This window comes from Ambystoma mexicanum, chromosome 10 (genome assembly GCF_040938575.1).
Source record: "Ambystoma mexicanum isolate Mex_15411 chromosome 10, UKY_AmexF1_1, whole genome shotgun sequence".
In the NCBI taxonomy this organism is placed as follows: domain Eukaryota; kingdom Metazoa; phylum Chordata; class Amphibia; order Caudata; family Ambystomatidae; genus Ambystoma; species Ambystoma mexicanum.
Window position 1 is genome coordinate 1,390,178,651 of NC_090932.1, and position 72,089 is coordinate 1,390,250,739.

Here is a 72,089-nt window from a genome sequence, read left to right on the forward strand (position 1 = left end):
AAAACAAAACAGTAGTCTGATGCTACATGGGGTTCCTGAATAGCTGGGAGAGTGTTGGTAAAGTGCAGCACTTGAACGGGTGTGAGAAACAATGCAAATGTGAACAATGTCACCTTAAAGCTCTGCACTGTGCACAAGTACTTATTAACAGGGTATTGTTAGCACACACCTTATACTGTATAAAAGGGGCAGGGCAGCATGATTTGCCTACCACGTATAAGAGGCCACTTAAAAAGTGCGGAGTCCTACCGGATACTGGCTACTAGTAGTCACCAGGGCACTTTTTAATGGGCACAATAGGGCCACTGTGAAGGGATTGACTACATGATGGACTCTGTTCTCAAGCTCGGTGCGGGGGCTGCCCCATATGACTACTGGAGTATAAACCTCTATGCTTAAGCAGTCACTACTGTACTGCAGCTGGAAGCTGCCACACCGTGCCTGCCGACGGAGACAGAGACAACGGGCCTGATTCACAAACACACAAAATGGAGGAACGCCGTATCAGTGGTGTGCCCTCACACAGCAGCAACCTAAACCAAACTATAAATAAGAGAACTTACAAGAACTATGAGCAATGCAGGAAGCCGTGAAAGTAACTGCCCTGGGGAAGATGCTCTACTTGAGAGGCTTGGACAGGCATTGCATTGCTTCTAATGACCAGGATGTCAACACGATGGAAACACAATGGGGCGTGTTGTTTTACTTTTGTAGTAATAGAAAAGCGTGACTGCATGGGTTACTAAAAAGCAGCATTATATGTCAAGCGACTTCGTACCTGTGCTTGGCCATCACATCAAATGTTAACACTCCACACGGTTCCTCGCACAGCACGGCGCCTCTTCCTTGAGAGAACTCTGGTGCAGGGAAAGTTCAGATAAAGCATCAGCCTCGATGCTAGTCTGTGCTGCAAGCTTCATTCCTTATCCATGAAAGCACGCACCCTTCACCGTGTAGGCACCTTCCCTTCATCGCTGTATTGCCCCATAACAAACAGAACTTCCATTACCGTAGCCTACTTTAAAGCAAGTCTAAAAAAGCTTACAGTGACTGTGATAGCAGTACGTTGACAGGTGTCACGTAAATTATGCAACAAAAAAATACGCCGGAAGACACAGGTGCCACGGGCATCCAAAACAGAATGTATACATGAAATAAAAGAAATCTCAGCTCCACACTTCATACAAGCTTGCTAGGCAATGTGCGCACACACAAAAGACAGAAATCCACCCGAAATAGTGTTAAGAGATGAATTTGTTTCTGTGGGAAGTCTTCGGGCAGAGACGTCGCATTTCAAATGGCGATAACGGTTTGTGCTTTGTTATTGTGAACATAATGTTTGCTTTGCCAAGTATTGTCATCGTATGCCCATATACTCAGATGATTTTCCAGGTATGAGCGCCTTGAAACACCTGTGTATAGGCGCGTTATACATGCCCTCTCATATCATATGGTTACCTCATGGCAGGTACTGACACTGTTGGACAACTAATATGGTTGTTGTTTTCTGAGGCACTACCATCACATGAAAGGTACAAGTATGATATGCTAAGGTACTCACATCATATGGAAGTTGCACGCTGGAGCCCATGTTTGTCATGGGGAGATAGCTATCATGTATTATTATTATTATTATTATTATTATTATGAATTGCTTAATGTATTTTTATTTTGTTTCTTTAAGTACATTATTTACTCCTTTAATTTAATCGACTGTTCAGTATTTGTTGGCTTCATTTATGGGGGCCATTTTGAATCGTCACACGCGGACGCTCAGCGTTCTCATTCCAGCTGAACATGGTGTAAGTGATCTTTGGGAAAGCTTCAGTAGTCACCGAATATCGGCATGAGCGTTCTGACCTAGACTGTTTTGGTACAGCTTGTAGACTCCATTACGTTCTTTGATTTGATTTTCTATCTTAATCTTGAATTCTATCCAGGTATTGGCAGTGGCGTGATTTTCTTAATCTGTTTTGCCGCTCGTCTTCGCTTTTTGATTGTGTATATGTTGGCCATAATTAGGACTAGTTTAGGAGGTGGAGCCCCTCTTTCTGTTTTTCTGTGTTTACTCTGGAGAAAGTGACCCTTCTTTATTCAGTTTGGTTGAGACGCGGTTATATGCATTCTTTTTGCACAGTGTTGGTCAGGCAAAGTAAGGTGATGGTTATAGGCTATTTCTTTTTTTCTCTCCTGAAGCTTTTCACATTTTATTTCTCATTCACTATGCTTTACTTTTCATTGGGAATTCTGGTAATTACTATTCGCTGTGATGACAATCGGATTTCCTTTTCATTTTAGTTATTTTTCATTTTGGGGCTTAAATCTTAACCTTTTTTTGTCTTCTCTTGAATTGGTGGCACTCATGGAGATTTCACTTAAACCAGACTTACATGTGTATACAAGGCATTCATTAATGTATCTTTGACTGAATGTCTTCATATTTTGTGTTGAACTTTTGCTCCTGAGAAAGGGTACATCCTGAAACGTATCAAGCTCATTGTTTATATGTATAATTAAACATGTTTTTCTGATGTCCTACTTATGGTGAACCTGTTATATTGATTGTGAATCTTTGACTGTGTTTACAGTATGTTGGTGTGCGAGGGACGCGATTGTGCATACCTAGGACACTTGTTGATTTATTTTCATTTTTAAAGCGCTCACACAGCCCGGGGGCATCGAGGCGCTGTTACAGAAGTTTTTTTGTTGTCTTAGTTGCATATTTATAACGCGCTTAAATACCTAGAGGTTTTAAGCGCAGATCCAGGGATTGAACCTGTGTTGCTTCGTGTGGTCTTGCTTCCAAGGCGAGCACGTTGCCACTGAGCTATCCTCTCTGATATATGTGTTCACACTTGATTTCCAACCTCAGTGTTAGAGTTGTTTTTTCTCCCCGCACCCTATATTTCTATAGTTGTTTAACACTTTTATAAACATCATGCTAGGGTGTGCTGGTAGCAGATGAGGGGAATTGTGTCCCTGGTCCACAACCTTCCTCAACCAGCTACATATTGGTACACACTGAGGCTCATTGCTGGGATTACCTAGAGGACGGGCACGAGTCCTCATTGTAGGCAAACCCAGCATAAGCCCATTTCATTAGCCTAACATAAAGCACTGGTTTGGCTATGTAGGTGTCACAAGCATCCCCCGAGAGTCAACGCTAAACAGCAGCACAATATTGCACTTTCACCCGGGACTGCCTTGCACACTACCTTCTTCTATTCTCTGCACCCATGTAACCACCTTATGCACTCTGCTGCTCAATAAAGCATGATACTAAGTATGTCATCTACACCGCTGACTCCCAGGGGTCCCTCTTCAGATCTGCAATCAGTGCCCTTAGGTAAATACCATGCAGAGAGATATGGTGAAAATGCAAGCTGGTGTGATATGGCCACTTTTTAGATTCAACAACAAAGAATGAGTTCCTCTGTAACACCGTTGGAAAGCCCGGTTATTCAACAACAAAAATACAATCTCCATGTAACAGTGTCTGCTTGTGTAAATCTTGCTGCCTACATTGAATAAGTCACATAGGATGGAAATGACATCCTTTTTTGCAAGCAGTTACAGTCCCATAAGTCAACATGAGTGACTTGTGGATAACATGTTGGACTGATATGGGCACTGATTTGTTTTATGGATGGTTGCAATATTTCCAAAAACCCCTTACATGATGCTCCCGTTTGAATGTATTGGTAATGCAATGACAATTTAATCTTGGTAAATCAGTGAAACCACGCACTTACAAAAGTCAAAAAGTTAAGGATATGAACATCAATAATCACTAAGAGGCCGATTCATGGAATAATTAGCGCGGCGCAAGTGGGCAAAAACGTGCGAATCGCAGTGGAATAGCGAAAATCGCAGTGAACGTGCGAAAATCGCACGAAATCGCACGAAAAGCAGCGCACGTCGATTCATGGAAGGCCGTGCGCGAGAAAACCAGCGGATGTGCGAAAAAAAAGTGCGCGGCGCACGTTGGCGCACGTTGGCGCACAGGCCACAGCGAAAATCGCACAGGCCACAGCGAAATTCGCACATAGCGCGGCGCACGCAATAAAAGTAGGCGGAACACGGGCGTAACACTCGGAATGGGGAACAACTTGCCAAAACGTGGGCGTCACGGGGGAAGTACAGGGCACAAGTGCGCGGAACGCCCACACGCTCGCCTACAACACGTATTCATGGAATAGAATAGGGGAAAAAAGCGCACGCTCAAACCAGCGCACAGGCACAAACACGACCGCCACAAGAAAGGAGGCGGTAGCGTCTCTGCGGCTGTAAGAAATGTGCGCCAAAAGGTGCGCCAACAAATAGCACCTATATACTGCCATGATGAATGTCCCATACTGTGGCCCTCCAGGAAAAATGACGTGCAAAGGGGTACCCACAAACACGGACACCCGCTGACAAAAAATACGTGTGCATGTATACCGGGGTGCGCGGGAAGTGTCACACGCGATTTGCAGGGTACGTGCATCACAGGGGTTCGCGTGAAGTTATTCACACGATCGGGCCTGGGGGAGCGGGCTACGTGTATTACAGGGGTTCGCGTGAAGTTCCTCACGCGATCGGGCCTGGGGGAGCGGGCTACGTGTATTACAGGGGTTCGCGTGAAGTTCCTCACGCGATCGGGCCTGGGGGAGCGGGCTACGTGTATTACAGGGGTTCGCGTGAAGTTCCTCACGCGATCGGGCCTGGGGGAGCGGGCTACGTGTATTTCAGGGGTTCGCGTGAAGTTCCACACGCGATCGGGCCTGGGGGAGCGGGCTACGTGTATTACAGGGGTTCGCGTGAAGTTCCACACGCGATCGGGCCTGGGGGAGTGGGCTACGTGTATTACACGGGTTCGCGTGAAGTTCCTCACGCGATTGGGCCTGGGGGAGCGTGCTACGTGTATTTCAGGGGTTCGCGGGAAGTTCCACACGCGAATAGCCTGGGCGCGTGAATTTGAGGGGTGCGCGGGAAGTTCCACACGCGAATAGCCTGGGCGCGTGTATTTCAGGGGTGCGCGGGGAGTTCCACACGCGAATAGCCTGGGCCCGTGTATTTCAGGGGTGCGCGGGAAGTTCCACACGCGAATAGCCTGGGCGCGTGAATTTGAGGGGTGCGCGGGAAGTTCCTCACGCGATCGGGCCTGGGGGAGCGGGCTACGTGTATTACAGGGGTTCGCGGGAAGTTCCACACGCGAATAGCCTGGGCGCGTGTATTTCAGGGGTTCGCGGGAAGTTCCACACGCGAATAGCCTGGGCGCGTGTATTTCAGGGGTGCGCGGGAAGTTCCACACGCGAATAGGCTGGGCGCGTGTATTTCAGGGGTGCGCGGGAAGTTCCACACGCGAATAGGCTGGGCGCGTGTATTTCAGGGGTTCGCGGGAAGTTCCACACGCGAATAGCCTGGGCGCGTGAATTTGAGGGGTGCGCGGGAAGTTCCACACGCGAATAGCCTGGGCGCGTGTATTTCAGGGGTGCGCGGGGAGTTCCACACGCGAATAGCCTGGGCCCGTGTATTTCAGGGGTGCGCGTGAAGTTCCACACGCGAATAGGCTGGGCGCGTGTATTTCAGGGGTTCGCGGGAAGTTCCACACGCGAATAGCCTGGGCGCGTGAATTTGAGGGGTGCGCGGGAAGTTCCACACGCGAATAGCCTGGGCGCGTGTATTTCAGGGGTGCGCGGGGAGTTCCACACGCGAATAGCCTGGGCCCGTGTATTTCAGGGGTGCGCGGGAAGTTCCACACGCGAATAGCCTGGGCGCGTGTATTTCAGGGGTGCGCGGGGAGTTCCACACGCGAATAGCCTGGGCCCGTGTATTTCAGGGGTGCGCGGGAAGTTCCACACGCGAATAGGCTGGGCGCGTGTATTTCAGGGGTTCGCGGGAAGTTCCACACGCGAATAGCCTGGGCGCGTGAATTTGAGGGGTGCGCGGGAAGTTCCACACGCGAATAGCCTGGGCGCGTGTATTTCAGGGGTGCGCGGGGAGTTCCACACGCGAATAGCCTGGGCCCGTGTATTTCAGGGGTGCGCGGGAAGTTCCACACGCGAATAGCCTGGGCGCGTGTATTTCAGGGGTGCGCGGGAAGTTTTACACGCGAATAGCCTGGGCGCGTGTATTTCAGGGGTGCGCGGGAAGTTTTACACGCGAATAGCCTGGGCGCGTGTATTTCAGGGGTGCGCGGGAAGTTTTACACGCGATTTCTGCACGGTACGTGTATTTCAGGGGTGCCGGGGAGTCCCACATGTGATTTGACAGTGTGGGTCCTCCCAGGTGTACCCTGTACACCCTCCACGGGCCCTGCAGGCAGCCCACACCACAGGGGACTACCCTGCATCCCTGGTCATGTCCCGCAGGCAGCCCACCCAACATGGGCATGCCCCCCAGCAAAGGCACATGTCTCCTTGAACACCAACACATGTCCCCTTGCACCCCCACCCCCCAGCACTGTGGGGCACATGCCAGCAGTCCCCCACCCATGTCCAACTCATGTCCCCCACCACCCCCACCCCCCAGCACTGTGGGGCACCTGCCAGTAGGCCCCCACCCATGTCCAACTCATGTCTCCCACCACCCCCACCCCCCAGCCACCAGGGTCACCCTCCACCAGGGCCCCACTCATGTCTCCCACCACCCCCACCCCCCAGCACTGTGGGGCACCTGCCAGCAGGCCCCCACCCATGTCCAACTCATGTCTCCCACCACCCCCACCCCCCAGCACTGTGGGGCACCTGCCAGCAGGCCCCCACCCATGTCCAACTCATGTCTCCCACCACCCCCACCCCCCAGCCACCAGGGTCACCCTCCACCAGGGCCCCACTCATGTCTCCCACCACCCCCACCCCCCAGCACTGTGGGGCACCTGCCAGCAGGCCCCCACCCATGTCCAACTCATGTCTCCCACCACCCCCACCCCCCAGCCACCAGGGTCACCCTCCACCAGGGCCCCACTCATGTCTCCCACCACCCCCACCCCCCAGCACTGTGGGGCACCTGCCAGCAGGCCCCCACCCATGTCCAACTCATGTCTCCCACCACCCCCACCCCCCAGCACTGTGGGGCACCTGCCAGCAGGCCCCCACCCATGTCCAACTCATGTCTCCCACCACCCCCACCCCCAAGCCACCAGGGTCACCCTCCACCAGGGCCCCACTCATGTCTCCCACCACCCCCACCCCCCAGCACTGTGGGGCACCTGCCAGCAGGCCCCCACCCATGTCCAACTCATGTCTCCCACCACCCCCACCCCCCAGCCACCAGGGTCACCCTCCACCAGGGCCCCACTCATGTCTCCCACCACCCCCACCCCCCAGCACTGTGGGGCACCTGCCAGCAGGCCCCCACCCATGTCCAACTCATGTCTCCCACCACCCCCACCCCCCAGCACTGTGGGGCACCTGCCAGCAGGCCCCCACCCATGTCCAACTCATGTCTCCCACCACCCCCACCCCCCAGCCACCAGGGTCACCCTCCACCAGGGCCCCACTCATGTCTCCCACCACCCCACCCCCCAGCACTGTGGGGCACCTGCCAGCAGGCCCCCACCCATGTCCAACTCATGTCTCCCACCACCCCCACCCCCCAGCCACCAGGGTCACCCTCCACCAGGCCCCCACTCATGTCTCCCATCACCCCCACACCCCAGCAGTGCAGGGTCACCCTCCACCAGGCCCCCACTCATGTCTCCCACCACCCCCACCCCCCAGCAGTGCAGGCTCAACCTCCACCAGGCCCCCACTCATGTCCCCCTGCACCCCCACCCCCCTGCCACCATGTGCAGCCCCCACCAGGTCCTCACAATCCCCAATCATGTGCGTAATGGTCATCCTCCACAGCCAAAAAGACCTACCAAGTAACCCATTCACCCACATGGAAATGGAAATCACATGTTACACCCCCAATGTACATGAAGCAAATGAACCCATGTCCGTCACACACATATTTTCAAATTGAATGGGAAAACACACAACATGACATGCATGAAACCAATGAGATGAAACCACACAGTGAACAATGGAAAAAAAAATGTATTGAAAAAAATACAAATGCCAAAGAAAGAAAACTAACTACAATGTAAATGTGAAAAAATAAGCTGCATGTCCGCATAAAAACACAAAACTAGAAAATCAAATCAAAAAAATTATGTCCAAAGTGAAATGTAAAAACTCTCCATGCAACAAAGAACTATGTACAAAAATAACAAGGGTCCATCATCACAACTGAACTAAGGAAACCTCCTAAAAAACCTACCTAAATATCAACTATATACAAAAAGTGGAGCAGTGTCCGTCGACTCCAAATAATAATAAGAACGAAAGGAAACCTAAAACTAAAGAACTATATACAAAGGCGGCGGGCAAGTCCAGCGGCTCACTCTGTGGTGTTCCGGGCCAGGGCATCATCGAACTCCTGTTCGATGTCCCGGAGGCGGTCCAGTTCCATGGCCCCGAGGGTCCGCAGGGACGACGCCGTGTCCTCCTCCAACCCCCTGCGGATTGCCTCGAGGCACTCGGCCCGCCTCAGGGCCCTCCGCATGGAGTTCTCCGCCCTGACCATTGTGAGCCGCGCCTCTTCCGCCCGCCGCCGCTCCGCACCTATGGCGTGGCCCAACCGCTGCCACACGGAAGACACTCTCTGTCCTGGGTCCTCCTGCCCTCCGGCCGATGCCTGCCCCTCCGATGTCGAAGGCCCCAAGCCTTCATGGCTCCCACCATCTTGCTGCTGCTGCTGCTCTGCCTCTGCCCGTGCACTGCCTCCTGCTGCCTGCACATCCTCCGCCGGCTGGGGTGCACCTGTTGATGTGGCCACCCCTGCTGGACGTCCGACTCCCGACTGTGGCAGGGATGCCTCCTCCACCAGCCTGGCCGCACTGTCAGAGGCAGCTCCACAGGGCACCCAGGTGACTGATGTGTGGGAAGATGGCACAGAGGACGACTGGCGCGTAGGGGGTCCAGTTGAGGAGGGGGTCGGAGCAAGCCCCATCAGACAGCGGAATCCGGCCTGGGTGACCTGTCCCAGCAGGCTGACGTGGTCAACGAGCCATTCGAGATGACGTGCAGTCTCTCCATGAAAAGACTGCAGGTCACCTCGCATGGCCCGTTGACGCAACGCCACGCCAGCCAGGACAGGCTCAACCCGGTCCTGGATGGCCACGTCCGCAGGCAGAGGAAGGCCAGTTGACGTCAGCTCATCCCCTGCCTGAAAACGGGTCTGGACGTAGGCATCCCTGCTGGTGCAAGATGATGCAGGGACAGGATCGGGGACAGGATTGCACACAGGCACCTCCGCGGCCGCCTGTGCTGCCTCCTGTCCCTGGTCCTGGACTGCACCACTAGCACCAGTGGGATCCCCACCTCCAGACCCCGTCTCTGGTGCTTGCGCGGCCCCCTCCTCCACCAAACCCCCCACCAACCTGGATGACTCTGTGCCATCTTCCCCTGTTGGGCCCTGTGGGGTCCCAGCTGCCCCTTCTGCTGCCGAGGAGTCCAACTGCAACCTCCGCCTCTTGGACCTCCCCCCGGCAGCTGCGGCCTGGGACGCGGCACCGGACTCCTCACTCCCCGACGAGATGACAACACGGGAGGGGAGCCGGGCCTTGCGTCTCCGGCTGGCGGTCGGATCCCCGCCGCTGTGCTCCACAGCACCTTCTCCGCCCTCTTCATCAGTTGACGCTGCAGACAGGGAGAAACAAAACACAGGCATCAGGGCACTGTACAATGGACACATACACGCATGACAGTTGCACATGAGTGGCATTGGCAAACCTCAGACATGTCATCACAATCCCCAACACACATGTCATTGCAACTGGCACACATGAGCCATACCACAGCCATATCGCAACTGCCACCACCATCCCTACACATACAACAGCATCAGCAGCCAAAGGGGAGCCATACATCACATGCAACACAGGAAGTGCACCACACATGTACACACACCACCACACTTGCATGCATGTCTACACCTCTGCCAAGTGTCGCACTGTTCAGACGGGCATCCATGTCACATCTGCCAATCAGGCTTCCACATACCGCTGTCACATGCATCCATGTAGCATCACTGTTGCACCTTTGACAAATACACACACATGCACATGTACACAGTGCTCGTACATGCAGCCGAAAACAACATACATGCCTGACATCACGGACATGTCTACTTACATACACATTCATCCAAACATGTGTGCACGCACAACTGCATTTGCCATGCAAGCCCACACACACAAGCACCATCCATGTCTCACACATTACAGCCCTCGCATGTGTCAGCCCCACGGCCCTGTACACCCCCACCCATACTCCACCCCATACAAACAGATGTGCAACCGGCACAATGGGGAATGATCACCACACGCCCTGCTCACAACCAGGATGCATGTACACTCACCGCTCGACTCCAGACGGCTCTGCTTCTCTAGGACCTGGACGTGGAGCGCTGGGGATATGCGTTCCAGGACCCCCATCTGTTCTTCCGACAAGTGGCCCCGGCGCCCCTTGGCATCCGCTGCCTTCAAGAGGCGCCGGGCCTTGTTCAGGGTCCTGGACCTGAAGTCCTCCCAGCGCTTCCTGACATGTTGTAAGTCCCGGACTGCCACCCCCTCCGCGTTGATGGCAGTCACAATGTCTGTCCAGATCCGAGTCCGTCCTTCCTTGTCGGCGCGGGAACTTCCAAAGAGGGCATCATACTGCCCCAGGACTTGCTCCACCAGGACACCAACTTCGGTGGCACTGAAGCTGGTGCCCCTCTGCCTCTCTGGCCGGGGGTTGTCAGTGGTCACAGATGGTGTTAGCCCCGACATGACAACCCCAGAGGCAGGAGTGGGTGGGCAACTGGGTCCTGGGGCTGGGCTGTGGAGCGATGGAATTCCAGTCGGGAGTCTTCTGTTCCAGCAGGGGTGGTCACAGCAACAGCACCCCTGGCTGATGTGCAGGCAGCAAATGGCAGTGCACGTGGGCAGCAGGCAGTCAGGCAGCAGCAGATAGCAGGTGGGAGCGTGCTCGGGGCTCTGGGGGGCAGTAAATCGGCCTTCTGGGCAGGAGCGTGGTCTCCCGTGTGCTCACGCGTGGCCAGCTTGGTACAGAGTGAATTGGCACGTGAAAATCCTGCACGTCAGCGTGAAAACCGAGGAAAGGCCCTTAGCGCGTAAGCGCGTCAGCACGCATACGCGATTCCATTGGACCAAAGGCCCTCAGCGCGTAAGCGCGTCTGTGACGTGACCCGCACGGGTGTTTCCCACACAGCACGTGATGACAGAGCACACGTGGAAAGACTGCACGTCAGAGTCTCATCGCGTGTGATTGGTGGAAATGGCCGTACACCGGGATACAGGTGCGCTGACGTACTTGCGTGTGTAAGTGTCCGCGCACACCTCATATACACGTACATAGGCCAATCGCGTGTACACGCACTTTTGTCCAATTACACGCGATGAGACTCTGACGTGCAGTCTATCCACGTGTGCTCTGTCATCACGTGCTGTGTGGGAAACACCCGTGCGGGTCACGTCACAGACGCGCTTACGCGCTGAGGGCCTTTGGTCCAATGGAATCGCGTATGCGTGCTGACGCGCTTACGCGCTAAGGGCCTTTCCTCGGTTTTCACGCTGACGTGCAGGATTTTCACGTGCCAATTCACTCCGTACCAAGCTGGCCACGCGTGAGCACACGGGAGACCACGCTCCTGCCCAGAAGGCCGATTTACTGCCCCCCAGAGCCCCGAGCACGCTCCCACCTGCTATCTGCTGCTGCCTGACTGCCTGCTGCCCACGTGCACTGCCATTTGCTGCCTGCACATCAGCCAGGGGTGCTGTTGCTGTGACCACCCCTGCTGGAACAGAAGACTCCCGACTGGAATTCCATCGCTCCACAGCCCAGCCCCAGGACCCAGTTGCCCACCCACTCCTGCCTCTGGGGTTGTCATGTCGGGGCTAACACCATCTGTGACCACTGACAACCCCCGGCCAGAGAGGCAGAGGGGCACCAGCTTCAGTGCCACCGAAGTTGGTGTCCTGGTGGAGCAAGTCCTGGGGCAGTATGATGCCCTCTTTGGAAGTTCCCGCGCCGACAAGGAAGGACGGACTCGGATCTGGACAGACATCGTGACTGCCATCAACGCGGAGGGGGTGGCAGTCCGGGACTTACAACATGTCAGGAAGCGCTGGGAGGACTTCAGGTCCAGGACCCTGAACAAGGCCCGGCGCCTCTTGAAGGCAGCGGATGCCAAGGGGCGCCGGGGCCACTTGTCGGAAGAACAGATGGGGGTCCTGGAACGCATATCCCCAGCGCTCCACGTCCAGGTCCTAGAGAAGCAGAGCCGTCTGGAGTCGAGCGGTGAGTGTACATGCATCCTGGTTGTGAGCAGGGCGTGTGGTGATCATTCCCCATTGTGCCGGTTGCACATCTGTTTGTATGGGGTGGAGTATGGGTGGGGGTGTACAGGGCCGTGGGGCTGACACATGCGAGGGCTGTAATGTGTGAGACATGGATGGTGCTTGTGTGTGTGGGCTTGCATGGCAAATGCAGTTGTGCGTGCACACATGTTTGGATGAATGTGTATGTAAGTAGACATGTCCGTGATGTCAGGCATGTATGTTGTTTTCGGCTGCATGTATGAGCACTGTGTACATGTGCATGTGTGTGTATTTGTCAAAGGTGCAACAGTGATGCTACATGGATGCATGTGACAGCGGTATGTGGAAGCCTGATTGGCAGATGTGACATGGATGCCCGTCTGAACAGTGCGACACTTGGCAGAGGTGTAGACATGCATGCAAGTGTGGTGGTGTGTGTACATGTGTGGTGCACTTCCTGTGTTGCATGTGATGTATGGCTCCCCTTTGGCTGCTGATGCTGTTGTATGTGTAGGGATGGTGGTGGCAGTTGCGATATGGCTGTGGTATGGCTCATGTGTGCCAGTTGCAATGACATGTGTGTTGGGGATTGTGATGACATGTCTGAGGTTTGCCAATGCCACTCATGTGCAACTGTCATGCGTGTATGTGTCCATTGTACAGTGCCCTGATGCCTGTGTTTTGTTTCTCCCTGTCTGCAGCGTCAACTGATGAAGAGGGCGGAGAAGGTGCTGTGGAGCACAGCGGCGGGATCCGACCGCCAGCCGGAGACGCAAGGCCCGGCTCCCCTCCCGTGTTGTCATCTCGTCGGGGAGTGAGGAGTCCGGTGCCGCGTCCCAGGCCGCAGCTGCCGGGGGGAGGTCCAAGAGGCGGAGGTTGCAGTTGGACTCCTCGGCAGCAGAAGGGGCAGCTGGGACCCCACAGGGCCCAACAGGGGAAGATGGCACAGAGTCATCCAGGTTGGTGGGGGGTTTGGTGGAGGAGGGGGCCGCGCAAGCACCAGAGACGGGGTCTGGAGGTGGGGATCCCACTGGTGCTAGTGGTGCAGTCCAGGACCAGGGACAGGAGGCAGCACAGGCGGCCGCGGAGGTGCCTGTGTGCAATCCTGTCCCCGATCCTGTCCCTGCATCATCTTGCACCAGCAGGGATGCCTACGTCCAGACCCGTTTTCAGGCAGGGGATGAGCTGACGTCAACTGGCCTTCCTCTGCCTGCGGACGTGGCTATCCAGGTCCGGGTTGAGCCTGTCCTGGCTGGTGTGGCGTTGCGTCAACGGGCCATGCGAGGTGACCTGCAGTCTTTTCATGGAGAGACTGCACGTCATCTCGAATGGCTCGTTGACCACGTCAGCCTGCTGGGACAGGTCACCCAGACCGGATTCCTCCGTCTGATGGGGCTTGTTCCGACCCCCTCCTCAACTGGACCCCCTACGCGCCAGTCGTCCTCTGTGCCATCTTCCCACCCATCAGTCACCTGGGTGCCCTGTGGAGCTGCCTCTGACAGTGCGGCCAGGCTGGTGGAGGAGGCATCCCTGCCACAGTCGGGAGTCGGACGTCCAGCAGGGGTGGCCACATCAACAGGTGCACCCCAGCCGGCGGAGGATGTGCAGGCAGCAGGAGGCAGTGCACGGGCAGAGGCAGAGCAGCAGCAGCAGCAAGATGGTGGGAGCCATGAAGGCTCGGGGCCTTCGACATCGGAGGGGCAGGCATCGGCCGGAGGGCAGGAGGACCCAGGACAGAGAGTGTCTTCCGTGTGGCAGCGGTTGGGCCACGCCATAGGTGCGGAGCGGCGGCGGGCGGAAGAGGCGCGGCTCACAATGGTCAGGGCGGAGAACTCCATGCGGAGGGCCCTGAGGCGGGCCGAGTGCCTCGAGGCAATCCGCAGGGGGTTGGAGGAGGACACGGCGTCGTCCCTGCGGACCCTCGGGGCCATGGAACTGGACCGCCTCCGGGACATCGAACAGGAGTTCGATGATGCCCTGGCCCGGAACACCACAGAGTGAGCCGCTGGACTTGCCCGCCGCCTTTGTATATAGTTCTTTAGTTTTAGGTTTCCTTTGTTTTTTCTTATGATTTGGAGTCGACGGACACTGCTCCACTTTTTGTATATAGTTGATATTTAGGTAGGTTTTTTAGGAGGTTTCCTTAGTTCTGTTGTGATGATGGACCCTTGTTATTTTTGTACATAGTTCTTTGTTGCACGGAGAGTTTTGACATTTCACTTTGGACAACATTTTTTGGATTTGATTTTCTAGTTTTGTGTTTTTATGCGGACATGCAGCTTCTTTTTTCACATTTACATTGTAGTTAGTTTTCTTTCTTTAGCATTCGTATTTTTTTCTAATACATTTTTTTTTACATTGTTCACTGTGTGGTTTCATCTCATTGGTTTCATGCATGTCATGTTGTGTGTTTTCCCATTCAATTGGAAAATATGTGTGTGACGGACATGGGTTCATTTGCTTCATGAACATTGGGGGTGTAACATGTGATTTCCATTTCCATGTGGGTGAATGGGTTACTTGGTAGGGCTTTTTGGCTGTGGAGGCTGACCATTACGCACATTGTGAGGACCTGGTGGGGGCTGCACATGGTGGCAGGGGGGTGGGGGTGGTGGGAGACATGAGTGGGGGCCTGGTGGAGGGTGCCCCTGGTGGCTGGGGGGTGGGGGTGGTGGGAGACATGAGTGGGGGCCTGGTGGAGGCTGCCCCTGCACTGCTGGGGGGTGGGGGTGGTGGGAGACATGAGTGGGGGCCTGGTGGAGGGTGCCCCTGGTGGCTGGGGGGTGGGGGTGGTGGGAGACATGAGTGGGGGCCTGGTGGAGGGTGCCCCTGCACTGCTGGGGGGTGGGGGTGGTGGGAGACATGAGTGGGGGCCTGGTGGAGGGTGCCCCTGGTGGCGGGGGGTGGGGGTGATAGGGGACATGAGTGGGGGCCTGGTGGAGGCTGCCCCTGCACTGCTGGGGGGTGGGGGTGGTGGGAGACATGAGTGGGGGCCTGGTGGAGGCTGCCCCTGCACTGCTGGGGGGTGGGGGTGGTGGGAGACATGAGTGGGGGCCTGGTGGAGGCTGCCCCTGCACTGCTGGGGGGTGGGGGTGGTGGGAGACATGAGTGGGGGCCTGGTGGAGGCTGCCCCTGCACTGCTGGGGGGTGGGGGTGGTGGGAGACATGAGTGGGGGCCTGGTGGAGGGTGCCCCTGGTGGCGGGGGGGTGGGGGTGATAGGGGACATAAGTGGGGGCCTGGTGGAGGCTGCCCCTGCACTGCTGGGGGGTGGGGGTGGTGGGAGACATGAGTGGGGGCCTGGTGGAGGCTGCCCCTGCACTGCTGGGGGGTGGGGGTGGTGGGAGACATGAGTGGGGGTCTGGTGGAGGCTGCCCCTGCACTGCTGGGGGGTGGGGGTGGTGGGAGACATGAGTGGGGGCCTGGTGGAGGGTGACCCTGGTGGCGGGGGGGTGGGGGTGATAGGGGACATGAGTGGGGGCCTGGTGGAGGCTGCCCCTGCACTGCTGGGGGGTGGGGGTGGTGGGAGACATGAGTGGGGGCCTGGTGGAGGCTGCCCCTGCACTGCTGGGGGGTGGGGGTGGTGGGAGACATGAGTGGGGGCCTGGTGGAGGCTGCCCCTGCACTGCTGGGGGGTGGGGGTGGTGGGAGACATGAGTGGGGGCCTGGTGGAGGGTGACCCTGGTGGCGGGGGGGTGGGGGTGATAGGGGACATGAGTGGGGGCCTGGTGGAGGCTGCCCCTGCACTGCTGGGGGGTGGGGGTGGTGGGAGACATGAGTGGGGGCCTGGTGGAGGCTGCCCCTGCACTGCTGGGGGGTGGGGGTGGTGGGAGACATGAGTGGGGGCCTGGTGGAGGCTGCCCCTGCACTGCTGGGGGGTGGGGGTGGTGGGAGACATGAGTGGGGGCCTGGTGGAGGGTGACCCTGGTGGCGGGGGGGTGGGGGTGATAGGGGACATGAGTGGGGGCCTGGTGGAGGCTGCCCCTGCACTGCTGGGGGGTGGGGGTGGTGGGAGACATGAGTGGGGGCCTGGTGGAGGCTGCCCCTGCACTGCTGGGGGGTGGGGGTGGTGGGAGACATGAGTGGGGGCCTGGTGGAGGCTGCCCCTGCACTGCTGGGGGGTGGGGGTGGTGGGAGACATGAGTGGGGGCCTGGTGGAGGGTGACCCTGGTGGCGGGGGGGTGGGGGTGATAGGGGACATGAGTGGGGGCCTGGTGGAGGCTGCCCCTGCACTGCTGGGGGGTGGGGGTGGTGGGAGACATGAGTGGGGGCCTGGTGGAGGGTGCCCCTGGTGGCGGGGGGGTGGGGGTGATAGGGGACATAAGTGGGGGCCTATTGGAGGCTGCCCCTGCACTGCTGGGGGGTGGGGGTGGTGGGAGACATGAGTGGGGGCCTGGTGGAGGCTGCCCCTGCACTGCTGGGGGGTGGGGGTGGTGGGAGACATGAGTGGGGGTCTGGTGGAGGCTGCCCCTGCACTGCTGGGGGGTGGGGGTGGTGGGAGACATGAGTGGGGGCCTGGTGGAGGGTGACCCTGGTGGCGGGGGGGTGGGGGTGATAGGGGACATGAGTGGGGTCCTGGTGGAGGCTGCCCCTGCACTGCTGGGGGGTGGGGGTGGTGGGAGACATGAGTGGGGGCCTGGTGGAGGCTGCCCCTGCACTGCTGGGGGGTGGGGGTGGTGGGAGACATGAGTGGGGGCCTGGTGGAGGCTGCCCCTGCACTGCTGGGGGGTGGGGGTGGTGGGAGACATGAGTGGGGGCCTGGTGGAGGGTGACCCTGGTGGCGGGGGGGTGGGGGTGATAGGGGACATGAGTGGGGGCCTGGTGGAGGCTGCCCCTGCACTGCTGGGGGGTGGGGGTGGTGGGAGACATGAGTGGGGGCCTGGTGGAGGCTGCCCCTGCACTGCTGGGGGGTGGGGGTGGTGGGAGACATGAGTGGGGGCCTGGTGGAGGCTGCCCCTGCACTGCTGGGGGGTGGGGGTGGTGGGAGACATGAGTGGGGGCCTGGTGGAGGGTGACCCTGGTGGCGGGGGGGTGGGGGTGATAGGGGACATGAGTGGGGGCCTGGTGGAGGCTGCCCCTGCACTGCTGGGGGGTGGGGGTGGTGGGAGACATGAGTGGGGGCCTGGTGGAGGGTGACCCTGGTGGCGGGGGGGTGGGGGTGATAGGGGACATGAGTGGGGGCCTGGTGGAGGCTGCCCCTGCACTGCTGGGGGGTGGGGGTGGTGGGAGACATGAGTGGGGGCCTGGTGGAGGCTGCCCCTGCACTGCTGGGGGGTGGGGGTGGTGGGAGACATGAGTGGGGGCCTGGTGGAGGCTGCCCCTGCACTGCTGGGGGGTGGGGGTGCAGGGGGACATGAGCAGGTGTGCAGGGTAGTCCCCTGTTTTGTGGGCTGCCTGCAGGGGCTGTGGAGGGTGTACAGGGAACACCTGTGAGGACCCACCCAGCCTAATTGCGTGTGATAATTCCCGCACACCCCTGTAATACACGTACCAAGCCAAATCGCGTGTGATAATTCCCACGCACCCCTGTAATACACGTACCTGGCCAAATCGCATGTGAAACTTCCCGCGTACCCCTGTAATACACGTACCCTGGCCAATCGCGTGTTGTACTTCCCGCGTACCCCTGTAATACACGTACCCTGGCCAATCGCGTGTTAAACTTCCCGCGTACCCCTGTAATACACGTACCCTGGCTAATCGCGTGTATAACTTCCCGCGTACCCCTGTAATACACGTACCCTGGCCAATCGCGTGTTAAACTTCCCGCGTACCCCTGTAATACATGTACCCTGGCCAATCGCGTGTTAAACTTCCCGCGTACCCCTGTAATACACGTACCCTGGCTAATCGCGTGTTAAACTTCCCGCGTACCCCTGTAATACACTTACCCTGGCTAATCGCGTGTTAAACTTCCCGCGTACCCCTGTAATACACGTACCCTGGCCAATCGCGTGTTAAACTTCCCGCGTACCCCTGTAATACACGTACCCTGGCTAATCGCGTGTATGACTTCACGTGTACCCCTGTAATACACTTACACTGGCTAATCGCGTGTTAAACTTCCCGCGTACCCCTGTGATACACGTACCCTGGCCAATCGCGTGTTAAACTTCCCGCGTACCCCTGTAATACACTTACCCTGGCTAATCGCGTGTTAAACTTCCCGCGTACCCCTGTAATACACGTACCCTGGCCAATCGCGTGTTAAACTTCCCGCGTACCCCTGTAATACACGTACCCTGGCTAATCGCGTGTATGACTTCACGTGTACCCCTGTAATACACTTACACTGGCTAATCGCGTGTTGAACTTCCCGCGTACCCCTGTGATACACGTACCCTGGCCAATCGCGTGTTAAACTTCCCGCGTACCCCTGTAATACACGTACCCTGGCTAATCGCGTGTATGACTTCACGTGTACCCCTGTAATACACTTACCCTGGCCAATCGCGTGTTAAACTTCCCGCGTACCCCTGTAATACACATACCCTGGCCAATCGCGTGTTAAACTTCCCGCGTACCCCTGTAATACACGTACCCTGGCTAATCGCGTGTATGACTTCACGTGTACCCCTGTAATACACTTACCCTGGCTAATCGCGTGTATGACTTCACGTGTACCCCTGATATGCACGTTACCCGCTTTGCGTTCCTTGTTTGGCTGCCCTGTAAACTGGTCCAGGGTTAGCGCAGCCCTTTGCGATGATTTAGCGATTTTGCTGGCTTTTCCTTGCGCGAGGGCGTTCTTGGGGGCGTTACTGGCGCTGCTGCAGGGTCGCTGCGATACTCTGCGCCACGGCTGGTTTGGGAGCATGAAATCCATGAATACGCTGTGCGCGGAAATCGGTTTTAGCGCACGTGCCTGGCGCAGTCAATCGCACGCGGACACTCTGCGCCAGCCGCTTGCGACACTTTTCTGCGAAATTCTATGAATTACCCTGTAAGTTGGGAGAATACACTTTTTAAAATCAAAAATGCATTAATTTGATTCCTGAGTTTCTGCACATTTGAAGAGTTTGCCTTAAGGCATATTTAATTTAATAGGAAGAAGGGGAAGGGAATCCAGTTTAAAATATATGGTTTGTTAGATTCTATTCTTCACAGACAATGCTCTCCCTCAGCCTTTCAAACACCATGAAAAAATGTGCTCGTTAAGGAGTGTCTTTTTAATTGAGCTTCACACAGGGCACCGCCACCAGGTCTTCTAAATCCATTATCAGTCTGAGAAATGAGATGTGTATGGAGGTTGCGGATTCTGTTGCACACTTTGCTTCTGCAATAGGCTGGGGAATTAAGTTATTAGTATTTCAAATAGAGACCTGCAGTCTATTTAAATCTTAATAAGACTGGGAGAGTGTCACTTTACTTACTTTCAAAAAGGCTACACTTGAAAACTGTACTGCAGGGTTCAGCGTAGACTGTGAGTTTGTGGAGAACAGGCAACAGTACTGCAGGGTTCAGCGTAGACTCTGAGTTTGTGGAGAACAGGCAACAGTACTGCAGGGTTCAGCGTAGACTGTGAGTTTGTGGAGAACAGGCAGCCCTGGTATGTGCTGGGCTCAGTCCCCTTCCGGATGGAATTTAGCATGGCCTTGAACCAGTTGGGAATTTGGAACTCAGAATATCCTGTACTTTTAGGAGTTCACTCAGCTTTGAGGGCCTAGTGTTTTCTCTGATCTGTTCCAGTCTGGCTAATAAATGGATTTTCCTTCTGCGAACCCTAGTGATGGCTCGCTCTTTGTCTCTCTGTCTCTCCTTCTCTGTCATTTTCCCATTGTGTTACACTTTAAATAGCTAGACAGTCCATAAGTGAAGAGAGGATAACACAGGGGCAACGTGCTGATCTTGGAAGAAAGACCACGCAGAGCAACACATGTTTGAATCCTGTTCCGTGCTTAGAAACCAAACTCAGTTATGGTTAAAGCCTCCTAATGTAAATTCTTGTCAGGCTAAGCTATCTCAGGCCACCTCGTTCTTGGAAATGCTCACCAAACTCCACCTCCAAAAACGGTACGTTTAGATTTCAAACTTTGATTCCACACCCTAACTTTACACATTTTATTGTAAACACCCAGCTCCACATCCTTATATTTTTCACTAGAATCTTTACACTATTTGCAAAAATGTCACCTTCTGCCAAGTGGAAGCATTTTATTTATTTACCAAACCTATTAACCCTGCAGCTCCTTTACAATGTATGTGATCCAGGGAAACAAACACATCTTTTTTCTCTATATAATGAAGGATTTACTCATATTTAATAGAAAAAATATATGTTATAAGCATGTTCATCACAAGTACATGAATTGTATATGTTGAACACACATTTTAAAACAGTTGCAGGCATTTAAAACCATGCATTTCTCTCTGTACCGAAGTAGAGCAGCCATTGCAATGCTTTGATGATCTAAGCCTTACGCATCTCATTCCTTTACAGGTCTTTGGTCTTATTTGTAAAAATAAGTAATACAGTGTTATTGATTCTTAATTGACAAGTGGAATGGCGGGATCTCAACTCCCCAGCTGTTTCTCCTAGTAAACCACCTCTTTTCTCAGAAAAATGTCTTTGAGAGGGGTTATTGTACCAGCCTTGATGCTACTGTATCTGATTTAATGAACTAAGCAATAACTGCTGTATGCAGGCTTCGATCTTTTAAAGAGGCCACTATTTGTCTCTTTTCATTGTATTTATAGATAATCTAAATTATGTTGTCTAATCAGATAGACATGTGTTCCAAATATGTTTTTAGATACCTCCCAGATGTACTTGAAAAAGTGGTGATGGTATTTATGGGCATCTTTGTGATGTTCTTGTAAGATTAACAGGCACATGTGTTAGATTTTCTTAACCCCCGGCAAGACAAAACACATTATTTGGGAGTTTGCAATCCTGCCATCTGTTTTACAGTCACCCTGTGCTGCTGGGTAGTCTGAAGCACCATGGCTGCAGCTGCTAAGAGTGTGTGTAAGATTGGCCCCAATTTTCTATCAAAGGGCAGAAAAACAGTACATAAGCGACGGTTTCAACATTGTTAAGTGCCTGCCATCTCGCCTGCCAGTGAGGGTGCTGGTGCTGGGGAAGCAATAGGCATAGGCTACCTACCAGTTGTCCTCTCAACCTGATCTGCCTGGCCTTGCCATTGGGTCAACTGCCATCACCATCATTGGACCAGATGCCGTCCGGATCACATGAAGCATCACTTGACTCCAGTACTCTTTCTACTTCCATTGTTTATGCACCGGCTGACTCTGTGTCAGTGCCTGCTATCTCGCATCCCAGTGATGGCGCTGCTGCTGGGGAAGGGGCAGACGTGGTCCCACCTACCATTGCGTTCTTGAACCAAACACCGGGTCCTTTCCCTGCTCCTTCTCTGCTCTGCCTGAACTGCTTGACAAGTTGATAAAAGCTAGCGTGGAGACCGCCGTGAGGCAGTTCCCGCTCGGACACTCCCACCTGGTGTTGCGTAGTACACAAGGTACACAGGGTATATTGACGACATCTTTGGAATCTGGACGGGTCCCAAGGATGAACTTCAGCAATTTTTCTCTATGATGAATAATATGAATCCAAGAATTAAATTTACAACATCCACAAGTGAATCAAAAATTCATTATTGGGATGTCGAAGTTTATGTGAAAAATGGCAAATTGGAAACGCGCATTTTTACCAAGAAAACAGATAGAAACAGTTTGCTTTTAGCAACGAGTTTCCACCCGCAAAGAACACTGGATAGTGTCCCATTTAGCCAGATCTTACGGTACAAAAGGAATATCTCAGAAGCCGCAGAATATTCAACACAATCATCCTCTCTACAAACTAAGTTTATCGAAAGAGGGTATAATAGAACTCTGATTTCTGAAGTTAAAGAAAAAGTGAATCTTGTTCAGAGAGAAACCCTCTTGACACCCAAATCCACCCAAGACCAAGAGAAACTGGTATATGTAACAACACACTCAACCCAAAGCAAAAGAATTAAAAGAATTATTCAGAAACTTTGGCAGATGTTACGAATGGACCCAAAGCTCCAACAACTCTTTCCGGATACTCCGACATTTGCTTACAGAAACAATAAATCACTACACAACAGTCTGGTTAGAGCGGAGTACATAACCATCGCAAAAACCACAACACCCACTCACAAAGGAACTGTTCCATGTCTAAACTGCCAGCAGTGTAGTAATGTAATAAAAGGCAATACCATCAGACACCCGTACACAGGGAAAGTTATCCCCTTGAAACATTCATGCACATGTGATTCATCCAATGTGATCTATGGTTTAAAATGTCCCTGTGGCATGTTCTATGTAGGCATGACCACTAGAAAGGCCAAAGTACGTTGGTCAGAGCACAAATCGAGTATTAGAACGAAGAGTCAGAAATCACCAGTTGCTATGCATTTTGCAGAAGCTAGACACTCAATAGCACAAATTAAACGCATAATATTGGAACAAGTTAAACCCAGCCCCAGAGGTGGCGACATAGTGAGGACATTACAACAGAGGGAAATTATGTGGATCGATTTATTGGATTGTCTCAGCCCAGGGGGATGAATGGAGATTTCGATCTGATGTGCTATGTCTGATGTACTGAGATTTGAACTGAATATGGAGTCAATGGGTGTAAATGCACACAAATTTGTCTTTAGAGGCTCAAGCCCATTGTGGAGGGCGCACCATAGAACCATTGATGACTTAGAATGTGAACGTCAACTAGGGTCAGGAGCATTTTCGAATGTACATGACAGCAGGAATGTATGTGATAAATGCATCTACTAGGATTTGGATTGAAGATCGAGCCTAATGGGGGTATAAATGCACCCAAACTTGTCTTATGAGGCACGAGCCCGATGTGAAGGGCGGACCATTGAGTCATTTTGATTTAGAATGTAGGATCAGGAGCATCTTCGAATATACATGACAGCAGGAATGTATGTGATTAGTGCATCTACCAGTAAAACACTCACATTTGAGATTTTGAATTTTGCTTCCATCACATGAAGACTGTTGCCTGGAAGATATGGGGACCCGAGCAGACTTTGTCTGCATCATCCCCACTCAGGTAGACAACAGTACATGCGATCAAATCCCTCTCTGATATATGGAACTAATATTCTCAATTAGTTAGTGAGTATAAATTGCCCAATTTCTTTATTGACAGTCCTTATGATGCACAATATGCCCTGTTTGAGGCTGTGAAGCTTAACACTCCCCCTATTGCACATTCTTTACATTTTTGCCCATTTTAAAAAGGTTGGTTGTTGCTAACTCTAGCACTTAAATTTCACTTTTACTACAGAGACTAGGAGTGTTAAGATCTAACTCAGGTATGCTCTCTGCTGAGTGTGACCTTGACTTTTCTTTTTACCATGGTCATTTTATGCCAGCTACACACAGGGAATAGCTGTAGGACGACACCATAACTGATCATTTGTGACTTAGAGCTATAGTAGTCATAACATATTTTGACCTACATACAGGTTATAGCTTTGAGATTACTTTTGACTGATCCTCCGTGAATCAGTGACATTATGGCCACAGTATACAGCGCTGAATGTTTTTTTCGGATGAGCAGTTCACTAGGCACACGATTAACACATAGACGCATACGAGGGAGAGAGACACTTTGAGTATTTACTGTGCGCATGCACGGGGACCTCGAACACCAGCACACAGGCGCGTGAGACTCACACTACTGGCATCATCTTTGCGCATGCGTGGATGAGTAGCGGTCAGTCTAGTTGATCCGCGCAGCTCCCAATGAGGCATAAACACTACCATAAAAAAGCTTTGAGCCGGAGCGAGAGACGCACACTCTCACGCCGGATGCTAGGAGTTTACCCGTTTATTGTCATGATCACTGCTTCCAAGGAGCCAGCATCAGCCCAACGTCCTTGGAAGCAGGCCCCTAACCCTGATCCTAAGCACCAGCCGGTCCCCACAGGGACCTTTTGGACCTTGTCCTGGCGCTGGTGGCACCAGGCTCATCAGAAGCCTCGGTCCCGGCACTGGAAGCGCCGGGCTCATCATTGGTGTGAAGATGCTTGGGTGGACTTACCTGCGGCAGACCATGCTGCTGACTTGCCAGACTCCTAAAAGTCCTCGGTGAACTGGGACTACTTTTCTTACCTGGGTGGGGCAGCACCACTCCACTGGAACTCTTCTGGAAGCAGGAACTCTTTTCTTACCTAGGCGGGGCCGTGGAAGGAGACGCCTCATCACTCCAAGGCTATTTAAACCACACCCGATTGATGAAACGTGCTTCGCGTTATTCTGCATCTGCAGCAGAACGCTCACCGAGTCTGCTCCAGCTTTTCTTCTTTAGATCCTGAACCTGCAAGAATTATACTCATCATTCCGGTACCAGAGCAACATCAGCACCTGCAAAAGATCAGAAACAACAGGTTAGCAGAACGAACTTTCACACAGAGTGTTTGCTTACCTGATCCATCGGCAGCGGCCGTGTCTCACGCTGCACCTTCGCCTGCAAAGACAAACAGCATTATTTTACTTACCGGCACGCCGTGCATTCCGGATTCTTCACGCTGCATCTGCACAAAGACAAACAGCATTATTTTACTTACCGGCACGCCGTGCATTCCGGATTCTTCACGCTGCATCTGCACAAAGATAAACAGCATTATTCTACTTACCGGCACGCTGTGCATTCCAGATTCTTCACGCTGCATCTTCACCTGCATAGACAACAGCACTCACCGGCACGTGGCGGATTCCGCATTTCTTCTTTCTGCATCGTCGCCTGCAAAGACAAAGAAAGAGACAGTAAGAGCGCTTGCCATACTTACTCAATTCCAGGCGCTTCACTGCCACGCATAAAAGACTATAAAGACTAAAGGTGTCCAGAAACTTACCGGTCGTGCAGACAACGACGGTACTCATCCTCTGAAGTCAAGAGGCTAACGTTTCACCAGTGAAGGAACTGGCAACGGCACCCTGCACTAGACGCAGATGGAGAGCCCAGCATTCACCTATCTAAGAAACCTCACCCTTCGAGTTCGACACACAGTGCAGAGAGGTTCGACCCCAGAAGCCAACCGAATCCTGCACATCACGTTCTGTGTTACGGACACCTTCCTGCCAAGACCCGCGCCTCCGTGGGAATCAGGTGAGCGTTACAGAACGCGAAGCCCACCAATAAACTCCTACCCAGGTGCAATGGAAACTTCAGATACCGACCAACTAGCCCAGTTGCTTGGGGAATTAAGAGCAGAAGTACATGCAGCTCGCCAGGAAACGAGCTCTCTAAGAAGAGAACTGATAATTTCTAAGGAGCAAACAGAGGACCTTGCTAGGCAGTTGTTACAAACTCAGGCAGGACAGAAACCTTTGCCCGTTCCAGGAGGGAGTTATCCTTCTGCATCAGCTTCAAATCCAGTGCAAATCAATCTGCCCGGTAATGTGCCCTTGGCTCCGCCCGAACGCTTTGCTGGTGATCCAAAGAAATTCGCAGTGTTCATCAACCGGTGCCGCCTGCATTTTTTATGTCGACCAGCTGCATTCCCAACGGACCAGGCCAAGGTAGCTTTCGTGCTTTCTTATCTCAGTGGCAGTGCTGCAGATTGGTCGATCCCTTTAGTCACCCAGGATGATCCGGTTTTACACGATTTTCAAGCCTTCCAGTCCAGCATGGAGAAACTGTTCGCAAGACATGCACAAGGGCAGGCCTTGGACAATGAACTTCTCTCATTACGACAGGGTAACCAAGACCTCTTGGCTTATATAGCCTCTTTCAATAGACTCATTGTGGAAACACAATGGCCCGAGGACAAGAGAATAACGCTTTTCTACAGAGGCCTGCGTGGTGAGCTCAAGGATGTGCTAGCGCAGGTTGTGAATCCTCCACAAGAATGTTCAGACTATATTGACTTAGTTGTCCAACTAGACCATAGACTACAGAACAGGAAGGCAGATCGTTCCAGATTTGATACCCGAGTGTTTTCCAAACCACAGACCTCGAATAAGGGAGCTGACACTGTGGAACCCATGCAAATAGGGGGCATGAGAGGACCTTTAACCCAGAAAGAGCGGGAAAGAAGAAGGCAGCTGCAATTATGCCTCTATTGCGGTAATTCAGGACACTTTCTTCGGGACTGTCCCGTGAAACCAGCTAAGAAGACTGTAGGAGCCGCTGATACCTGTACCACAAGTTCTGAGCAGGGAAACGACCTCACCCGACAAGAGTAGAGGTCCTCTTGCCGAGCGTTAAGATCTGTCCCGTGACCTCGCATTTCGTGATACCCATGGTCCTCATTAGTCCTGAACGTCCGGATCGTTTGCATGCAATTGAAGCTTACATTGACAGCGGAGCAATCGGTAACTATGTGGACCGTGAAATGGTATCAAGGATGAATCTACCCCTTGTCCCTAAGGCAGTAAAAGACGTCATCACTACTGTGGATGGCACGGAGATAGCCTCCGGACCAGTAACGCATGCCACCCAAGAAGTGACGCTGTTGAGTCATAATGGACACCGGGAGAGAATAGTGTTCGATGTAATCAAGGCCCCTCAGTTCCAGATCATTCTGGGAATCCCTTGGTTAGAGAAGCACAACCCTCAGATTGATTGGCGAGCAAAGACGGTTCAGTTTCCAGAGTGTTCTACCACTTGTTATCCTCGACCTGATGTTTCACTGGCGACGATCTCTTCTGAGGAGATTCTCAAATTGCCTCCCGAATACCAGGAGTTCCAAGACGTCTTCCAGAAGGATCAAGCTAACACCCTACCTCCTCATAGGTCTTACGACTGTCAAATAGATCTGATACCTGGAACAACTTCTCCTTGCAGCAGGATCTATGCCCTCACCGAGCCAGAGAACCTTCACCTCAGACAGTACCTGGACCAATACCTAGCTAACGGGTTTATCCGTCCTTCAAAATCTCCAGCTTCATCGGCTTTGTTCTTCGTTCCGAAAAAGGAAGGAGACCTTAGGACTTGCATAGATTACCGCGCCCTAAATCAGATCACTGTTAAAAACAGATACCCGTTACCTTTGATCCCTGAACTCCTGGACCAAGTCAAAGATGCCTGTATATACACAAAGCTGGATCTCAGAGGAGCCTACCACTTGGTACGGATCAAAGAGGGCGATGAATGGAAAACGGCCTTCCGCACCAAGTACGGGCTATTCGAATATCAAGTGATGCCCTTTGGACTGTGTAATGCTCCTGCTGCTTTCCAATATTTTATGAACGATGTCCTCAGAGAACTCATTGACGTATGTGTAGTTGTCTACATTGACGACATCCTCGTCTATTCATCATCTGAAGAAGAACATCAGAGACATGTTAAAAAGGTTCTCGAGAGATTGCGTCAACATAGTCTTTTTGCTAAGCTTGAGAAATGCGTCTTCAACGCAACGGAAGTCGAGTTCCTGGGATTCATACTGTCACCTAACGGAGTCCATATGGATTCAAAGAAAGTTGATGCAATTATCAAGTGGCCATCACCAACCTCTGTAAAAGGAGTTCAAAGCATGTTAGGATTCGCTAACTTTTACCGCAGATTCATTCCTGAATTTTCCCGGATAGTCCAGCCCATCACCGCTCTGTTGAAAAAGAACAAACGTTTTGAGTGGTCTTCTGAAGCGGAACAAGCTTTTCAAGACCTAAAAGCTAAATTCATTTCTGCACCTGTTTTAAAACACCCTCGCCCAGAACTACCTTACATCATGGAAACGGATGCTTCTAGTCTTGCTATGGGAGCAGTGTTATCACAAAGAGATTCGGTCACAAACCAACTACATCCGGTTGCCTTTTGGTCCCGCAAGTTTTCGCCTCCTGAGATCAACTATTCAATTACAGACAAGGAACTTTTGGCCATCAGATCGGCCTTTAAAGCCTGGCGGCATTATCTTCTAGGAGCCAGACACACAGTCACTGGAATGACTGACCACCGCAATTTACAATACCTAAAGACAGCCAAAGCTCAGTCTTCCAGACAACTTCGTTGGGCTCTGTTTCTAGCAGAATTTGACTTTCTAATTACTTATCGACCAGGCAGTAAGAACGGAAAAGCGGATGCCCTCTCCCGGATGGGAGTAGATGAACATTTGATCAATCCAGATCCAATACCCATAATCCCAGAACAAAGGATTTTGGGTTTGGTCAGCACTCAATCTTTTGAAGACATCAAGACCACGGTGAAATCGCTCCTAACTCCGACCGATTTGCAGGACTGGCAATTAAAGGGAAAAGATTTCTCAGTAGATCAAGACCTACCATATTTCCGAGGACGATTGCACTTGCCCTGTGAGAAACTACAAAAACAAGTAATCTCCGGTTATCATGATTCTCTAATGGAGGGGCACCCTGGCATTACCAAAACCATGGAAAAGATCAAAAGACATTTCTGGTGGCCATCGTGGAAAAGGGATATTAGAGACTTTGTAATCTCCTGCGGTGTGTGTGCCCAGAATAAAAGTCAAAAGCAAAGACCAGCCGGCCTATTACAGCCACTTGACATCCCTCCCTGTTCATGGCATACCCTGTCCATGGATTTTATCACGGACTTACCTCCATGCTTGGGATATACTACCATCTTAGTCGTGGATCTATTCTCGAAAATGGCTCACTTCATACCCTTGAAGGGTCTGCCTTCAGCCTCAGTATTGGCCCGGGAATTCTTGGCAAACATTGTCCGCTTACACGGTTTTCCTTCGGTTTTAATCTCCGATAGGGGAAGTCAATTCATCTCCCACTTCTGGCGCAGTTGCTGTCGTCTAGCCCAAGTTGATGTAAGACTTTCGACCAGTCACCATCCCCAAACTGACGGACAAACCGAAAGGACAAACCAGACACTAGAACAATATCTACGCTGCATGCTCCAACAAACAGAAAACCCCTGGAAGGACATTCTTTGGATCGCTGAATACGCGTACAACAATTCGACTCATTCTGGAACCGGGAAGACTCCCTTTTTCTTGTTATATGGACACCATCCTAGAACCTCCAACCTGGATCCTCCCCAAGAAATTGAAGCACCTGCTGTGGATCACTTGCATTCGGAAATCACCTGTGCTTTTAAGGAAGCCACTGCCCATCTGCAAAGAGCTAAAGCTCAATTCAAAAAGGCAGCCGATCGGCACCGTAAAGAGGCCCCTCACTACGCTGTAGGAGATCAAGTCTGGTTATCCACTAAGCACCTGCCTTTAAAAGGACCCCGCACTTTCATCCCGAGATACCTTGGGCCCTACCTCATATCTGCCATAATTAATCCGGTGGCTGCCAAATTGGAATTACCTACGCATATGAAAATACATCCAGTATTCCATGTCTCCTTATTAAAACCAGTACAACCAGAAACCCGATTGACTGAACTCCCGGAACCCGTTTTGGTAGACGGAGAACTCGAATTTGAAGTGAAGAACATCCTAGACTCCAAAATTTCCAGGTCTAAATTATACTATCTGGTTGATTGGAAAGGATACGGTCCCCAGGAAAGGTCTTGGGAACCCTCAGAACACGTCCACGCACCTCGTCTGGTCAAGAGATTCCATCTGAATCACCCCGACAAGCCAAAGCCCCCGGAGAAGACACACTTAGGAGGGGCCTTGAGGGGGGATACTGTCATGATCACTGCTTCCAAGGAGCCAGGATCAGCCCAACGTCCTTGGAAGCAGGCCCCTAACCCTGATCCTAGGCACCAGCCGGTCCCCACAGGGACCTTTTGGACCTTGTCCTGGCGCCGGTGGCACCAGGCTCATCAGAAGCCTCGGTCCCGGCACTGGAAGCGCCGGGCTCATCATTGGTGTGAAGATGCTTGGGTGGACTTACCTGCGGCAGACCATGCTGCTGACTTGCCAGACTCCTAAAAGTCCTCGGTGAACTGGGACTACTTTTCTTACCTGGGTGGGGCAGCACCACTCCACTGGAACTCTTCTGGAAGCAGGAACTCTTTTCTTACCTAGGCGGGGCCGTGGAAGGAGACGCCTCATCACTCCAAGGCTATTTAAACCACACCCGATTGATGAAACGTGCTTCGCGTTATTCTGCATCTGCAGCAGAACGCTCACCGAGTCTGCTCCAGCTCTTCTTCTTTAGATCCTGAACCTGCAAGAATTATACTCATCATTCCGGTACCAGAGCAACATCAGCACCTGCAAAAGATCAGAAACAACAGGTTAGCAGAACGAACTTTCACACAGAGTGTTTGCTTACCTGATCCATCGGCAGCGGCCGTGTCTCACGCTGCACCTTCGCCTGCAAAGACAAACAGCATTATTTTACTTACCGGCACGCCGTGCATTCCGGATTCTTCACGCTGCATCTGCACAAAGACAAACAGCATTATTTTACTTACCGGCACGCCGTGCATTCCGGATTCTTCACGCTGCATCTGCACAAAGATAAACAGCATTATTCTACTTACCGGCACGCTGTGCATTCCAGATTCTTCACGCTGCATCTTCACCTGCATAGACAACAGCACTCACCGGCACGTGGCGGATTCCGGATTTCTTCTTTCTGCATCGTCGCCTGCAAAGACAAAGAAAGAGACAGTAAGAGCGCTTGCCATACTTACTCAATTCCAGGCGCTTCACTGCCACGCTTAAAAGACTATAAAGACTAAAGGTGTCCAGAAACTTACCGGTCGTGCAGACAACGACGGTACTCATCCTCTGAAGTCAAGAGGCTAACGTTTCACCAGTGAAGGAACTGGCAACGGCACCCTGCACTAGACGCAGATGGAGAGCCCAGCATTCACCTATCTAAGAAAACTCACCCTTCGAGTTCGACACACAGTGCGGAGAGGTTCGACCCCAGAAGCCAACCGAATCCTGCACATCACGTTCCGTGTTACAGACACCTTCCTGCCAAGACCCGCGCCTCCGTGGGAATCAGGTGAGCGTTACATTTATCTTGATTCTCACCTTAGAGGTAAGGATTGATCCAACACACGGGGACTACGTCTTTTGGAACCCGTGTTGTTAATTCCCAGGGAATGGCAATAGCTGCATGGGTAGAGTAGTTAATATGAAGGAGCAAAACAAGTAGATTTGTGACTGACTACTGGTCCCAGAGGGGTGGTCAGGCAGAAAGCAAAGAGATTTCATGAAAATCATGACGTATTACCTGTCTTTTATGTTGGTTTACAAGATACCTCTCATTTTGAGATAATACAATCAGATTTATCACTATACATGTTGAGCACGTATCTAATAATCATTTATTGACAGAACTGGTAAAGTTGGCTAGATGGATGACTTTGGTCACACTTTAATACATTAATTTAATTCAATGTATTTAAATACCAGGTCTTATTTTGAGGACCCAGAACTCCCTTAATCAGCCTACTAATCTACAATCATTTCCACTTGAATTTTTAGAAACATTTGTCTCTGAGTGGACCTGCCCGAGGGTGAAATTATGACATACAAGTGTGCACGTATGCAGTGACATCCAAATAGCAGGGAATGCTAATAAATCTGGAATTAGAGATCCCATCGGCATAAATACGAGGTGGGTCATTCACAATTGTTCAGTTGTGAACTGTCAAATTAGGTTTTAAACACAACACTAATAGCTGGCCCTTTTCTACTTTTTGCCTTAGGGATTGAAGGCGTGCATGTACTCATGTTTTGGAACCAATGGTATTATCTGCCCTGAAGATGGACTGATGTACAGTCCGAAACGCGTTGGCAAAAAAGATATAATACAAATTTGATAAATTTCTTGGGATTGGTGAATTTCAACCAAAAGAATCTTTCTTCTCTTTTTGACTAAAGTAAAATAATATGGACATATGACAATTTTAGAAAGTATTGTCCTTGTAGCTCTGTTAGCGAAATTTTATGGTTACACAAACCGTGGAATCCTTTTAACATTCAAATTCTGAGAACTTTCTTTTTTCTTATTTGTTAATGTTTATGAATCAAATTGTTTGGCACTTTAACTAATTAAAAAATACCAGTGGAGGGTTCTCCTTTTTTCCTCTGCAAGAATCTGTGTTATTGAATTGCTTTATTGACAACATTGAAAAATAATGTATTGAATGATGCAACCCCAAACTTCTAAATTTGAACATGTATAATACTTATTAGCTACACCAACATTTTTGGGATTCCTTCTCCCCTTGGAGTGCACTGTGGGCTGACGGGTAGCAATACACGTCTTTTTCTCCAGTGGCCCTGCCATTGGACCTGATACAATCACCATCATTGACCCAGAAATCTTTCTACATCTTTTGGTTCTGCACCGACTGACTATGCTTCAGTGTCTGCCATCTCGCCTGCCAGTGACTGTGCTGCTGCTGGGTGTGATGTCCACGTGACCGCAATCACGTGGACAAGTTAATAAAAGCGAGCGTGGAGCCCGCCGTGACGCAGTTCCCGCTCGGACACTCCCACCTGGTGTCTGCGTAGTTATTCCTCTCAATGCTAAGTGCGTCATAGCGGGGCCAGGCCTTCCCTCTCACACTTCACACTGGCGACGAGGCGGGGATCCCTGGGGACCCGTCTGAAGAAAAGACTCCAGACATTTGCCCACCGCCGGCAGCCCAGGCTCGCTGAGCTACTCGCGCTGGCCAGTAAAGCTGGGTAGCGTGAAAGAAAAAAAAAAAACAACACAAGGCCGCCGTCGCCGACTTGAACAGTAAGTGCTGCGCTTCCCGCGAAAAAGATAACAGCTGCTTCCATAGGCCTGCGTGGCTGAAGGAAAGGAGGGAGAACCCCAGTTGTGCCCTGACATGCCCACATAACGCTGGGTGCCAGAGAGAAAAAAAAACATATATATATACATTACTGAGAAGAAGTAAGAAAGGACATTTTTATTTCATTTTATTTTTCCCCTGAGTGAGCACAAAGCACAAGAAGCATCATACAGACTGAAAGGACATTTTTATTTTTGTCACCCAAGGCTCACCCATCAATACAGGGAAAAGACACAAGACACAAGGACAGTGACCCAGTTTAGAAGCCTAAAACTTACTGCTATAGCCGAAAGCAACAGTACAGCACATGCCAGCACTGAGCATCTAGGAGTTATAGGCCTGAGGCTCATACACAGCACCAGGAGTTCCCCAGTTGATGTAAAGAGCACGCTGGAAACCCATACATGTATTGACGAGACTAACTTGTCCACAGTCAAGCCATACCCATTGAGAGGAAGCAGCAAGAAATAAGTGTAAACATGGCAGATGACATTACGATGCCGCAAAGGTTGCAAAACCAGAGCCGGAACCCAGACACTAGCACGTGGTTAGATACCACGCAGGGCACATTCATGCAACCATTTCAACCATTTGGTGCCCGCACCGGCCTCCGATGCGAACTGTGGCTGCAACAGTTTGAACTCTCCCTCCACACCTGTAAAATTGAGGATGAAGAGATGAAGAGAGCATTTCTCATGCTCAACCTAAGCACGATGGCCCTTTTCATTTTCAATGCTCTGCCAAACCGAGGTACAGACGACGACTATGCAACTGCCAGGGATGTCCTCACGAAGAAATTCAGGCCAAAAGCCAGCCATGATTTCGAAAGATTTAAGATGAGCCAGGCTAGACAACGCCCACAAGAGAACATAGATGACTTCACCAGTGGGTTAAGAGAGATGGTGTTGTTGTGTGACTTCCCGGATGAAGAGTTTGCAGTCAGGCAAAAAGTCATACACGGGCTGACCTCGGAGAAGCTCAGGTGCGCAGTTCTAGCAGAAGAAAATCTCCCGCTTGACACTATCCTGGCTATGGGATGCTTACGTGAAAGGACAGATGAATACGTGGCAGAGATGGAGCAGATTATAAGTCGCCTACCGTTAGATATTGACCTGTCAAAGAACAACACCCTAACAATCTATGCCCTGAGGCACCAGAGGACACGAGGAGGGCCATTCAGCAAGAAGACAAGAGATTGCATATGGTGTGGGGGGCAGCATAACAGGAATGAACCATGCCCTGCGTAAGGCACCACATGCCATAAGTGCGGGAAAGAGAATCATTACGCATCAGTGTGCCTGAGCTCCAGGCCGCCCAAGGACACTACTTGCTGGGAAAACACGCCACGACACAGAGATGATGGAGAAACCCGAAGATCCATCAAGCGTCAAGAGAGACAGCCGCCCCGTCAGAAAAGACCAATGGAGAAACCCCGGCACGGCAAACGTGGGTGTGCCCGTGCCATTGGGGGTGAAGGGTCTGACAGTGCAAGTAGCAGCGAAGAAAGCCAGTCCAGCAGAGAGACATCCCCAAGTAACACTAGATGCGCCCACAATTGGAGAAAGGAGAAAGCACATATGTTATCAGTTGTGAAGCCAGGAGATAACCATGACTACCTTGGTGCCAAATCCCGATGGTGCACAGTGTTAATAGGAGACATCCTAGTCACCATGATGATAGATACTGGGGACACTGTGAATGTTATGCCAGTCTCCAGATTCGACAAGCTTAAACCGCAGCCGATACTTCGACGACGCTCAGTCCTGCTCTATGCCTATGGTTGCAAAAGCCTCTTCCAGTAACAGGATACTTCAAAACGATGCTCTCACATCGTGGCATCAGCTGAAAAAACTGGATACATGTTGTGGATGCCGGCATTAAAACCTTGCTTAGCTGCACTACGGCTGAACACCTTGAAGTCAGACAGTTCAATCTTGCAGTCCAGCATGAGAATATTGAGACCCTTCTCAAAAAACACCAGAAACTCTTTACTGGCATTGGGTGTCAAAAAGGTAGATCAGTGAAGCTCCACATCGACCCGACCATTGAACCCAGAGCAGTGAGGCACAGGAGGGTCCCCTTTCATATGAGGGCCGCCGTAGAAGCTGAACTCAAGAAACTGGAAGACCAGAAGATCATCGAAAAGACGTCGGGAGCCACCCCGTGGGTTTCCCCCAAGGTAGTTATGGCAAAACCCAAACAACCCAATGCTGTGCGCATCTGTATTGATATGTGTCTTCCCAATGCAGCTATTGGCCGAGAAAGACACATCGCGCCAACAATTGATGAGCTGATTGTAGACCTTACTGGTGCAACTGTCTTTAGCAAGCTCGATCTTCTATCTGGCTATCATCAGATCCGATTGGCCAAGGAATCTCGCTACATTACCACCTTCTCATCACAGTTAGGGCTCCGGAGATACCGTCGCCTCAACTTTGGAATCTCCTCAGCAGCAGAAGTCTTTCAGAATGAGATTCGTCAAGTGCTCCAGGATCTGCCAGGTGTCACCAATGTCAGTGATGACATCTTAGTCAATGGAAAGACAGAAGCAGAACACACAGCCCGACTAGCAGCAACACTGCAACCGCTAGAAGAATCGGGACTCACACTCCATGCAGAAAAATGCGAGTTTGCAAAGAAGTCACTCAGTTTTTTCGGCTATGTGTTTAACAAACAGTGTGTCTCCCCAGACCCTGTTAAAGTTAGTGATATCAAAAATGCGAAAGCACCATTGACTGCATCGGAAGTGAGATGTTTTTTAGGCCGTTTCATTCCCGACCTTGCAACAGTTGCTGCTCCGCTACGGGAGCTTACGAAAGCAAAGGCATCATGGCATTGGGGCATTATGGAGGAACAGGCGTTCCAGAAGATAAAAGACTTTCTCTCCAGTGATGGCATTTTTCGGCATCAATTGCTCCATGGAACTACTCGTGGACGCTAGCCCGGTTGGGTTAGGAGCGGCGCTGATGCAGAGAGACAAGAATGGAATGGTCTACACTATTGCATTTGCAAGCAGAGCACTAACGCCAGCAGAAAAAAACGATGCCCACATCGAGAAGGAGGCACTAGCCATCATCTGGGGGTGCAAGCATTTTCACGTATATATCCTAGGTCACCCGATAAAAGTGCTCACCGACCACAAACCACTCATCCCTATTTTTGGAGGATCAGTACCACACCCGCTGGTGAGAATCGAACGGTGGCTACTGCAAAACAACAGTTTGACTTGAATGTACAGTACCGCGCAGGAGCTGACAACCCTGCAGACTATTTATCGTGCCACCCTCGAGCAGATACGCCATTTGAACAGGAAGCAGCAAAAACTGCAGAGGAGCATGTCTGTCAAATCGTTGAGCTGGCCAGACCAAAAACCATGACGTTAGAGGAAATTCAGTCTGAAACAGAGGGTGACCCATGCCTACAGCTTGCAAAGACTGCTATTCAGACAGGGGAATGGAAGACATTCCTGTCAGCAGTCACTAGGAGAACACAATCAGCGCAAGAACTGTTGCATGCACTGTTTGGGATACGCCATGAGTTGTCCATATCAGTGGAAGGGCTGATGCTAAAGGGGCACATGATTGTATTACCGCTGTCCCTGCACAAGAGAGCAATCCAATTAGCGCATGAGGGACATCAGGGTGTCGTCAAAACCTTGGCATACCTCAAGTCACGCATCTGGCTGCCCCCCATGCAACAGAAGTATTATCCCTTATAGAAACCTGCAACGCCTGCCGGTCTTCACGTCGTGCCGGACCACGAGAGCCCATGGAATACGTACCACAAAGCACCGGCAGGTGGGAATCCATCAGCACAGACTTTTGCACCGTTGCTAATGAGCCCTACCTGTTAGTAGCGATTGATGAGCACACAAGGTACCCCGAAATGGAACCAGTCTACTCCATAGAAGCAGAAGTGGTTACTAATGCTTTAGAGCAAACGTTCGCAACGCATGGTATTCCGTCGGCAATCCGAAGTGACAACGGCCCGCCGTTCACAAGTACGGAATTCTGCTGCTTCATAGAAGAGCTAGGAATACATCATCATCACATCACGCCGTACTGGGCGCAAGCAAATGGAGACGTTGAATGATTTATGGCGTCCATCAACAAAACCATCCAAATTGCAAAGGACAAAGGTCGCAGTTGGCTCCCAAGCTCTACAGATTCCTAAGAACATACCGTATCATCCCACACTCATCAACGCACATCAGCCCGGCGGATATGATGTTTCAAGTTCCCATCCAAGGGGGTGGGAACTTGAATCACTCCTGGAAACCAACCCCAGTGGACTGGGAAGACATCGAAACAAGGTGGCGGCTACACAATGCCAAAGAGGATTTAGCAGTGACCAGTGACTTACAGGTTGGTGACATGGTATTGCTGAAGAATCGGAACCGGAAAGGAAAGATGTCACTGCCGTACGAATCTGAACCATGGACAGTATCCCGGTGAGAACATGGCCTTGTGTCGATCACGCGAGGGCGCAAGTCAGTGTCAAGAAATGCCTCTCATTTCCAAAAGGTCCCGCCGACATTGTGGGAAGAAAGGAAAAGGGAAAGCAGTTCCAGAGGAAACCAACTAGTACAGGCAGATAACCCTCAAGAAAGCCAAGGAGAAGATACGAGCCCAGAGCCTCCAGCCCACCTGGAAAAAGAAGAAAGAAACGAGGACACACCCCACACCCTCCAACGAGAGAGGAGTGAGCGATACATACTCAGAAAACAGCCAATGTCATCGACGAGGCTGAAAGGCTATATCCTTAATGGCGTCTATGTTCGGTCTGCGCGAAGGACTGAGAAACAACCCAGACATAAGGTGTGAAGGACTGCATCGATGGTAGCCTAGTGAGAAGAGGGATGAATATCCCCATAGGTTTGGAGGTGGTGATCGAGGAAGAAGCCACAAAGGATTCCAAGGGATGAGGGACTGTTTCTCATGTTTAAATGCCTGTCTTGAATACCAGTGACTTATGTTTGAACAGTTTATGAAAGTTTCTTGACTTTAAGTACCTGCCTGACTACCAATGATCTAGTTATGTTTAAACAGCTATCTAAAAAAGTTGATGAGGGATGTGATGTCCACGTGACTGCGGTCACGTGGACAAGTTAATAAAAGTGAGCGTGGAGCCTGCCGTGAGGCAGTTTCCGCTCGGACACGCCCACCTGGTGTCTGCGTAGTTATTCCTCTCAATGCTAAGTACGTCATAGCTGGGCCAGGCCCTCCCTCTCACACTTCACTCTGGGGAAGGGGCAGATGTGATCCCACCAACCATTGCGGTCTTGCACCACACGCCAGGTCCTTTTCCTGGCTCCCTTCCGCTCGTCCTGACCTGCCTGGCCCTGCCATTGACCCAGCTGCCAACACCATCTTTGGGCCAGCTGATGTCTAGGTCATGTGAAGGATCATGTGACCCCAGAACAGTTTCTACATCCTTTGGTTCTGCACCGGCTAGCTCTGTGTCAGTGCCTGCTATCTCGCCTGCCAGGGACTGCGCTGCTGCTGGGGAAGGGGCAGACGTGGTCCCACCTGCCATCGTTGCCTTGCACCGCACACAGGACCTTTTCGTGCTCCCTCCCGCTCCACCTGACATGCCTGGCCCTGCCATTGGCCCAACTGCCATCATGATCATTGGCCCAGATGACGTCCGGGTCACGTGACCCCAGAAACCTTTCTACATATTTTGGTTCTTCACTGGCTGACTCTGTGTCAGTGCCTGTCATCTCACCTGCGAGTGATTGCGCTGCTGCTGAGGAAGGGGCAGACGTAGCCCCACCTACCATTGCGGTCTTGCACCGCACACTGGGTCACTTCCCTGCTCTCTTCCGCTCAGCCTGACCTGCCTGGCACTGCCATTGACCCAGCTGCCATCGCCATCATTGGCCCAGCTGATGTCTGCGTCACATGAATATTTTGTGACCAATAAAACCTTTCTAGATCCTTTGTTTCTGCACCGGCTCACTGTGTCAGTGCCTGCCATCTCGCCTGCCAGTTACTGAGCTGCTACTGGGGAAGGAGAAGACATGGTCCTACCTACCATCGTGGTCTTGCATCGCACACCAGGTCCTGTCCCTGCTCCCTCCCACTCCACCTGATATGCCTGGCCTTGCCATTGACCCAGCTGCCATCACCATCATTGGACCAGCTGACGTCCAGGACAAGTGAAGGATCACATGCCTTGCCCTATATCTCCACCTGTCTAGGATGTCCTAAACATTTGGGCATCCCAATCAAAGGTCAGTCTTCTAAGGGCTGTAATTGCTACTGTTTGCACCTCATCATGCGCAGAACTGCCATCCATTTGTTCTTCTATTGACCCTTCATATTTTCTGGTGTTTACATGCTTTGCCCTATAGCATCTAGGATAACCCACCATACCTTTCCTCAGTCGTATTCTGATCGCACCAGCAATCACTCCAATCTTTTCTGTCCTATAATTTCTTCTGACGCTTTGCCCCTGCTTCATTTTGGCCTCCTTAACGCTCGCTCTAATTGTAACAAATCCCACTCAATCCTAGATTTATTTTTTTCGCTGTAACTTTCACTTTTTTGCTTAACCGAAACCTGGATTACTGCAGATAATTATTTTTCTCAAACCTCCTTTCATACTGCTCTACTTTGTTTTCCCACAGTCCTCGGCCATCTAGGTGTTGCATGGGTACTGGGGTCTCTCTAACTCTTCCTGGACTCCCAACCTTTCCCTCCTATGAATACCATTTTACCTCCTTTTGTAAGCCCTTTTCTGTCTCGCTTCTTGTTGTTTATCATCCTCCCGGTCTAGCTACTGATTTTCCTGAACATCTTGATCTTCCCTTATCTTTTCTTATTCCTTCATCTTCACCTCGTTTTCTTCTTGCAGACTTTAATTTCCCCTCCTCTAATTCATCTTACCCCTTGTTGCTTTCACTCACTGATTCCTACCATCTGCATTTCCTCTTACTCCCCCTTCCCATCAGTCTGGCTCCTGCTTTGATCGTATCCTCTCTTCACTACCTTCTCCTTTTCCTGTGTCTTCCTGTCTCTTTTATGCTTCCAATAATTTTCTGCTTTCCTTTTCTTTTTCTCACCATGCTCCGCCTACTTCTTGTTCTTCCTCGACTATCTTTACTCGTCAAAATCTTTCTTCCTTTGACTCTGTACCTTCTCTTTCTTTTTTGTATTCTTCCCATCCATCAATATCCATTTTCTCCTCCTTTTCTCCTAATATGACAACCAGCACTGTACACTCTTCTTGATTCAGTCTTTCCTATGCAGCCCTTTTCTCTGACTCGTAAAACTCCTCAGCCATGGCTTTCTCCTGACCTTATTTCCCTCTGGCGCTGCGTGCATAAAGCTAAACGGCAGTGTAAAAATGCTCAATCTACTTCTGATTGATGAGACTTTAATCTCCCCTCCTCTAATTCATCTTACTCCTTGTTGCTTTCACTCACTGATTCCTACCATCTGCATTTCCTTCTTACTCCCCCTTCCCATCAGTCTGGCTCCTGCTTTGATCTTATCTTCTCTTTACTTCCTTCTTCTTTTCCTGCGCCTTCCTGTCTCTTTTATGCTTCCAATCATTTTCTACTTTCTTTTTCTTTTTCTCTCTGAACTTACACTTTCCCTCTCCCTCAATGTATTTATCAACTTCTTCACAATATTGTGTCTTCCAACCATCCTGATACATCTGCTTTCATGTCTCTTTCTTCCTCTGACTTTGCCAACAATTTACATCTAAAGTGGCAAATCTTCACTCAGCCTGCACTCCCTCGGTTACTCCTCTCTTTCCTCCAACTCCTAGTCTACATTCCTTTTCCTCGTTTTCTCCTCTTGCTGATCCTGACACTTCTTCTCTTCTTGCCCATGGTCATCCTACTGCTTCTTATTCTGATCATCTTCCTTCTTCTCTTATCCCCCAGGTCTATCCTCATTAATTCTTCTTTTTCAAACTCCTGTTTTCCGGCTGCTTTTAAGCATGCACTTATTCTGACTATTCTGAAAAAATCTACTCTTGAGCCATTTGTTCCTGCCAATTGTCATTCCTTTCTATAATCCTTGAGCGTGATGCTTACTCTTAGGTAACTTCTTATCTAAATCTTCATTCTCTTTTCCCACCTCTTCAATCTGGCTTTTGTCCCTCTGTCTCCACAGAGACTGCTCTCTTACATGTCTCTAACTCTCTTCTCTCTGCTCGTCACTCTAAGCTTCTTTTTATTCTTATTCTTCTTGATTTTTCTGTGACATTCAATACTATTGATCACTCTTTTCTTGTACCTTCTCTTTCTACTTAGGATATTTCATGGGCCTGTTCTTGAATGGTTCTGTTCCTATCTTCCTCAATGGTCCTACTATGTAACTTGTAACTTGTGCCAGACACTTTTCTTCCTCATTTCCTCTTCAATATGCTTTGCACTCCACTATATCAAACTGTCTTTCCGCTGTTCAAAACTGGATGTCTTCCCACTTTCATCACCTCAACCCTTGTAATGCTGAGGTTCTGTTTTTCTGTGCTTCAACTATCCCTCCTACTTTTCCTCCTCTGTGTCTCTCCTTTCGTCCTTCTTCTCTGCCTTTTTCCTCATCTGTGAGTAACTTGGGCGTTATTGTTGATCCTTCGCTCTCCTTTTCACTCCACATCTCTGCTCATGTTCATTCCTGCCATAATGCACTATTCAACATCCGTCATGCTTGCCCATGTGTTTCTTTTAATGCTACTAAACTTCTTCTCTTATCTCTGGTCTTTTCTCACATTGATTATTGTTCATATCTCCTGCTTGGTCTCCCTGCCTCCCAGCTTCTCCCTCTATGTTCTGTTTATAACTCTTTGATTCATCATCTTTTTTCTGTACCTTCTCATTCTTCTATTACATCTTCCTTACTTTCCATTTCGTTACTTCCTATTGAATCACGTCTCCTTTATCATTTTTTTCAATTGTCTTAAAATGTGCTAGTTGCACTGGCTCTTCTTTACCATTCCTTGTTAGTCTCGTTATATGCTCCGTCTCGTTCTCTCAGATCACAGAATGTGGTTTTTTTTACTGTTCCTAAAACCCCCTGTGGATCTTCCCATTTTCGTTCCTTTGTTCTTCTAGCTCTTAAACACTGGAACTCTCGTCCTCCTTTTCTTCGCTCTGCCACATCTCTTCATATTTTTAAATTAAATCTGCTCATCTTCTATCTTCTCTTTCCCTTAATTCCGTTTGCATTTCTCCTCTTCTGTTTTTACTCATGTTGCATTATCACATGATTGTACCATTTTCTTGATCATTTTTGTTCAGTGCTTTTGGCAAAAAGCACCTTATACAATTAATTTAATTAAATGACTGAAACTAATGCTCCACTTCTAGGCCAAGTGCAAACCAGAGGCACATTATTTCAGATATAATTCACAGAAGGGTTTTATAATGGCAAAACCCCATTGGAAAATGATCTGTGAATTAGGCCCAATATATCATTATTCCCTGATGATAAACAGCACTGCACTCAGCTGATTACCCATAACCTCTCAAAATGCAGATATATTCCTGTTTACATTTCACATTTCTCAAGTGTCGATTTGCAAAATATCTGAAACAAGCTTTTTCATGAGAAATTGGTATTTTAAACAACAATCACAGTTGTGTCAAAGTTGCAGGCAATTTCTATTATGAAAGCCCTAATGCATAGGAACACACCGGGATGTTTGAAGCATAGCACTTTTATACATGAATACATGACAAGAGATTACATAAAATGCCTTCACAGCCACCCCCCTGTACTTTAAATTCTGGAAGTAAAGATTATAGACAGGGAATGTTTTCCATGCTTATTAGTATTAGTCTTGACAGGACTAGCATTTGTTTTCTAGTTTGACATGGCACTTTCATTTCTACAGGGGGGACCAACCAGCCGTCTGAGTGCTTGATACTCAGAAATGTTCAAACCTTTTATTAATTTGTCTTACGAGTTCTTTAAAGTTTCTGAAGGTATCAATTTCTTCTTCTACCAGTGTGAATATGGGCGGTAGCATCAGGAGCCGTTTCTCATAAGCTTACATTGCCCCAGGGGAAGTGAAACAATGCCAGAATGCATGTGTGTGCATTGAACTATGTCAGGCTATGGTAGTCTTTGTCTATTTTTCTTTTTCGAGGTTCCACTTCCTACTGGCAAATTCTTAATTTTTCATTGGTGATGGAAGTCACCCACTTGGTCGCATCCAAAACTGATATTGACAGTCTGGAACAAGGTTGTTAACATACTATTTAGAGACAGGTGAAATGATTGTTAAGTATATGTTGTCATGGATATTTTATAATTCCCATTCGTTTTTTCTGTTACCTTTCTTAAATTTCTATATTTAACAATACGACTCATGGATTCAACCTTTCATATAGGCATTCTAACTTGATCTTTGACAAGGATTGCTTTTCATTCTTTCTTCAGATTTCTGCTTGGACCTTTTTCAGAGACCCCCACAAATATTAGATGAGATGATTCCTCAATCTATCACAGGACTGATCAGGGATTACTGCTTTTCAGCTGTTTGATATGAACCCAGAGTTCTTCTGTATCTTCCTCTTTCTGGGTTCGAAACATGTACGCTACAAGGGATACCATGTATGTAATTAGAAAGGATCCTCTCAAAGTAGGAACAAACTCCCTGTCTTTAGACTAGTTACTTTGGTAGTTATGAAGTCAGAAATAATCAATCATCTCATACTCCCTCGTTATAGTGTTGAGGTCATATTAATTTGTCCTACTCACAGCAAATATCTCAAGATGTCTCTGGTCATGCAGAAGTGCATCCTGTAAATGCTTACAAAGATGTTCTATGTATCATGGGGAAGCAGATGCATCAATTGATTAATTTGTGTTCCTGAATCTAATGAAGTAGTGTTAAAGCACCACCATTTTCCTGCTAGCTATTAGCTCAAATGGATACACTTGGGTAGCTGAAGAAGGGCTAGTCCACAGAGCCATACGAAACAGGGGCAATCTTTTTTATTTATTTATTTATTTTATTTAATGAATTTAGTTGAATTTAATCAACTTTTTTCAATCTAAAACAGCAATTTATCAAAAGGTTTACATATAAAGCACAGTGATTTATAAAACATACAATCATAAAACCCTACAAATCACCCCAAATGTCACACCATCACTTCTAATGCTAATAGTTACATTTGGGTTTTGCATTATTAAACGATTGATACGCAATGAACAGGTATGACAATCACTGTTCCATATAGCAGATATCGTTAGGAATCGAGCTATTTTAGTAGATTTAAGGCTCGCAGAAAGTTAAGTGTAGCCAGTCTTATGCTCATGCAGGTGGTAGTGGAAATAGCAAGCCATCTATGCTCCAAAATTGTGCTTCCAAAGCATGTAGGAATACTGGATCACTTGCACTGTATGTCTCTAGACCATATAAGATGGTAGGGATGACATTCCGAATCCAGAAGATCAGAGCAGGTTTAATGGAGAATTTCCCAAATGTATGCATGATTAGACGAGTCTGGCGGATTGCTGCGAGAATTTTGACTTCAATTATCATTAACCGGGAATGAGCGTTCGACGATCCGTCAAATAGGATACCCAAGTATGTATAATTGGGAACCACCTCTAAATTTATGTGTTCTATTTTCCAGGTCATGCGATGACTGCGCTTGCCTTTCGGAGTGTAGACTACGATTTGGGTTTTCTTGTCATTTATTACCAGCTCATTAACTCGAAAATATTGACATAATGCTGTTAAAAGATTTTGCAGGCCAATGGGAGTTTTAGATATTAGTACGAAATCATCTGCGTACCATAACGCTTTCACCTCGATGTTATTCAATTTTTGTGCATCTGCACGTACTTCTTCAAGTGCTCTTCTAACGTCATTAATGAAAGAATTGAACAACGCTGAGGCGAGAATGCACCCCTGCTTCATCCCCCGGTAGGTAAGGACATCCGATGATAGAAGCCCCTCAAAGTTCAATCTTACCCGGATGGAGGTGTTCGAGTGTAATGCGAAAATGATGTCACTTAAAGTTGACGGACACCCAGCCTCTAACAATTTATCCATCAGTCGGGGTCTAGACACTGAATCAAATGCAGAGTGTAGGTCAACAAACGCAAAATTCATGGGCTGTTTAACGGACTGCGCGTGATGTTTAATGGCATGAAGAGTTGTTAAATTTACTGAAGTGCCCAGACCTGCCACGAAGCCTGTCTGCGCCGGATCGCGCTGATTTGTTTGGGCAGTCCATTGGTTAAATTTCTTCAACACCAGCCGCGAAAAAAATTTCCCGGCGCGTCTAGGAGGGCAATGGGGCAATAGCATTTTGGGTCTTTACGGTCACCTTTCTTGTAGATGGGCACTATAAGAGAAGTACTCCAAGATTTTGGGATTATTGGAAACAGGGGCAATCACAAGTTGTAACTGGGCCCAGAATGTATTACAAACGTCTTAAGGTCTCCCACTCTTCTCCTCTATTAGATGCAGTATGATAGCTACATGTAGTTTCTTTACTTTACTTGTATTGCTTTATTTCGACAAAATAGTCATAAAATCAGTTCACAGAAAGTTAAAAAACACATTAGTTACATCGTCACAATAGCTTAGCTCATAATTACTCCACTAAAATTGCACAATCAGTGCTTTACCTTAAAGCCAAATAAAAACAGATCAACATTATACAGACAAAATAGCAGCTCGTACAGAAAGATGTCTTTACCCCATAGCACTGTTCAGCAAATTAGCCTTCCTCATATACATTTTTCTTGCCCAGCTCAGATAACTTGTAGTGGCAAGCACGACCTCCTTATCCGAGGCGTCCAGGCAAATTACCATAGCACCAACTAGGGACCTACATCCACGGATTAAGAACAGAGGCTTCAGGGAGCGCTTCCTCAGAGGCTTCGTGGCTGGACAAATGGTATTGTAGCAAATGGAGTAACAAATGGTATTGTACTGTCTCTTCAGACTCACCACAAAGGATACATGATGCAGAAACAGCAATATTCCATCTATGCCGATATACAGAAGGCGGCAACATTCCAATACAAAACTTTAAATATAATGCTCTTGCCCACCTGGTTGAGACATAGTCCAGGTATTCTTCGCAGTCGCCCGCATCTTTATTGAAAGATGTCCGGCCATCTGCTCAGAAGCCCTGGATCTTCCCCGGATGTCCTCCCGCGCCTTTGCCTCTGCTGCGCTCTTGATTGCTTCCTTTGCAACTGGTGTGATGATTGAGGGATTTGACCAGTAAACCTCCAAACCCAGCAAACCCAGATATCCTTTCACATGGAGCTGCCCCCTGCTGGGACAACACATCTGTAACTGCCTCTTTGTATTTACTAAGGTGAGATTAGACCAGAGGCGAGCCCAGTAAAGGACCGGGCATAACTTACAGATCATCCCAAACTCATCCAATCCAGTTTCTAAAAGCACTGGGATGTTTGCGGCCGCAGTGGGCAACCCAAGGATATTCTTCAGACACAGTGTCTCAGTCACTGCAAGGCACTTGGTCTCCACGTTTCCCCCAGAGGTCTGCCCCAAACAATGCTGCCGAATTTGCTTGTGCTCTGTAGTCCTCCAGCGAGACCCGCACTGCCCCATCCCCATTTTCATTGTTGAATCTAGTGAGGTCCCCAATATATCTATCCATGGTGAGGTTGGCCTTCTTTACCTGAATTTTCCAACTGCATGATGCCATAACTCTGAGACCTAGATAATCATCGGACTGAACCTACTCAATTGCTCCCCCGACTGCAAAGAGAATAAGGGTTTGTGCTTCTTCTTGGAATTGGCATTGAAGATCATAGTCATGTTTTTTGTGATATTCAAGGCAAGCCCATCCTACTTTGCAAAAGACACAAAAATCTCCAGTTGTTTGTACACACCAGCCAGCGTGAGAGAGAGGAGCACACCATCATCAGCAAACAACAATGCAGGAAACGTGTCACCTGCTAGCAAAGGGGTGTCAGTCTGGGCGGCCAACAACCTCTTCGAAACTTCATTAAAGAAAATGTAGAACAGCCGAACAGCCTCTGCGACCATGTAGTTTCCTTTTGATACCTAAGATTTCACACATTTTATACCTTTGAGACGTGATATATGAGAACACATATGATTTAACCTCAAAGTGGCACCAGTCTCTGTCTTACAAGATGGGGCTTAGAGGCATTCAATTCACTTGGCAAATAGACAAGTAACAGTGTGTATGTACTTTTTTCCTATTTCAGAATGACTCACTGGCCCAATGAAATTCTCAAGTACCTCGGGCACAGGTAAAATAGTGTCTCTGTTCTGCATGGGATCTAGATGTTGGGGAGAATTCGTCTGAACAGTGCAAGTACAGCCCTTCAAATAAGCATTCAAATCTTAACTCATGGTTGGCCAATAAGCAACTTCACATAGGACCTCCACAGTATTTTGAAATCCCTATGACCATCTGTTGCTGAATCATTGATGTTGTTTCATATGATACTTCTAAAGGGTGTAGCTACCACCCACTTGTCGTACCCAGATTGGGATTCCTAGCTAATAGTTCATCTTGTAAATGTAATATCTTTTGGAATGTCATCAATGCGTTCAATTCTTCCAACCCTGATAACACTGTTTAGTAGGGGACATTTAACAATATCTTGTAGCAACTGATAATATTTACCAGTAATGGGGTACATTTTCCAATTTACCAATAATGGGGTTTTCCTATTAAACAGTAATCACAACTGCATCTGCAATATCTCAAGTCCACTGAACATTTGCAAGATTGCTATTTGCATGCAAGTGTGATTGAATCATCATTGTACCACCAAGGTGCTTCATATCAATAAAATCCCACTGTCGAGCTCCTGCTTTTAATAATTGTCTGCTAAATAATGTCCTGTCTTGTCAGAATAATCTATCAGTTACTTTTATGTCAACAAATCATCAAGGGTTTCAAGAGTTTACCACATTTCAAGAATTTGTTGATTCCACAAAGCGTACTCTTTCCCTTCCAGTTGAACATATGTTCATATCATATGTTCTACAAACCCATTTTGGGCATAAACCAAAGTCATTAATGAAACCATATCCCTGAAGCTGATATCTGAAGCTGGTAAAGGCAGTGCAGTTGGCTAGATAAATGACCATCGGTCCAGGGACCAATTTTCTAAATTCTAGAGGGTGTAAGTATCTTCTACCCAAGTGTTGCCATTGTCAGCAACCAATTCTTTCTCATTGTTCTCAGTGACATGGTAATAACATCCATTCCTAAAAACTGTGGACGTACACTGGCAGTTGTTTTCTTCAGATAAATTATGTGAGGAAGCTTGATATACCTCCAAGCTATCATATGTCTTTAAATCTTCATCATATAGACAGTGATCTTCAATCTTTAAGTAACTCTGCCAATCATTGAGCTCTAAGCCTCTTTTTATGTTGGCCATATATTATCTATACAGCGTCACCTTGCATAGAAAGACCCCAAGCAGTAATTGTTGAGTTGGAGACATTCTGTTTCCATATATGATCAATCTGAAAATATAGCAGAGGTTTATGAGAGGTATAAACTATAATATGCTCCCAATGAATCAATGGATATTAAACTTCAATGACTATAGAATTAACATGATTGTTTTCTCAAATGTATTGCACTTTACTTATACAGGATAGAAGGCCGAACCTGCCTATGAGGGCACTCTATTGACCGTTTAATGCTTATGATTCAGTACCACAGTTGAACAGGTGCCAGAAAATCCTATCTCTTTGGAGAACACCAAGGGCCTCATCACAATTCTGGTGGTAACCCTTAAATGTGGCTGTAACGGAATTAGCACAGCCAATACCGCTCCACCGGATCATGAGCTGACGCAAATACAACTGAATGTAAAATCAGCCGGCGTTATAACAGCCAGCCACATGAGGCGCAAACACAGCCGCATCACATGTCCATGTTCGGTGGTATTAGCATTGAAAACCATTGTTAATACTGCCAAAAACACAGAGCAGTTACCTCCAGCTTCAGACAAGAGGTAAATGTATTCAGGTGCCTGAAATGAAGGCGAATCCCAATCCGCCCCCAGAGTGCTACATAGGGCTACCCCAAACACTGTTTCCAACACCATGCTGCCACTAGCCACTGTGAGCTAGGACAGGCAGCTGCTAATGCTGCTGCTGGAAGTAGAGAGGCAGGAAAACCAGGCCAGGGCACAGCGAGTACAGGAGAGGGGTTGGGGGAAGGCAGGAGGAGGAGGAGGAGAGAGGTAAGGCTTGCACTGATCCCCAAGGTTAGGGCCTCAACAGGGAGACCATAACAGAGCTGCTCACCACAATACAGGATGACATAGGGAGCAGGATAAACATCTGGACAGCTGTGCCCCCTACTGCAGAAGCTAGTGTCTGTCCTACAATTCCTCGGAACTGGCACCTTCCAGCACTCACTGGCCATGATGCACAGCATGCCACAGCCCACATTCTGCTCAGTATTGGACCAGGTGCTTGAAGCCCTTCTGCGGCAAGTGCAATGCCACATCTCACTGCCTACCGCCCAAGCCAATCATACCTCTGGCCTCCCGATGGCACGTTTCTGCTGCCTCCACCGTACCAGTGGAGACCTGATGTACACTCCAGAGAAAGTGGGTAAAATTGTGCTTGTGTGTGTCATGCTGCACAATATCTGACTGAAGAGGAATGTCCCACTACCCCCTGATGTGGACATGTCACCCTTACAGGATGAGGATGCAGTGCCCGTGGCAAAGGCATATGCATTAATTGCCAGAGATGATGTGATGAATGGGAGATTGGCCCACCAGGGACTGATAGACAATTTCCTCTGACACTTTAACATGGCACAAGCCATTCATGACTGTGTGACACTCGCTTCTATTAATAAACACAACAATGACACAATCAGGAATGTCCTTGCATTGATGACGTTTAATAGTTTTAATGTAATGAAGTGACCCAACTATCTCCCCTCCTGCCTCCCCCACCAACTCCCCAGCACACTATCCCCATCCCCCACAAACTCCCTAGCACACTATCTCCCTTCCCGCCTCCCCCACCAACTACCCAGCATACTATCCGCCTCCCGCCTCCCCCAATTGCCCAGTACATTATCCCCTCTCGTTCCTCCACCAACTCCCCAGCACACTATTACCCCTCTCGCCTCACCCCACCAACTCCCCAGCATGGCCACTCATGACAATTAGTGTCTAAGAGTCCATTACAACAGTGGCCTTTTCCCCCAGTGATCTTGGGTGCTGAATGCGCTGTGACTAATGACTCAGTGTACCCTGCTGTGCCTCCTGTGTGGAAGAGGTGGAAGGGATGTTACCTGGCCCCTGAATATGTTCACATGTCAATTTGTTGCTTTGGTGGATGGCGTCTGCCAGTGCAGAGACACATTCAGTCATCTCTGATTCTCTGGGCATATAATGTTAGGGCGGCAGTACTGACAGTTGTCTCAGCCCGGTTCTTTGCGATGGCCCGCACAATCCTGTGGGTGGTCCATTCAATGCTGTCCTGTATGGCCTGAAAGTGTTTGCAGTGCATGTGCCCCATCCGTCTCCCTCTGTCTCTGCTCCATCTCATCAAGCCTCTGCAGCACTGTGGTGCTTGTTGGTGGGTGCCTTATTGGAAGGGGGGATCTATGCACTGTGCTGGGGCTGTCATCAGGGTATCCATAGGAGGGGTTGTCCACGTCTGCATCAGGTGTGTGAGCATGCTGCCTGTGATGAGGGCTCTCAGGTGGTGGGCTACGCTGCCAGCAGTGAGGGCTCTCAGGTGTTGTCCTACACTGCCGGTGGTGAGGGCGCTCAGGTGTTGGTCTATGCTGCCGGTGGTGAGGACGCTCAGGTGTTAAGCTGCGTTTCTGGTGGTGAGGGGACTCAGGTGTTGGACTACACTGCCAGCAGTGAGGGCACTCAGGGGTCTGTGGCCTTTCTGTATGTGGCGACACCGGGCTGGTGTCCCCCTGTGTTTCCACAGTCATCCGGCCTGGAGGTGTGGCTTCTGTGTCACACCCTGCAGCTGTGGGAGTGGGCTTTGCAGTGGTTCTGCTGGACTTTAGTGTGGACGTTGGCCTGGCCTTGCTGCTTTGCAGTGTCTCACGGTGGGACAACCTCCTTGGCATGGGCTGACTGCACCTTTGCAGGGTGGCGGTGGTGGTGGTGGACCTTAAGGGCCTGGATGTGCCACTCCCAGATGGGAATGCCCCCTCGTCCTCCTCGGATGCCTCTGGCCATGCGTGAGTGCCTATAGGAGACATAGGAAATGTAATGTTGTCAGGTATGGTTCCTCCAAGTGTGTTGGCATGCAATGCACATTTGCTATGGTACAGGGTGGAACCCCACACATGTGGGCAGGTGGGCATGGTTGGTCAGGGGAGATTGCATTTGGGTCCAGCATCATGGGGATGTTGGTTTTTTCCCTCGGAGGGGAGCAGGATGAGCATGCTGGGACATCTGATGTTTAGCATGCATGCTTGTGGTCCTTCATGCACCCACACCCCTTCCCAACATGGGACTGGCCAACTGGGCATGCAACATGCTGGAGTGACTGCTGCAAAGTGTCATGGTTGCTCAAGCAGCACAGTCCCGCCATCACAGGGTGCACCAGCAGGGGTGAGGTGTGCTGCCCTGTGGCTGCTGTGGAGGTTGGCTGCTTTGCCACCCCCTTACTCCACCCTGTTGGTATACCCAGCTACTTTGTCTGCTGACATGTGTCCCTGTCCAATGGGGCATCTTAGGCTAGACTGTCATTTGTGCATGCACTTGTGCTGGTGGGGGGGACTCACCTGCTGCCTCCTGGCTGCTGGTACCGGCTTCCACACCTACGACTCCCTTTATTCACAACATGACCAGGACTCCCGGTGGTGTTGTGACATTATCCCACTTGCCGTGACCTTGACGTTATTCCAGCATTTGCAACAGTCCTCCCCATCACAGGGGACACGGCCACAGCTGTCACTTTCTTGCTGATTCCATGCCAGGTGGCTTTCCTGTGTTGTGCTTATGTTTTCTTTTGGCAAAGGCTATACACCTCATCATTGTGAGCAACAACCTCATCGGTCAGCACCACCAACTCCCTCTCAATTAACTTTGGTTTTCTGAGTCCGTTGTTGGCCACCTTGCCTCTCATCCTCTTCTAAGACATTCTTGGTTGTTTCCGGCCTGGATGGCTGCAGGCAGAGGAGATATTTGATGAATTGTATTTTTCAAAATGACCCCTGCAAAACTTCCCTTTCCGGTGGTGATGCAATTTCTGCTAATAGCACCAGGGTCAGCAGAGGTAGCGCTATTAGCGTTGAAGTTTTGGTGGTAGCCTTATTTCAGCACAATTTCTTCTGGAAGATAATATCGTTACCACCGGAGTGGGACGCGTGTTCATGGCAGGTTGTTATGTTCGCTAATTGCACTGCACAACCAGGTGGTAAAGCTATTTACGTGCGGTGGAAATTTCACCAGATTACCACCAGACTTGTGATGAGGTCCCTAGTCCTTATGTTGTAAGCCAAAAAAGTAACTTGGGAAATACCTCTTTCTAATTAGTTCACTGCCTCTGTTTGTGAATCGCCCAAGACCCACCTCACTCCTCCCTTTAGTAAATGGACTAATGGATGAGTGATCTCTGCAAAATGCAATATGAAGGTGTAACTATAATTGGTCAGTTTTAAGAGCTTTATTAGCTGACATAATTTAGCAGGGTTCTTTAATTTCAGAAAGACTGCAGTCATCCTATTCTGAGGATTGAGTACATTAGATGTGAATTCAGGCCCCAACATGTTTACCATTGTTCTTCAACATTGGGATATCTGGAGTGATAATGTTGCACCTGCATTGTGTAACTGTGTCATGAAAGTATATATTTCTACAACAGATTCCTCAGCTCTTTTACTGTTTATTAACAAATCATTAAGGTTTCTTCTTTCGCCCAAATCAGGCATTGCCTTATGTAGGATATATTGCATTTGTTGCCTATAGTCATATGAGTTGACTCAAATGATTTTCTGGAAATCCCAAAATCACCTTCCTCAATTGTTGACTTTGCATATTGGTATCACAGGCAGAAACCCGACCAATCTGCTCCTTGTCTATCTGAAAGAAGCCTTGGTACACCACTGAGTCAGCAATCTCAGATGTATCCTCAAGTTGAGTGGAAATATCTCTGTTTACTGTGTCAGTCTCGACTGAGGGCTCCATGGCATCAATGCAGCTATTTGTAACTCCGAATACCAGTCCATCATCTAACGTGTTGCAGGTAACATCCCTCACCTCAGAGAGGCGAAGGAAATACAACAACAAATTCCCCAGTTGACGATTGTAGAGAGTTTTAGATCTGATACCACTGTAAAAATTCCATGTATTTGACCAATAATGGGAATCACTAGATTTATCAGAAGTACTTGGCATGAATAGCATTCCAAAAGTATGTTCTTTACTTAAAGCCAGTCATACCTTGCTGATCATTGTCCACCAATATATTAATAGGATCGACAGTATGGTCTACTTGTGGTGTTGGGAGCAGAGATGGTCTTTGTTGACCTTTTCTGATGTTTAAAGTTTCAGTACATTGTCTGATATTTCCAGCGATAGTAAACTTGTTCATTTATTTGTATTTTAACTGCCTAGGGCAGTAATTGAGCAGACCAAAATGATTTATCAGAATAGCTGAAATTCATTCAAAATCCAGAACAGTTTCTAATCAATGTAGTATATAATTGCCAATTTAAATGTTGTGATAATGGAAATATGTCCAGTGCGTAGTCAACCCTAGTTAATGTTTTCAAATATCATTTGTGTTGTGTTTTCTTTTATCTCTGTGCTGCACTGATCTATTTGATTGATCGCTTAGCCCCTTTGACTAAACTTTCTGATCAAAATATGGGCCTTTTCTATGGACAGCTGACCACGTTCTGTTTGTACAAATGCAACACAAACAAGTCCCAGTTTCACTGCGCCAAATATAGCAAAAGAAAAATAGGGAGTCCAAGTGATTTGTATGAAAGAACAGCCTTTAAAGTCCAAGGTTGTACAAGCAACAGCCTAACACGTGTTTCGAGCCTTCCACAGCTCTTCATCTGAGGCTATTATTAAACATAGGATACAATAACAAAATGGAGTGTGCAACATTCAATAATATAGTGACACCATACAGTAACATAAGCAGGACAAATAAAGGCATACCATCCAGGGGAAAAGCAGGGGATGAATGAGCCAAAATTAAATGTATGTAATTTGCAATAGGGTTAATGCAAGACAAAAACGAAAATCGAAAGCATATTTGACAAAAGAAAACATTATAAACGTAATAAATTTAAAGCCATGGGGAACAGCACTTATTCTCACGTCTTTTGAATAATAGCTAGGTGGTTTACCTTAATTTCTAAATGATCAATTGGGTGATCTTAAACCTCACTCCTGTACATACAACTTCCGAATTCCTATCCAAAGTAGAAGACCACTTATTGAGTGGAAGGTTTATGTTCAAAGGTTGTGTCCAAGTCCCATCACTTAAGCAAAGCACCACAAAAGGTGATTGCTGAAAGGTTTAGCATTTTTATTTTAACCTCTGGCATAGCTCTGGGCAACCCCCCCTACCATCATTCTTTAGCATGCCAAAATATTACAGAAAGGGGCAAAAACATATGCAAACCAGGGTTGGTCCCACCACAAATGGGACAGTCCAGGCTGAACTACTTGGTCACATCCCTTCTGCACAGAACCAAAAGCAAGTTTCTGCCTAGTTGGGCACCATCAGTCAGGTGTAGATGGGGTCTCTAGACCCAGCGTTAGGAGGGGGTCATCGCTGTTCTCTTTTCTTCTCTGCTCTGCTGGGTGACTAAGGGTAGGGGAGTATTTCCTGATTGTGTTCAACATATGTGGTTTTCAGTCTCATTGGTGACCATAAGGTGACCTCCTTGTCTCCCAGGTAGGAAGAGATTTTAAATGTAATTTCTGATTTGCCCTTGCTACCGACTGTGGGCCAAATGTACCAAAGGCTCCCTCTGTTGCATCTTGTATCATAGCTCTTTCAACCCATAACTCATTTTGATACATTTCTTCACTCATTCTCAAGTTATGTAGACTTTCATTTCCCCTCCTCTTCATTCCTGGCATCCTTAACGTGTCCCCCTTTCCTCCTTTCACCTGTAGGTCTCAGTATTCCTGTGCACCTGACAGTGAAACCTCTTTTTCTACCTATCTGTGTATGTCTGGAAATGTAAATGCTATGCCTTTCTCCCTCTATATCAAGACTTGGACCAAGTACAACAGATCCATTAGAAATAAACAGTCAATTGTTGAGAGTACAGGGCGAACTCTGTCCATTGCAACCACAAATGTTCCCTTTTGATTTTCAGGAATTGCTTCTACTGTTAATCTGTTATGTTTAGTTCTGCACTAGTCGGTCCCTGCACTGTATAGGATTTTCCTGAGTGGGTTCAAATATATTTTTCTAGGAACGTTCAATTCCTTTTGTTGGTGCAGCTCTTAATTAAGGGGATATTTGTCTAGCCGACAAGCATGCCTTGTTTCTATTGTTTCTCAATATTGACAATCCCATCAGGTCACTTCATTACCCAACTGCACTGTTTGTTGAGTTGCCTCTTTGAGTTATTTGGATGCCTATTTTAACTGCTCCCTCAACAGCCTGTTTTTATCTTCAACTTGTTCTAATTCCTGTGCAGACACTCCATGCTGATCCCCTTGTGTGGTAGCTGTGTGTGCGTTCATTGGGTAGTGAGTTGATGTTTTATCTTGCATTATAACATCCCTTTCTTTGGCTATTTTATTTTAAATCATCAATATTTATGTAAAACAATATCAAACTGAGCCTGCTAATATAAGTATTTAACAATCAGCTATGATGTTTATTCTTTAATGTAATGCATTAGCGATGTATTAGGGATATAATATCACCAAGCAGGCTGTTGATGTAAACACCATTCTAATGTTCCTGACATTGTAAATTTCCCTGCTTCTGTGAACACTAATTATGATAGTATTTTAGATTGAACAATTATCCAGGTTCTCTTGTCCTCCCACATACATTTTAATGTATCTTACATCTGTCCCAGAAGACCCATTAGTTGGTCCATGAAAGCCTGATTCACATCCAGTAAATCCTGCAATCTCTTTTGCTCTCTGATTGCTAGTTAGTTGAATATTTTTGTTTTCCAGTAACACATTTTTGAGGGGATTCTTTGTGTATTGTGACGAATTCCAGGTTCTCATCACTGCTTCAGATGGGGAGCCCCTTCCCATGAGGCCATGGAGGTGAGGCCGCTACCCAACAATCTCCCTGGTGGTGTTGCTCAGCAGAAGAATCTCATGGGGAGGGATGCCATTGAGAGCAGTGATGAACCTGAGAGAACGCACTATCCCCTTAACCCACCCACCTTCCTATGAATCTCCTTCCATTCCCCAATACGTAATGTCACATGTGCTTTGGCATGACATCTCATATAGAAACCACTGAGATGAGGAACAGGCATCCAATAATAAGGATCACCAACCTGAACACAGACATCTGCTCTGATTGGCAAGTGGTCATTTAAAGACAGCCAGGGAACAGAACAATGGCATCTACCTTGTCCACTTGACACAGACCAAGAGTGTGGCAGGGGCTGTGCAGAGCCATCGGGAAGAGACTCTGACGTGTCCTAGGGTGAAGCAGACCCACGGCAGGCACAGAAAGCCGGATGCAAAATGGAAAGGAGATAACCTACCTGCTGGGAGCCAGAGCTGCTGCACTGTTCACAAAGCACCAGCATACTGCAGGTAAGCCCGCAAGTGACCAGAACGGTCCTGCTGATACCAAAAGACAGACGAAGCCCATGGGACACCCACAAATTGTTGGCGACAGAAAGCTAGGACCCTACAGGTATTGGGGCGGGTAATCTGGTGGTTGGGGAGACCCAGAGATCGTGTAAGACAAGAAGTAAAGTAAAGGAGAAATACTCACTGAAAGTGGGTGACAAGGAATAGGGGATCTGGGACACACATCAGAAGGACATATCCCGGTTAACAGACATAAGGGATATGCACAGACCCTGGCAGGAGAGTAAACCAAGTCTGTGGGTGGAAGGAAAGTTAAAGCAGAGAACATTGGGAACAACCCAGAGGAAGGGGTCTGGAGCCCACATCAGAACAGCACACCCCAACTGAACACAAAGGGGCAATACTAACTTTGGCAATACACACAACATTCACAGACCTTGACAGGAGAGTAAACCAGGTCTGTGGAACAGAGGGAGACTGGATGATAAAGACATTGTGAGCAGACAAGAGAAGGGGGTCTCAGACCCTTATTGGGGAAGCACTCCCCAAGTGCTATTCAAGAGGAATATGATGTTTTCATGTGTGACTGACACTCAAAGACCTTGGCAGGAGAGTAAACCAAGGCTGTCGGGACAAGTACCCCACTTGACAGGGGAGTGGGCCAAGAGGAACGATACTAAGAATAGGGTCTTAGACCGACAAAAACGGTGAAAGCGAAAACACAGCACAGCTTGGGCGAACATCAGGCTATATTTATATTGTGTCAGTATCTGGGTAGCTGAATCTGTGCCAGACGATAAAACTTGGATAACCTCGAAGAAGCTCTGGGGAAATGGAGTCAACCCCTTGAGTCCATTGGAACATTTTATTGTTTTGTTGCACCTTTTTGGAACTTTTGGTTTTGAACTACGAAACAGGGCTGCTGGATGTCAGCCAAGAGACATTTCCCCCTTCCACCCTTTGTTAGGTTTAGCTGTGAGGTATAGGTTAGGATTTGGATACATGATGGCGAATTGTTGAGGCAGGGAAGCCCCTATTAGAAGTAGAGTCATTTAGGATATCCTCCAACGTCCCCCTCATTTATTTTGAGAATGAATGTCTGTGATAATCAACATGCCACCTTTGTGTCCGTCTCTTGCTCCTAGACTCTCACAATATGCTAAGGACACTTTCTCTATCTGCTAGTATTTCCTCAACCAATTTAAGGTGAAAGAATAGGTTAGATAAAAGGTGTACTAACATATTTCTTTTATTTTTATTAGTACTCGTCAAATATAAATCTTTGAATGACTAGTCTAATGGCCCCTGCTCTTCCCAATGATCTGGTCCTGCCTTCATTAACTTTTCTTTCATATTCCTTTGTCATTTTTGTAACTCCTGTGTCACCTATCCTTCATTAAGAAATAATCTAGACAGGCTATGGTTCAGATTTATTTCAGTTTGACTAGGAATTGCTAGAGACATGTTTAACATGGATCATTTGAAGGGGGAGGATGCAGGATGGCTGCCGTGTTGGATGATCTTAATGCAGCTCTGACACACCTCTGCAGAGTTTAGTAAACAAACCCTGCCCTATATGGCCAGCCAGGACGAAACACAATTACAAAGAAGGCCAGAGAGAACAGTGCCATTGGGAATTAGAGGGAGGCTGCGTGTGATGCTGACTACTGAAGTTGCGAAACAGTGCCCAATGATGCAGGAGAGAGGCAGCTTGCCCTGGTGAGTGAAGCATTGGCCTGCAGGAGACGATGACAAAGGGAGACCCCAGGCTGAGAAAGCATGATCAGAGGGGTGAGGTGCTCCTGCACCGCAGTCCCTGAATTGTCAGTGAGCTTGCTGCAGATAGAGGAGATGGTCCATATGAGAGGCAGTGGCAGAAATTCTGTGCAAAAGAGGTGATGAATGGGATCAGGTAGGGCAGTGGGTGCCAATTCAACACTACATTGTTGCTGAGCACAGCTTGGAGGGATCTGAAGCTGAGAGGCCCCCCACCCATAACTCAACTACCAGAGTAGCAGATGGACATGGAAGGCCATACATCGTGCAGGTGGCTAAGCTGGTAGACTGTGCTTCATTGGTGTGATGTGCAGGAGATAAGGAAGGCGTGCCCTGGAGAAAAGTGACAAGTGGTGAGAAGAGGTGATGTGGTCAGACCATGGCCAAAGAACATCGGCGGGATTGGGGCAAGAAAGTTCACTCAGAGACTGTGACGGAGATGGCCTGGTACAAAGAGGAGAGCCCCCTCACTACTCCCCTTGGTTCATTGAGACACTGTTACAAAATGTTACGAGGTCCGAGGGGGCATCAGACCACTATTGGTCTAATGGCCGGTTTAATGGCAGGTTTGATGGCAGGTTTTCTCTGGACAGACCACTGATTCGGAGGGGAGAGAAGCGCTGAAAATCGCCTCCGTAGCCTGAGTAAACCATTGCTTGGTTAGGGCCTTGCACGCCTTGAATAAAATTACCCAATCCTGCTGGACATAGTTTATCATGGTCATCACAGCAACACAGCTAAATGGTTGAGAGGGTACTGTCTGTGATTGCACCCATTGAAATGGATTATGGTCCCTCAGATACTGACTTGAAAATATTGCTTCTAGATGTGAACTGACAGATAGCAGACAAGTGATTCTATTTCAGTTGCAATGGCACAAATGAGACACAATGAGGATGATGGAGAAAGAGAACGAAAGTGTCTCTGCGATAGAAGATGTTGAACATGAGAAAGCAAGGGAACTGGCCCAAATGGCAGACATCACGAAAGCTCAGGCCGCAAAACTGAGTGACTTAGAATACAGGTCGAGAAGGAACAATGTACAGCTACTGGGCCTGCTGGAGTGAATGGAAAAGGGACATATGGAAGAATACCTGAAAAATGTTATCCCAGCGTTGCTTGGAGGAGAGTTAGATGTGAAGGGAATCGAGGTGAGCAGGGGGCTCCAGAGGCCCACATAAAAGCCACCTCCATGAATGCTGCCATATTTTCTGATATGTCAGGACAAAGTCAGGGTCCTAATAGTGGTGCACAAGCAGGGAGATGTCCAATTCAGTGGAAGTACGCTGATGTTCTACTCTGACTATGGCATAGAAACACAGAAGAAAAAAAGTTTCTTCAAGGTATGCCCTACTGCCAGCTGCGCGGCTGCGCATAGATGTGGAAGTGACCACCCCAAAGCCGCAATACATTATATCGAGACCATGACCTGAAGCGGAGGGGAATACTATAAGTGTGGTTTTAAATAATGTGTCATCAACATGGTCATAGATATTACAAAGATGTAGCAGGAAAAGTAGACTGCTCTTTTCTTATTTTTTAGAACAAGGCAAGTTTTGTTTTCAAGAAACGGGTTGCTGTCAGCTATGAGACACTAATTTATTCCACCTCCTCATTGGAAGGTTAGCTGACTTCTGGCATGTCTCCCACATTGGCGGTCGAGAGCTACATAGTTTTAAGGTGGAATTCAAAGTTATTGGCTATATGTATGGATGGGAGTTATATGTTGGGATGGGTTGTATGTAGGGGTGTGATGGGGAGGCAAATTATGATTTGGGCAATCCTCATACTCGTATTGTGGCAACCTCAGTTGGTGATTAAGATGCTGTATGGGTGGAGAGGTAGGATGAAGTTATTCAGATGTCACCAGTTACTGTCACAAATGGAGCACAGTAGTGGAGGGGCAGAATGGCAAGAGTTGAGGAAGGCAATTGCTGTAATATGGGCAGAACAGAACATTCATCCTTAAACCTTAAAGTTCTGAAATGCTGCAGGTAAGTGTATCTTCCTGGAATGTCAAGGGAATCAATGGGGTGGTCAATAGGGCAAGAGGTTGGTCGCATATTAAAAGGAGGCAGGTAGAAATAGTTATTTTACGAAAGACACACCTCTCACACCTCTCACAGGAGGAACTCACAAAGCTAGGCAAGTGATGGGGGGACATTTGCAGGTTATTTATACAGATCGCAAGCTCGTGGGGTCCTCATATGGTTCAAAGATACTATGCCCTGGCGTACCAAGTGAGTATTACATGATCAGAGAGGGAGGTGTGTGGGATTGACGGGGTCCCTTTTTCGGGCACCCAGTGTTACTAATATGTATGTGTGACCCCAACATATATAACTCTGAATTTTACGCACAGATATCAGGAATATGACATAAGAATGCAGCACAAAGGATATAATGGATGGAGGATTGCACCTGGAAACATCATGAGCGGGAGGTAGGATGCTAGGTACATCATCCAACACCTTGAAGGGAGTGATGGCAGAGAATGGGTTTCTGGAGATCTGGTGCTACGTAAACACGGATGTCAAAGCGTACATCTTTCATTCAGTAGCACATTATTCATACAGTCAGATAGACTTCGGTTTCACACAGAATCGAATCATGCTCCCCTTATGGTTGTGGTCCAGTGGACAAATGACAGAGCTCTGATCCCGATGTTGAGACTAAGAGCTGACTCACTGGTGAATACAGCCTTTAGACACAAAATCAGGCAAGCAATAAGGGGTATTTGGGAGGCCTTGAAGGTCACGATGAGTGGTATGCATAACTCTACTACTTTCGGAGCAGAAGGCATGTGATCCAGATGAAAATCAGGAGGTTGGAAGACAAAGCTAAGAAGCTTGAGAGGAAGATGCTAAATTTGAAGGAGAAATTGCTAGGCAAAAAGATGAGTTTGCTGGCCTTAAGGAGAGAGTGGGGTGACTGGACTATGAGTCATATGTTTGTAGGGTGCACAATGAAGCCAATAAGCCAGGCAGGATGCTGACTTGGCTAGCGAACAGGGAAAGGAAGAAGCAGTGCAAGATTAAAAAGGAGGCTTGATACAGGATCAGAGGTACCAAAGATACTACCAGGCATTATATGGGACACAGATTGCTCCGGATTCTGAGAAAATTAAGGACTCATTGGACGAGGCCCGAATGAGGGGGTTTAACAGTGTTGGATCGTCCTTTAAGGGTGGAAGAGGTGAGTGGGCATTCACAGACCTGCAGAACATGACGACTCTGGGCAGGGATGGACTGCTAGTTCAATTTTACAAGGCATTTATGGACTTGCTGTCACCCAGGTTACTGAGAGTATATGCAGAGGCGTATGACAAAGGAGCATTTTTGGAATTGATGCAGGAAGCCTTAATTGTACTTCTACTTTAAGAGGATAAGGACCCGAAGCCTTGTACCGCCCATTGTCTATGATAAACATGGACAACCACATTTTAGCCTAAGTGATGGCTAAGAGACTTGCCAAGATAATATGTGGGGTGGTCCCAGAAGACCAGGCAGGTTTTGTACCTCAGAGGAACACCATGATAAATATTAGGAGACTGTTCTTGATAATGGAAGGTAGAAAGATATTGCAGGGGGCAGTGGGCTATTACCAGCTTAAATATGCACAAGGCATTCAATTGCCTGGACTGGCATTTCATGACAGAAACATTAAGGGCACTGGGTCTCTGGGAAACATTCATCACATGGGTGCAATTACCATACAATTCACCCTAAGCAAGGATAAAGTCCAACCAGAGGATATCAGATAAGTGCCAGTTATATGGAGGCATGAGGCAGGGATGCCCCTTGTCTCCTATGCTTTTGCTCTGACAGTGCAGCAATTGGCTCATCTTATTAGGAATAAACATGGCGACCTGTGTTACAATATATCTAGGTCAAAACATTTCATCTTACTGTATGCGCATGATGTGCTACTATAAACACTATACCCAGACACTTCTCTCCCAATCTAGCTGGAGAAGAATGAGGAATTTGGGCTAGTGTCGGGTTTGCAGATCAACTAGATGAAATCGTGCAGATATCCAATGCCAGGGACAGACATAAGATTTCTGATTGGGTCCTGCAGACTCATAACCATCGTGCCCTCTAGATATCTGGTTGTCCAAATAATCTCAGATTGGGAGGAGGCATATCAAATTAATGTGATGTTAGGCTAGCCAGGTTAGATAGGTTGATGGAATCCTGGCTAACGCTCCTATTAACTTTACTAGGCAAGGGCGCATTGTCAAAAATTATAATATTTCCTCAATTCCTATACATATTCCAAAGCATGCCAATGAACATCCCAGAAGGAGTGTTCGATTGACTGGACAAGATGCTCAATTGCTTGTACTGGGGCAACGAGAGCCCAAGGATTAATCACAGTTGTCGATATGGGGAAATGCAATATGCCCGTAAACCCATGCCAGTATCAGGGGCAGGAATGTCACTGGAGGGGGTTTAAGTTGAAGAGGAGATTTTTACAAGGAGGGTAGATTCATTGGATTTGGGGAATTACACAGCAGGAGGCAATTTGAGAAGACAGGCTTCCTGACCTTTGACAAGCTGCCTCCAAAAAGCCTGTCAAGCTGGGAAGGCTCTCTAGAGGATCTGCGGGTACATGCAGTAAATAAGGTCACATTGGAACTGAGCAAAGGGGCATATATATTTCAACACTGTATAAGGCTCTCCAAAGGAAAGGGACTAGATGTACACAGGTGACAAGAAAACAATGGTAATCAGACCTTGTTAGTGTGCTGCAGGACTTGAAGTGGAAGAGGCGGTGTATGAACACAAACAAGTCTCGCACATTATGGCCTTCAAGCTTATTCAGTTCTGAAGCAGGCCATGATACAGAAAATGAACACACAATTACGCACCGAATGCCCTAAACATGCATGCACATGCATGATGTTCAAGCACTGTTGGTGGGACTGCCCTCTGGTTCAGAATTTATAGGTAGGGATATATTTTTTAACGTGCAATACCAGAGCCTAGTCTCTAACGGGCAGGGCAGGGATTCAAACCTGAGTTGCTCTGTGTTTTCTTTCTTCCAACACAATCGTGTTGCCCCTGAACTATTCTCGCTGCCCAAATTTGAGAGGTTAATGGGATGGGAGCTATGACTGACAATGGAGGTATGCTCACTAGGTTTGATTCCCACCAAGAAAAGTAGTAAGTTGCATGAGAAGTTCATTCTGCTTGGTCTTGTGTTGGTGACAATGCTGATTGCAATGAACTGGAAGCAGGCTGGCCTGCCATTTGTAAAATATTGGGAGAGCAGAAAGGGACATAAGAGTGAGGAAGGATGAGTTCAGTGAGACTGATGAAGTGTATTCAGTTTGGGATTCCTAGATAGAGAAAATGCTGGATTCACTTGATCTGATGCCACCTTGAGCTGGGCAACCCACAAACAGTGAACCCTCATGGGAAGCAATAGGGTAATGGGGCACATGTGAAGGGAGGGTTCTATGTAGGTAAGTGGTGTGGAATGGATTTGGTATGCAGTGATAAAATCGCGGCAAAAATGTAGCCTGTATAAAAAATTGCAGCAAAAATGCTGTGGTTTGACCAGGTAAAGGTGCACCCCATTATACCATTTAAGGTGAGCGGGGGTTGCGGAGCTGTCCCCCGCTCCCTTTAAATGGTATAATGGGTCTGGGGGTTGGGGGCTGTCCCCCGCATCCTTAAAATTGGGTTGTAGCGGAAAAACCACAGCCTTTTTTCTGCGATATTTTGTAACCACGGTCATTTTTGCCGCGATTTTAACACATGGAAAAATGGATTTCAGAGATGTATTTTTCTGTCCGCTGTCATTTATCTATTAATTAATTTGAGCTGAAGTTCACCGGATCATGTGACATTGTATTTTTTATTGACTACTGGCTGGTATCTGATTCATGTTAGTTAGTCTTTTTGTAATAGATTGCTGACCTGATGTGATAATAAACCAATAAAATAAAAAATAAAAAGTACAAATGATATTTTGATTATGAATCACAGGCAATCACTGTTAATACATTATCAATAAATAAATAAGTCTATTTCAACAAAAGACATTCTTTGTGGTTTTTAAATGACATCAATTCTACACAAAGACACAGTATCCTTCCTATCATCTAGCTCCCTCTCTACCTGTGGTGTCCTTCAGGGTTCTAACCTCTCACCCTGGCTTTTCAACCAATACCTGGCAACTCTTGCCCATTGCATTGCCATCTTCTGCTCAAACTTCCAGTGTTACTCTGATGGCACTCAGCTAATTTTCAGGCTGCCTTCGGCCACCTCTTCTCCCTCTCTTATCTCTGATTGCTAACTGCCATTCAAGATTTGTGTGCCGCCAATGATCTTTGAACGCCAGCAAGACGGAGATCCTCCTCATCGGCACACCTTCACCATCCTTTCCCCTCACTCTCTGGCCTGCTTCCCTCGGCCCTCCACCAACCCTTACCTGTGTGGCTGAGAACCTTGGGGTCATCTTTGACTCCACCCTTGCCTTTTCTGCCCACATCTCTGAGGTCTCTAAAAAGTCAAACTTCATACTGCATCTCCTCAGAGGTACTTTACCTTTCCTCTCCTTCCCCCAGAAGCTCATGGTATCCCAAGCTCTGGTTCTCTCTAGGTTGGACTACGGTAATAGCCTCTTTCTAAATCTACCTTCCTCTACTCACCGCCCTCTGCAACAAATTCAGAACAGGACTGCGAGACTTGTCCTTGGCCTTAAGCCCTGGGATCGTATCTCTCCAGCCTTGAAATCTCTTCATTAGCTCCCTGTGGATTCAAGGATCAAATTCAAAACCCTCTGCATTATCCGCAAGGCTTACTGGGGCCTTGGTCCAAAATACCTTCAGATATCCCTCTGCAAATACCTCCCCTCTCGAGCTCTCCGCTCCTCTACCTCTAATTCCCTCAGGGTCAGTCGCTTTTCTAAGAAACAAGCTGGGGGCCGATCTCTTTCTTCGGCTGGGGCCTCCCTCGGGAACAGCCTCCCTGAAACCCTAAAACTTGAGGAGAACCACCTCCGGTTCCAGAAGCACCTTAAGACCATCTTCTTTGCTTCTGCTTTTGCCCCCCCCTCGCCTCCGTTGATTCTGGTCTCCCTTGTTACTGTGCACCCGGCCACCCTCTGTCCACAGGGCCCAGGCTCCTGCTTATCTTTTTCACCCTCCTGCACTGCCTCCTGGCCACCCTTTGCACTGGGGTCTGTATCTGTACCCACACAGTGCCCCCTCTTCGTCCCTTGCACTTACCAGACCTACCCTGTTTGCTTCCCTCAACTTAGCACTTGCTTGATGCACTACTATTTCCTGTGGTTGCTGTTTTTATCATGTATTTATCAGTATGTATTTCTGCTCTCCCCTTGCTCTGCACTTTCCACTTCTCCCCTCTCCCTTGCACTTTTCCCTGGGACCCTCTCCCAAGCACTTGCGCGTTCTCAATGTCACTGGGCCTAGTAAGATCGTTGTTTTGTCTACTCCCCTCTTCCCCTCCCTTGTCTGGTCGCGCTCTGAAACACCTGTGTATGAGCGTGATATAAATCAAATATCAATTCAATTCAATTCAATTACATGAAAATTGAATTTATATGAAAAGTAAAATCCAATGTATCATCATCAAACTAATCAATCACAAAGGATCAATCACTCTTGTCTTAATCATAGTTAGATTTTTTCCAAAACAGCTACCATTATCTCTGAAACTATTACCTATGTAAGACATCTATTTTATCACTGCAAAACACCCCTACAGACACTTGTGATCTTTTGCAAAAATCTGTAATAGAGTATATTAGTTACTGTGATGACACTAGTGCTCGCTACACCCACACCCTGGTGGAGAGCCCCCCACATTTGTAAAATGATACTACTATTCACACAAGTATCTCTTCAGTATTCTTAAACGGAATAGAGCAGTTCCAATGTAATGGTTGTAATATATGGCAATCTCACTTTCACACTTTGGGAAAAGGAAAAAGTGCATTTGTGTCAAAAATAGAAAATGTTAGCAAATGTAGGTTATTTGTATTCAGCATCAAAGGATCAGTTCTTCTGTAACACTGCTGTGAAAGCCACGCTTTCATCAAAAATCACCATTAAAACTCAGTGCAGTCTTTAGGAGATAAATGGTTTATAAAACATGCTCAAAAAGCATTAAGTGATGCTGCATTTGAATACATTGGTGATGGAATGACAGTTTGATCTTGGGAAGTCACTGAAATCATGCACTTAAAAAAGTTAAAATTGTAAAGAATATGCAAATTAATAAACATCAAGTTGGATTTAGGACCTTTGGTCCAATGTGCCTTCATTTTAAGGTTGATTCATCCTGACATTTAGGGCAATTGAATAGTTTGAGTTTGAATCATATTTATTCATCAGGGATAAGTAGAAGCATACATTAATACAGATTAGGTTTCTTAGGTTATGTTCCTTATACAGCCCTGTATTCACTATGAAAATAGATGCTCGCTTGGGACATTCAATACACTAAGTTTGTCACAGAACATTGGGTTTTGTCCACCTTTATTTGCACACATTTTCAGAAATATTTTGCAAACATTTTGGTGTTCGTTATTAGATTAAATTCCTTTAACATTTGCACGTTATTATTCTGAAATGTGGTTATTTTAAATGATAGTTGTCCTCTTTCATATGGTAATTTTGTTGGGAGCCTGATGAATAGGTCATCCATAGCTTCTTCCCCGCCCCCAATCCAATACCGCACTTTTGAGAAGCGTTACTCACTCAGCCAATCATAACGCTCTTATACCAGGCAGGTACAACTAGACATAGAAACAATCTAAGCTGAAGATGCCAAAAGCAGTCAAGCTGACGTTGTAACATCAATAGGCGCATGCACTAGATACAGAGTAGATATGCACTCCACATGAAGAACACGTGCACTAGGTTAAATGTGCATTTATACATGAAAAATATTTACATAGAAACCGCAAGACATGAAGAACACAAACATAACCAATGTATAAGATGAATGCAACATGAAGAGCAGACGATTATAGCTCTTTAATATGATAATAAGAGTGTAACAGGGCAGCCAGCTTCTCCAATATGGATACCACAGCATGCTTTTAAATAGACGGGAGGCGTGAGCCGGCCATCCCTGCAAAGGCCATCGATCCAAGGCCAACTTCTGTCTCAGCCTGTCTATGCCTGACTCTGCCTTCTGCCAGGAACTCTGCTCAGCAAAACACTACCGCATCTGCTTAACTTCAGCATAAGGTATTATCACCGGAACTTTGACCACCTTCACTTTTCAATCTCTGCCTCTAACTAGCTCACTGCGACACCTGCTCAGCTGCTTTTCGTATTTTGCTTAAGGCTGTGCCCTGACTCCTAGGTAAACACCTAACTTCCCAGTTGTGCCTAGACATTAGCATTCTAGTATTGAGCAAACTGCCGTGCATAATATTGCTGTGCCCGATACCTGAAATTTTGTAGCAGCTCCATTGTTGCATCGAGTCATTTACTCTGTACAACCAGCTTACAGCCATGCCTTGACACCTAATTTAGCACTTAGCGCACCCCTTCCCACCTCACCTACTGGCCATCATTGCATGCCTTTTTTACCCCTACCTAAATATGTATGCTCAGACTGTCTAATCGCACACTATACTACCCTGATTCTGGGTGTTGCTTAGGTGTTGCCCTACTGCATTTCTAGTCACATGTACCATCCTGAATTTAGGTGTTGCCCTACTGCTTTTCTAGTCAAATGTACCATCCTGAATTTAGGTGTTGCCCTACTGCATTTCTAGTCAAATGTACAATCCTGAATTTAGGTGTTGCCCTACTGCATTTCTAGTCACACGTACCATCCTGAATTTCGTGTTGCCCTAATGCATTTCTAGTCAAATGTACCATCCTGAATGTAGGTGTTGCCCTACTGCATTTCTAGTCACATGTACCATCCTGAATTTAGGTGTTGCCCTACTGCATTTCTAGTCAAATGTACCATCCTGAATTTAGGTGTTGCCCTACCGCATTTCTAGTCAAATGTACCATCCTGAATTTAGGTGTTGCCCTACTGCATTTCTAGTCAAATGTACCATCTTGAATTTAGGTGTTGCCCTACTGCATTTCTAGTCAAATGTACCATCCTGAATGTAGGTGTTGCCCTACTGCACTTCTAGTCAAATCTACCATCCTGAATTTAGGTGTTGCCCCACTGCATAAATATCCTACCCTAATTCTAGAAGCTGTCCCACTGCACTTTAGCTGAGGGTTCTACCCGAACCTAGATACTGCCCTACAGGTCTACCCCCTACCCAGACCAAACTAGCTATCTGCAAGTCACTGCCTGGGCTGCTCATCCAACTAGCGCTACAACTTAAGTCTCCAGCACCAGGTACCACCGTAGCCAGACCATGATCACCTGGCTCGCTCTCATCATGTTCCCATTCTGCATCATGCTGGACAGTGTACCGTGCAGTGGTAATAGTTACATAACTTACATGGACGGCCTAGCCAAACTCGGATGTCCTAGACACCACCCTATCCCTTGCCCTACACCATTCCTACCACCCCTGCCCCCCTTCCCACCCACTCATCACCTGCCCTCTACATCCCCCATAAACACTGGCTTCCCAGCAAACACTGACACAACCCACAGCCACCTCAGGCCCAGCACTGAGCCTAACCACACCAAACTAAACACTAAGCCTCCTGCCCTACCCAAGCCCCCTGTACCGACCCCCTCTCTCCCTCCTAATCTCATAACCCGCAACAATAGACTAGGCGCTAGACTCCCCTGTACAACCAGCAGACCTACTACCAAACCTAGCACCAAAACTAACAAGAAGCACAAGGCGCCAATAAGCCCACACTACTCCCTCTAAAAGGAGCCCTACTCAACGTCAGATCACTTGCTGCCCACCCCACAGAAATCACTGATATCTTTCTTACCAACGACCTAGACTTCCTAGGCCTAACAGAAACCTGGCTTCATGAAGCATCCGGACCTCACTTATCACTAGCCATCCCAGACAATTACACTATCCTCAGAGCTGATAGACCTAACACTAGAGGAGGAGGCGTAGCGACCATCTCCAAATCTTCCTTAGACTTCAGATCAGCCCTGTCAGTGTCACTCACTTCCTGCGAGCTACTCACAGTCAAACTTCAAACCTCCCCCACAAGCACGTTCACCTTCCACCGCATTTACATACCCCCAGGCCCCCCTGGGATCTTCGAAAAAGACATCACATCTCTCATTGCGTAAAACTCCAAGCCATCAGCACAAATTATTATCCTCGGGGACTTCAACCTTGGTTACCGCGACCCCAATGATGCACCTGCCGCATCCTTAGCTAATACCCTAACAGAACATGGTTTTGAACAACTCAATGTCCACCCCACCCACCAGAAGGGCAGAACTATTGACTGGGTAGCGACTTACAACTGCAACACAATCTGTAAGAACCCCCAACCTCTGGCATCGACGGACCACCACCTCATCCTCCTTGAGGTTAACACTAATCACGTATTCCCTAAGAAGTGCCCTCTGGCACCAGCCTGTCCTACCAGGAACAAGCGCAACATTACTGCAGAAGCACTTATACCCCTGGTCCTACCCACCCTCAATGCACTCCCAGCCAATGCTGACTTAAACCTACTGATTGACACCTTCAATGACTCCATGGCCAAGGCGATGGATACAATTGCCCCTCTGAAACTGCGCAAAGCCAAACCAAGAGCTCATCTGAACTCGTGGTACACCCCCGAACTCAAGCTACTCAGGAAAAAGAAAGCTAAGGCACAACTCACATGGAAAACTAACCCCTCCACGGAAAACAAATCAAATCTCACAAATATAACCGCAGTCAGATTGATGAAATCAAAGACAAAGGCAATGCCACGATCCTACTCCTCTTAGACCTCTCAGCGGCCTACGACCTGGTTGACCACAAAATCCTCTGTAGTCACCTAGCCACTGCAGCCCACTTTTCCTCCTCTGCCGTTACATGGATACAATCCTCTCTGGCAAACAGCACCATGCAGGTTTTCTCTACAACAGCTGAAGCAGACCCCATCCCTATCTCATGCGGGGTCCCACAAGGCTCCTGTGTCTCCCCCACTTTGTATAACATATTTACAAAGCCACTATTTGACCAACTGGACCGTCTGGGTGTCACCTACATGAGATATGTAGATGACACTCAGATACTCCTCACCATCACAGGCAATTACCACGCCGACGTCGCCCGGATCAACGAAATATTCTCCATCATTCAGGCATGGATGGCTTCTCATTGCCTCTGCCTGAATGATGAGAAGACAGAGCTTCTCCTTGTTGGCTCTCCCAGCAACCTGGCCAAACTTAATCCCAACTACATCAACATCATCATCGACGGTCACACCATCCCAATTGCCAAAATTGTGAAAACGCTTGGCTTTTACCTCGATGCCAACGCCAACCTCTCCAAACAAACCAACATGATCGCTTCAGCCTCTGCCTACACCAGCAAACTTATCAGGGCCAGTAGACCCTTCCTATCACCCAATAGCTGCCTCACTCTTGCTAGAGCCCTCATACAGTCCAAACTGGACTATTGCAATAGTCTGTACCTAGGCGCTAACCATTCTATAGCTAACGAATTACAAGTACTTCAAAATAACGCATTACGTACAGCACTCAACATCCCCAGGCATGAGCACATCTCCTCTGCTAGAAAAACATGCAAATGGCTCTACATACGCCAAAAAATTGATCTGAAAACCATCTGCCTCATGTACAAGGCCTTAAATCACCTAGCCCCACCATATCTAACTAATAAATTCACCATGAAACCCGACACCAGAACCACCAGATCCTCCAACACTTTATGCTTGGCAGTGCCCAGATTCCGCTTAAAGAGAGCTGGAGCAGCCAGCTTCACAGTACTCGCCTCCCAACTCTGGAACACCTTACCACTTAACATTAAAACTGTTGAGTCCTTCCAGATTTTCAGGAAACATGTTATCGATTGGCTCCTCAACAAAGAGTAGCACCACAAATATCTGGCTACACTCCCCCTGATTAAACATATATGTTCCCTGCAAACTGCCGTATTTGTAACTGCAGTACCACAGAGATATGTGCGTACACCTCCCACTGCTTAACTATGTCTGTATATTCTGTAAATCGCTGTATATTGAAAACTGTATATCACAATTATGTAACAGTCTTCTTTAAGCACCCTTCTACCTCTGGGTTTGGAGCGCCATACAAATAAAATAAACAAACAAACAAACAAACAATAACCTTGAGACTTTCAGATATCTCAAAAGTCTGAATCCACAGAAATACAAAACTGTGCATAGCTCAGGCAGTAGATGGCAGTTACTGCTTAGGTCAGAACGAGATAGGTTGGATGGGAACAGCATATCAAATGCATGAAATAGTGATTCCCAGGACATAGGCAGGATACTCCCCAATTAATGAAAACTTAAAAGAGCACGACCAACCTTTGTTAGCCAACGGCAACGGCATAGTGAGCAAAAATGATCCCATGGAGAATAACTGAAGAGTGTGCCTTGAGGCAACAGAAAACATGGCCCAAGTAGTCATAAAAGCTAAAGTCTCCATAAAT